The sequence below is a fragment of the Haliotis asinina genome, chromosome 9, assembly GCF_037392515.1.
Source record: "Haliotis asinina isolate JCU_RB_2024 chromosome 9, JCU_Hal_asi_v2, whole genome shotgun sequence".
NCBI lineage: Eukaryota > Metazoa > Mollusca > Gastropoda > Lepetellida > Haliotidae > Haliotis > Haliotis asinina.
The window spans coordinates 35,567,081-35,628,028 of NC_090288.1; the positions used below are offsets into that span (position 1 = coordinate 35,567,081).

At 40.5% G+C, this 60,948-nt stretch overlaps 1 protein-coding gene across 1 annotated transcript; it reads right to left on the reverse strand.

Annotated features, from left to right (window-relative positions):
- Window positions 1–10,060: 10,060 nt before the first annotated feature.
- Window positions 10,061–59,931, reverse strand: LOC137295969 (protein Wnt-16-like). The gene is made up of 4 exons (XM_067827582.1): window positions 59,703–59,931; window positions 56,086–56,321; window positions 42,772–43,055; window positions 10,061–12,320 (listed from the first exon to the last, which is right to left on the reverse strand). The coding sequence occupies exons 1-4, from the start codon at window positions 59,795–59,797 to the stop codon at window positions 11,856–11,858; spliced, it is 1,080 nt and encodes a 359-aa protein (XP_067683683.1). The 5' UTR covers window positions 59,798–59,931; the 3' UTR covers window positions 10,061–11,855.
- Window positions 59,932–60,948: the final 1,017 nt, after the last annotated feature.

The following is a 60,948-nucleotide window of genomic DNA, read 5'->3' on the forward strand; positions in this document are numbered from 1 at the left end:
ACGGGATCGGGTGGTCAGGCTCGCTGACTTGGTTGACACATGTCGTCGGTTCCAAAAATGTGCAGATCGATGCTCATGTTGTTGAGCACTGGATTGTCTGGTCCAGACTCGATTATTTACATACCGCTGCCATACAGCTGGAATATTGCTGAGTGCGGAGGAAAACTAAACTCACTCACACTCACTCACGAATACTTCAAACACTGCCATAGCCGTTCACTAGGTGTTCACAAGTGAGAGACTTCCACAATATCACAGATAACAGAGTGGGCTTATTGTACCCACATGGGGAATGGAACCCGGCCTTCAGCGAGACGAGCAAACGTTTCAACCACCATTCACGAAGTGTTCGTAACTGGCATAGAAGCGTTCTCTTTGATCCCATTCCCCTCAGGGAACCGATTGAAGTGGTTGTACGTTCGCTGGTTCCCCGATTGTTCTCATGCCTACAGTTACGTGTTTGCCTGTTCCGCTTGAAAACTGGTGACGTTATACAACGTTAACACGGATACATCAACCGTAGGGACTCAACCTTCATAGAATGAGTATGTTTTACACCGTGTTCAGCAATATATGGCAATATCACGACAGGGGACTCCACAAATGAGCTGCACACATTGTATTCAAGAGGGGTATAGAACCGGGAAGAGCGAACGCTTTAACTTATAAACTATCCAACTGCCTCTCTCATGTTGAGAGTCATCGTTACGTATTCGTACCCGTCTATAGTGAGACGCTGGGAGAAGACACTCGCGGATTCATCCCACCCACATGATCATGGGGGTTAACGCCAGTATTAGTCATATTATATTATCATTACAGGGGGCGCCAAGGTTTGAATTGAGATATCGTACATGCCCAGGGGTGCGGGTTGGTGTTCTGGGGGTTGTGTGTTATCCCGCCACGACAGCACAGGTCGATATTAGCTACTGACCATTGTATCATCTTTGTGATCTTGCTATGAATGCATTCCTCCATTCACTTCCTCTTTCGTTGCTGAGTGCGGCGTAAAGTTAAACTCACGCTGTTTTCGTGTACCACTGTTCCGGTGTTTGAACCCAATCTAGCACTATCCACGGTCAGGATATACAGTGGTATCTGTGAAAACCGGCATTTGTTGTCAACACCAGCATAAAGTCTCAATTCCACCCGTGGCTTGTACATTTATCAGCAGCTCTACAAAACAGCACGCTATCTGGACCGGACTATTTCTTCAGTCCCAACGAATGCCCGTTTAGACAGCTTCCACTGTATGCACTGTACCTTCTAAGTCAATTACGCGGTGACAGCATGTTCCCGTCTCCAAAATCACCCACGAAAAACTTCGCAATGAAAGTTATGCTTACAAATATGCATATTACAATGAGCTGACTATCATCAATGAACACAGTGACTCAACAGAGATACCGATCTAAACCTGTTTCGTTGTGAAACTACATGTACTGCTCTACCGGTCGGTTACAAACAGGTCTCGTTCCAGTTAAATTATTATTTATTTATTATTATTATTATTATTATTTATTTATTTATTATTATTATTTGTTTATTAAAAAGTAATTTTTTGCAGCAGCGAAATAAAATAATAATCCGATTCAAAGTTTTTATTAACGAGGCCCTTAAAGAATTTCTTGTCAATTATTTCTGGTTTCCAGGAACTGACCCTGCAGCTGTTACACAACACCAAGCTCCGTGCACGCTTACGTTCTCCAACAATATTACCTTCAGAGTGTTTACAGAAACTATAAATAGTACACTATTGTTAATTTCTTGTAAGCCGTCCTTTCCGTTTTCCTAGGCAATGATGATATTAGCCGTCTTGCAAATTATAACCATACATACACGACGCCCTCCTCTTTAGCGCATCGGCTATTGGAACATGCCGCTCCCCTCAATAGCCAAACAGCCGACAATCCCGGGGGTTTCAGAAATGCGCATGTCTGTAGACAATAGACATTGTCTATGCATGTACTGTATAGTTGTTAACCAAAGTTCATAAATGTCAGTACATCTCTCCAGCGAGTCGTGTCCACAACCCAAAGGCGATGTGTCGTCTGCCTGCTCACGGAATGTCGTCTGCCCACAGCCTGGTCTCCATGTTTCATGTGGTATTTACAAGGGATTACTGCCCATAAAGGCCGACTCGACATGGTGTAAACCTTTCTAATTCTCACCACAATTCCAAACATGCAAATAAAGTCAACGTATTTACCTACATTAGTCTCTGAACTGGGAACATTCTGGAGCAATGATGCCTTCTGTTGACAAGAGACTACCTACACTAATTACATTCACACTGTACCAAGGAGTTAGTTCTCGCGCGTGATTTTCCTTCACCTTCAAGGATTAAAAAGCCACGGGAAACACTTACTTGGTACTTTTAAAAGCTCCAACTCTAATATGTCTCTTTGCCGATGCTATTGAGGAACAGCAGAGGTAATATTTATTTTTGCAAAATATTCTGATTAAAAACGCATACCGACTTGCGCTTCGTGTGTTGTCTCTTCTGTGGCTGCCAAGTAATGTCGATTTGGAGGGGGTACCGTTCTGTCTCTCACTCACTTCCCTCGCGTTATTTTGGATAGAGTAAAGGTGGGGGATTTGTAAATCTAAACAAGACTTTAGAGCAACTACGTGAAGCTGTTCTCTCTCGACAACGTATAGTTCAGGGGTCATCTCGTGCAACGCCAAAAACACAGACCTGGACTTAAGGAACTCCGTGCAGTTAACAGGTACACGACCGGACCGGTGCGGTGTTACAAAGGAGCTTACCTGAGACGTAAAGACTGCAGTAACGTCCACTTTCAGATTCATCAGTATGCATTATTAACACACAATACGCAGAATTCAGGGAGTTGGCTAGTTAAGTCAGTCGGATCGGATCAAACCTGGAACTAACGCAGGCTTCGAGCACACGGCTATCTTAGAGTATATATATTATACTTAAAACAATGTCAGCATATACTGGGAAAACAATAACGCCCGTTGTTCATCAGTTTGGATCCCCAGAGTTTGAAAAGCGTTCATCCCAAGTGCCCACTTTCGACTGATTCCCAGAGCCCCATCTTCGACTAGTGTTTATCATCTATGCCCCACCCTCGAGTACTGTTGATCACCAGTGCCCCATCCTCGACTAATGTTGATCATCAGTGCCCCATCATCCTTCGACTACTGTTGATCATCAGTGCCCCACCCTCGACTACTGTTGATCTTCAGTGCCCCATCTGATCACGTGTCCCACCCTCCTTCGACTACTGTTGATCACCAGTGCCCCACCCTCGACTAATGTTGATCATCAGCGCCCCACCCTCGACTATTGTTGATCATCAGTGCCCCATCCTCCTTCGACTACTGTTGATCATCAGTGCCACACCCTCGGCTACTGTTGATCATCAGTGCCCTACCCTCGACTACTGTTGATCTTCAGTGCCCCATCTTCCTTCCACTACTGTTGATCACTAGTGCCCATCCCTCGACTACTGTGGATCTTCTGTGCCCCTTCTTTCTTCCACTACTGTTGATCACCAGTGCCCCACCCTCGACTACTGTTGATCACCAGTGCCCATCCCTCGACTACTGTTGATCACCAATGCCCCACCCTCGACTACTGTTGATCACCAGTGCCCCACCCTCGACTATTGTTGATCACCAGTGCCCATCCCTCGACTACTGTTGATCACCAGTGCCCCACCCTCGACTACTGTTGATCACCAGTGCCCATCCCTCGACTATTGTTGATCACCAGTGCCCATCCCTCGACTACTGTTGATCACCAGTGCCCCACCCTCGACTACTGTTGATCACCAGTGCCCATCCCTCGACTACTGTTGATCACCAGTGCCCCACCCTCGACTACTGTTGATCACCAGTGCCCATCCCTCGACTATTGTTGATCACCAGTGCCCATCCCTCGACTACTGTTGATCACCAGTGCCCCACCCTCGACTACTGTTGATCACCAGTGCCCCACCCTCGACTACTGTTGATCACCAGTGCCCATCCCTCGACTATTGTTGATCACCAGTGCCCATCCCTCGACTACTGTTGATCACCAGTGCCCATCCCTCGACTACTGTTGATCACCAGTGCCCATCCCTCGACTATTGTTGATCACCAGTGCCCATCCCTCGACTACTGTTGATCACCAGTGCCCCACCCTCGACTACTGTTGATCACCAGTGCCCATCCCTCGACTACTGTTGATCACCAGTGCCCATCCCTCGACTACTGTTGATCACCAGTGCCCATCCCTCGACTACTGTCGATCACCAGTGCCCATCCCTCGACTATTGTTGATCACCAGTGCCCCACCCTCGACTATTGTTGATCACCAGTGCCCATCCCTCGACTACTGTTGATCACCAGTGCCCATCCCTCGACTACTGTTGATCACCAGTGCCCCACCCTCGACTACTGTTGATCACCAGTGCCCCACCCTCGACTACTGTTGATCACCAGTGCCCATCCATCGACTATTGTTGATCACCAGTGCCCATCCCTCGACTACTGTTGATCACCAGTGCCCCACCCTCGACTACTGTTGATCACCAGTGCCCATCCCTCGACTATTGTTGATCACCAGTGCCCATCCCTCGACTACTGTTGATCACCAGTGTCCCATCCTCGACTACAGTTGATCACCAGTGCCCATCCCTCGACTACAGTTGATCACCAGTGCCCATCCCTCGACTACTGTTGATCACCAGTGCCCATCCCTCGACTACTGTTGATCACTAGTGCCCCACTCTCGACTACTGTTGATCACCAGTGCCCATCCCTCGACTATTGTTGATCACCAGTGCCCATCCCTCGACTACTGTTGATCACCAGTGTCCCATCCTCGACTACAGTTGATCACCAGTGCCCATCCCTCGACTACAGTTGATCACCAGTGCCCATCCCTCGACTACTGTTGATCACCAGTGCCCCACCCTCGACTACTGTTGATCACCAGTGCCCCACTCTCGACTACTGTTGATCACCAGTGCCCATCCCTCGACTATTGTTGATCACTAGTGCCCATCCCTCGACTATTGTTGATCACCAGTGCCCATCCCTCGACTATTGTTGATCACCAGTGCCCCACCCTCGACTACTGTTGATCACCAGTGCCCATCCCTCGACTATTGTTGATCACCAGTGCCCATCCCTCGACTATTGTTGATCACCAGTGCCCATCCCTCGACTATTGTTGATCACCAGTGCCCATCCCTCGACTACTGTTGATCACCAGTGCCCATCCCTCGACTACTGTTGATCACCAGTGCCCATCCCTCGACTATTGTTGATCACCAGTGCCCATCCCTCGACTAGCGTCGTTCCTCTCAGGATAGGGTGTTCACCTGTGCAAAGCCACGACTGAACCCCAATCTGTTCATCCTGAGATCCCAGGCTCACAACCTACGGGTCCTCAATGTCCCATCCTCGGATAGACTCGTTCGTGAGTGCCATCCCCTGTACGTATCGCTGACTCTCTGTGGGGTGCCTTGATCTCCAATTGGCAACTGTCGTGGTATTTGGCTGCTTTCCTTCACAGAACTCCGCCAATGGATCGCGTCAATCCCCAGAACCCTGGCGGTCTTGCTTAGAATTGTCCCCAATACGCCGAATGCGGTAATCGGTTTAGGTTGTCGAAACAAATGTATCGAGGAACACGCACAAATGTGAAGCAATATGATATCGCAAATGTAAAATAACCGAAGGTGTATCTAACCATATGCTGAGACACGTAAATCTGGACATCCAGTCTATTGAGACTGAACTAGCAGTTAAACGAACGTTTCTACTGTAGAGACACGATAATTTTAGATTTGACCGTGCTGTAGGTTTGGAACCAAGTACTGTAAAGTCGGAGATAACAATTGTGGCACATATTACGTTCACTCTACCCGAAACACGCTTAGTCGGTTCTTACTTCCAATATTGGCTTAACCGCTTCTCTACATTTATGGTATGTTCAAAAACAATTTAAGATGGCTCCCGACATGCTGAGAGGAAGAGCTGTAACTTGTTTTTCTTTTAAAAGAGTTCTCAGTGAGATGATCGTATCAACAGTGATCAGAATCCAAATTATCAAATTTATATTACAATACAGATTTCTTCTGTGTTCAGGAAATATTAAACTATGACCCAGCGGGGTTTTCCAAGAATATGGGATCCACGCATTGCAATCATTGTGAAATAGAACCTGTGTTTTCGGCATGTCAACATGGCTACAAATTATCAAACCAAATAGAGTGAGTGAGTGAGTTTCGTTTAACGCCGCTTTTAGCAAAATTCCAGCAATATCATGGCAGGGAACACCAGAAATGGGCTTCACACACTTAATCCATCTTGGGAATCGGAATTGGGTCTTTGCAAAGGAAAGTGACCGGAAGTTAGGATTCCCCTGACTACAGGTGTCCCAACTAAGAGGGTTTCAATGTACCGATTTCAGGTGTACGGCGAATCTATGCAAGTATCCAAATCACGATACCGCCATCGTAATGGTGTGCAGGTAAACGACCATTCAATTTAACACCTAAACGTGAGGGTAGTTGTAATTGCGATGACTGGTAAACAATACACCATTAGGAGCCATGAAGGTTGAAGAACATGCTAAGTTAATCAAGCAGATGAATCCGTTGCAAGTGACGAGTTCCGAATGCAAGTTGGATACGCGAGTTCGTTGCGTACGGCGGGTGCGAGACGAGCCGGTACAGAGGTGTGAATGATGGGCCGTGTCTGTGTTCGGGGATGATGGGAGCATTATGTTTGGGCTGTGTCTACCGACTGTCAGATGCGGAAGAATACTATATACTCGCAACGCCGTGCCGGCCGGCCGGCCACACCAGTGCCGTGTAATTGTAGCTGCAAATGTGTGGAATCATAATGGCCGATTATAACTTCCTGGCTTTCATCAGGGGTGGGCATCGTAGGAATACATTAATGAGGAATGGCGACCTGGAGTGAGGGAGTGAGTGAGCTGGGTTAAAACGCGGAATTATAAAAGGACTTTGAACGAGTGAGTGAGTATGATTTTAGGCCGCCTTTAGCAATTTTCAGGCAAATTACGGCGGGGGACAACAGAAATGGGCTTCACACATTGTATCAATGTAGGGAATCGAAAGTGGGTCCTCGGCGTGAAGGGTGGACGCTTTAACCATCAGGCGAGGTATTGGGTTTGAAGGAAGAACGATAACTGAACCAAGTCTTTGAGTGAGTTAGTAATTAGGGTTTAAGCACGTAAGTATAGCTGCAGTTACTGCAGCAAAGGCCACGGGTCAGGGTCTGAGCAAAGTGGGTTAAAACACGGAATGGTAAACCGCATGTGCTACAACTGAGGCTCTGAATCAGTTCATACATGAGTGATTTAAAACCCTACATTTGTAATCATTTCAGTTATATCATTGAGCGAAACAGCCCTGATAATACCTGGGACAAAGGTCTTTACGATCAGGGGATCCTTTCATGGTTAAGGGAGGCAACTTCTGAATGAATTACCACTAGTTCGGTCATGTATTTTTGAAAAAGACAGCTTCCCCTTCTGTATGTAGAACTGTTATCGGTTGCAGCTGTGGCGCGGTCTTCCAAGGCTTATGCGAGCGAGTGTTGTGTTAGGTATGCACTTTGATCACATTATTTGTTAGAAAAGATCACATCAACCCATGGACTAATGAACTAATAGTGTTACCACTACATTCTACGTAGAAATGTTATGTTGCCGACCCAACTGGGTGTCCAAAACAGACAATGCACCGTACGAGTAGAAGTAAATGGGTGTTTTCCAGCAATATCACGACGGGGAACACCAGAAATGAGTTGTATGCAATAACGTACCTGTGTGTGGAAGTGAACCCGTGTAGAACCGAAATGTCGCATCCACTACAAGGAAGAAGTTGTCTATCCATACAAGTCTTCATCCTCATCCCCTTAGGTAGGCTAACATCTTCCCTTTCGAACGAACATTGTTTACACACAAAAAGGGTTCCTAAACCAGAAAAAAACTGTAACAAGAATACGACGTTTTCTTTTTTTTCAACTATGGTAATCTAGACTTGCCACATATTCTAAACTTGCAACTGCTCTGTTGTGAGTATAGTTATTTCATCCTCTATATGATATATTAGCCATTAGCCTAAATCACGGGTATTTCATAGGTATTTATAGCCTAACTGGTGTATATCATCTCTATCAAGTATAGGAGAACAGGGGACGTAGTGACCTGTGGGTTCACGATTTGAGTCATTATTATGTTTCAGTGCAGATGACGTTTTACCATTTCGTTATAACAAGGAGAGTTGTAAATGAGGTCTCGACAAACTTAAGCTTTTACTCAAATCTCAAACTGAGTTTCACAAATTGTAACTGCTGAATCTTTAACTCAATTACATTTTTGAAATATAAAAACCCAAACAACTTAAGTAATCTATCCACGAAACTCAAATTGTTTCCTATAGTGCGTGGTTTGTGTTTGATTTCAGTTCAATCTGTGAAATGCGTTTTCTCAAATTTGAGTAAAATCTCAGACTCAAGTCAAAACATACACTTCCGAAATCAGTATGTTCCAGATTAAAGGGGTATGCACTCATGATTTCCAATGTGTTCGTTTACGAATACTACTTCATACAGAGACGAAATGTATACGAGAACTTGCCCCAAAAGAGAGGTTTCTGCATTCATGGGGGATCGGATTAACAGGCTGTCTTGTATCAAGAGGATGCTTATTGTAATTGTCATTAATGAATACTGTTTCATGCAAGGACGAAGTGTGTGCTTTTTCTCGTCCAAAAAAGAGGTGTGTGGATGCCTGAGAGACCGGACCTACAGTCCGAAAACAGGGCCGTAGTTAGTTTTCCTAGATAAGAGGCCGGGGTGATATAGCTACATTAAAAGAGTGTCAAATCAACACTTTAATGTATTCTGTAAAACATTCTGTAATCTGTAAACAAATTCTAGCCTCCCTGGTCTACCTATGGCCCTGGAAAACAGAGATTTCTGGATTCCTAGGGGGCCAGATCCACGGGCTGTCTACCCTGTATTGAATGACCATCACTGAGGTGTATGTCATCACAATCGATGTAGGAGGAGTGGAAGTATGATACCGTCAGCAACAGGGATATAGTTTCCCTACCCCATCTGTTGATCCGATCAAGGCGTGTTAGAGACGTGGAGTAGATATTTCCATCAACAAACTGCAGAGGCGCTCGTAAACCTGACTCAACCCCGCCAACAAGTGAAGCGACTTAAAGAATCTCAACTCAGAAAACAGAACGGAATTCACCTGATAGGGAATATTAAATGGAATTCAAATAAACTCACTGACGTAATCTCCGAACACCACTGGGCTGAATGCGGCAGTAAAACTTTGTAGGGTATTTTACCACCTGTAGGCAAGATGGCGAAAACGAAAAAAAGCTAGAACAAATTAGCTTATCGTACTAGTGTGAATATGGACCGCCATTCTCTTAGCATTGACAGACGAACTGCGTGGAAACCAGTAGAGCTAGGGAATCTTCATTAGATCGATCTCTATTTGTTTGTAGTGTCTTATTTATAATGTTTACTCCATTTTATTCACAAGAATATAGGAAATGGATTTTCTCTGTCATTTTGACGTCAACTGTGTTTGATAAAAAGGAAAGCATCAATAGCATCAACGATTTTATGACCCTCACCAACTCTCTCTATTTCTCCAGAAAGGAATACTCCGATTTGAATGTCAGTCGTGAATTTCGACAAGCAGTTGATCTTATACAGTCACTTGATGCTGACTCGGACAAACTCTTATATTCATACCGTTTTCGTGGTTGCTCTGTAGGATAATGTAGAGGGCAATGTAGCCTGAAGTTTTATTTTTTATTTTAATTGTGTGCTGAGTGTTCGCTACAAGATTCCTTGGACTTTTCACGATCCCTAACCCGTTCATACAGTATATGTATAATTCTCTGTTACATCATATTCCAGCTGATCCATATAAGGCACAACATATTTCTCTCATAAATAAATGTTTATACGAACATAGAATAATAAAGCTCCCAATCAGTTTGTACAAATCTGAAAAAATAAATACAAACTTCCAGGAAACTATACATACGAGAATTTATTCTCAGTTTCGATTCCATATCTACTTTATAAGTTACAGATACAATAATAAGCATTTTGATTTAAGAGAAAGAGCCAGTTATGAATACACGTCCTCGTTTCTTTACCTGTTACTCGTTCTCATCTGTGGGTTGCATTGGGTTGGATTTCTCCTTAGAGCCTTGATAGAAACAATCGTACTCATTGAAGTACTTGTCTTTAGATAAACCAGTAGGCGTGCCAGTTGCGAAGCGTCAGGGATATAACTCAACGCTGTTCGGAGATAACGTGTGCAACATTCAAGTACCTTAACACTGACAGAAACCCTCACTTAAGAAGATTCGTAGATAACGGTATCCACTGTACTCTGTTGCCCTCACATATAAACTGGTGCCCAGTGGGCAGATGTCATGAAGATGCAAGGATCAGCTGTATGTTGGTTCGAAACTCAAATCGATTGGTGACAGACCATTTGATATTCTGGGGGCGTCTGCGAGTTTGTATGGAGACATATATTATTTCAAGAACTGCTGCCATAAACGTGACGTGTTTCTGTTAGAAGTCTCAGTGTCTGTATATAAAATAAAATAAGATGTTGTTTCTATATCCAAGCAGCTATCCCCGAAATATTAAAAATGGCCCGTCCGTTGTGAATCTTTGTCTTTCAGTCCTTGTCATATTCTTGCTCATGGGTTTTGCCAAAGTAGAATGCAAGCCACGTCTTTGGCATGCTTTGATTTCAATATCAATAATTGTGTATGGTTTTGCGCCGCTTTTAGCAATATTCCAGCAATATCATTGCGGGGGACACCAGAAAATGGGCTTCACGTGTTGTACCCACGTGTGGATTCGAACCCGGCTCATCAGCCAGATGAACAGACGAACCACTAGGCTACCCCACAGCCCTTCAATACCCATGTACTGTTAATAGCGGCGTTATGTTCAACTAAATTCGTTAAGTTTATCCCTGAGCTTCGGATCGCATACAAACTAGTAATGGGCAAGAACGATAACGAACATTTAATTTTTCTATATTGAGCTCTATTTACAGGCAATATATAATGATTTGCCAAGGTGACATAAAACATACAGCAAGAGTCAGAGGACACTTGGAATATTAACAATGATTGAATAGAATGTTTACATCTTGTGAAATAAATAGCATGCTTGGAACATTGTAACACAGGACTACACACAAATATATTACAACTGACTCGGACATCACAACATCCGGTAGAAAGGTACGACGGGAAATATCAAATAATCTCCAAATTGTCTCTTCGTCCCAAATCCGGGTCTACAGAATGGAGACAGGAACTATGTCGACACAACACACCGCGTGTCAATGGATTTTGTCCGAGTATGAAATATGCATTGTTATACGATCAGGTAGTCGTCGAGTTCGGATGATACGCGCCTACAACAAACGTATTGCTAAAGTGAGTCTCACTCGCACCCACCTGAGGCAACATGAATATTTTGCATAAATATCGAGTTTCTGCATTTTCTAATATCATAGTTCAGTAACCACAGACATAGGGTATATCAAAACTACCCAGGGTTCCTTGCGAATATGTAACAGAATCGTCCTCTGCAATCACAAGAATCGGCACATATCACGTGGTATTCTCTTCCACCTGTCACATGATCCAACGTCACTTCCTGTTTATCATGTATTGCCGTCTCCCTTCCTGTAATTGCACTTGAATCCGTTCTTGAACACACCAAGCTACCATCTCCATACTGGACCATGGTGGACCCGTTTTGAATTAAGCCACATGTCGGGAGTAAGCGCATCACTTGCACGTATATAGGTCAATTTCCGTTTCACAGGTCTTACACTCAACGTAGCAACACCAGAAAAACTTACAATGACATCGTTCTACATATGTAACGACCTGGGTGTTATAACCACGTCCACAGCATAGAAGATCACAACTATCAGCTCCCGTTGACGTTCGATTGCACAGTCGACTATTGGTACCCAGAATTCCCCGCTTTAGGTCCTTCCGGCAGTAGTTGGGCGATTTGTGCATATATACTAATTCTGTGGCGGTTATAGGCACGCGGCGCTTTGTCTTGTCCCTGCGTCGTAACCTTTTCCTGGATCTTGATGCAAGTCGAACAGACTTTTCGTATCTGACTTTTAACACATTTCCAACTTCTCTGAACGTTGGTAACCCTCGCCAACATGTTTTCACTGCGCATGAACCGGAAACACCATGACAGCGACACTTCTGTTTCATCAAAGATTCTACCGCCTGCAAAGATAAACGAATAGGTATAGATGTCACTTAGTGATGTTGACACTGACGAGGTCCACAATTCAATTTCACCGCCTGTACAAATGGCACCATTAAAATACTTAATTGAAAAGAAGAAAAAAACTACAACCCCCCCCCCCCCACCCAAACACACACACAAAAAAAAACAACAACAAAAAACAAAACAATACAAATTTAAAAAAAACCCAAAACAAAACAAAAAAACCAAAAAAACAAAAAAAAAACAACAACAAAAAAACAAAAAAAACCCCAACAATAACAAAAACCCAACAACAACAAAAAACAAAACAAGAAAACCTCACACCCAAAAAACATTGTACAGTAGAGCACGGATATAACGAACTCCAAGGGACCAAGGGATTTAGTTCGCTATATCCGTTGTTCGTTATTCACGTAGAATTGTCTGATAGTGCACACACAAGTTTTAATAAACTATGTTAATAAACTGTAGTTTCAATACATGCCGACCAATAGGTTTATCTGTCACCTATAATGACATTTACACTGAACAGACCCACAATTCTTCTGTTGTAGATTAACTTTGAGACCAGGGTATATAAAATATAGGCCTAAACATTGTCGAAAATATGTGCCACTGTGTCTTTAATAATGAATTCAGGCATTACGGTAAGCATCTTCAGAACGAGCTATGAGCAGTGTGAGGCGAATGAGGAAATTATTTTCAAAGGCCTCATAATGTACTAATATCGTCTATTCTAAATATACTCTTCAAAACAAGTAGGGGATAATGAACTCTCTATTTGGATAGGAAGTGTAAACGTTAACAAACCTTTCAAGCACAGACATCTTATGAACGTACCACCATTTCCCTCTACTACCACCCCTAAACACAACGCATGATGTGCACGTGCACATGTGCACAATGCATGTGCATGGGGTCACATTCTCGATTTTGACGTTTTTTCAAGAAGGTCGAGAAATCACATAGAACATTAATTATGACACTCATCTTGCATCACACATTTGTTAGTGTATGTTTCAAATCGTATACAAGCAAAATTACATGCCATACACCAATCATCTTTCACAGGGGACTGCATTCCAAATAACTATGGTTGTAAGGAAGTGCAAATGGTGATGCACTCTCAAAACATTAAAAAATATCATATCAACATTGATTGACTCCCATAAATCTCCTAAATATTTTTAATCGTAAATAAACATAAAATGAAGATCCCCTACTTTTTTTTAAGAGTACATATCCAGGATGATCATGGTAGTAATACTATTAAAGCCCACAGAACAGAACATCCAATCATAATATGATGCGCTGAAGACACTTGAGTGCAGCAGTGAGTAGTGTTCCCCATGCACTTTCACAATTCTGTTTGATTTGCTAACCAGATGCTATCTAAACATGAACTTTAATCTTGCGAAGGCACTACTACCATCGAGAACCAAAGCTTCTATAATCCTCTGTTCAGTTCTAAAATCATACCAAAACGACTCTGGACCCCTATAAAATGAAATCTAATCAAAAGTATCTAATCACGTGATTGGTGCTTCGTAATTTGATTAGGCATTTCAAAACTACAATTTGACCACTAATGCATTGTGTCCATAAACTCTAACGAGTATCGGCTCCAATGCTTAAAACGCTTCTAAAATTACGTTTCATTGAACCCCATGAATTAATGAGAAGGCAACGCAATGCTGCTTCTAGCTGATTAGGCAGTGTGTATATTGCTGCCAGATAGCCCAATACCTTAGAGTTCCAGGCAAAGAAATAGCGCCCGTGGGAGACGAATGGAGACAATACAGGGGGCAAAGAGGTTCTTAACGCTCCGTGGTAACGCAATATTGAAATAGAGTAACTTTTCGGATGGATTAAGAAGAAACGCGCTTTGGTCGACTGCCTTATTGAAGAACTGTCTGGACAAATTTTCCTTGTTAATGTCAAATCGAATACAGATAATATATTTAGACTTTAGTGTTTAAATATCAAATTTTGTTAGTTCAAAATTAATGTGAATACTTTTCAACATCTCCATACTGGGTGTGTGTCTCTTCTGTAAGTTCCGCCCACTGTAATATTGAATAATTATGTACTCTAGACATATTTGAAATTGTTTAAGGATGAGTCTGGTGATATCTTTGCGCTGAGATATCAAGATGGTATCACCATTTGCAACATTAGGTCGTGGTCTCAAACCACGTGTTGTAGCCGTGGTATGATCATTGCTACAATGTCAGGCATGCAAAACACGATATTTTGTGGTATTTGCTATTTATTCGCTGAAGTCGCGTGTGTATTTTGTTATTTAATACCTGCGCCACGCCAGCACACAGCAACATGAGTTAATATCACGCATAACAAGATCGTTGACTTCAAAGAGAGGCTCACTTCCGCATTGTATCGGAAGTGGCAGGGGTGACGTCTCCGGGGCGATGTATGAAGATCATATTGCACCGCACGTACATAAGCTTTTTGAGTAGCAGCGCAGATAGTATTGTATTACGCATGACTGTGGAATCACAAACCTTGTTTTGATCACGCAAAGTATTTTTAGCGAAGAACGTTTAAAAATAACCAAAATTACCCTCATAGATATCCTATTTATTTTCACTGAATCAGTTTGTAACACTGAACAGGGCTCCAAAGGCTGATCCCACATACCATAATGCAAATTTCGCATTGTTGGGGACTTAACATCAGGAAGTAACTTTCAGAAGGTAAACAAAAGATAAATATATATAGAAGTGGTATTAATATTAAACTATATTTTTGAAAATACCAAAAAAGCCATAATAGTGCTCAGATGATCGTAACTCCAATGTAAGGGAACTTTCAGAAGATGAATAGAAGGTAAATGTGTCTTTGCTTTTTCTTTGATTAAAAGTGGTATTAATGTTAAGATGTATTTTCAAAGTGACCACAAAGCCATAATAGTGCTATGATGATCATATGTAACTAAGACCACAATGTGGAAGGGCCGTCGTAGAGTTTTAAAAATTAATCTTCTAGTCTCAGCAGGCAGAGAACCATGCTACCTTAATCAAGGATCGTGAGTTCGAATCTCGAATCGTTTCTAGGTTCGTTAACTCCACATACTTATTGTGAGTTTCAAGTGTAAGACTTCGTTAATTCCGGATTTTGTCCCGCATTAAGTTACATTCTGAAAAGACTACCATGATGCTGACAAACCGTTGAGGGATCTGAACCCTGTATCGGCTATAGACGATGCTCTATGCATGCCTAATTACAAGAAATGAGATTATATTTAATTATCTGGGAGAGAGAGAGAGAGAAATGTAATAGGTATCCTTTCCCTTTTATGGGAGACGCCAGATGCATGTAATACAATGACATCGTCGTGATACATGCACATACCCTCTCGAAGAGCATGTTTAGTTCAGTCCATTATAATTAATTTTATGGAACATTGTCAGTCCGGTTCAATGTAATGGCATTAAAAATGCATACGAACTCGTCATGTTACGAGCGGTATGAATTTTTAATCATAATCTTCTAATCAGACATGAAACCTATAAAAAAATGGTCTCAAACAGGACCTCGGCCTTTGCATCCGCCTCTCTAAGGACCACGCGAAACTAAGCACAGAACGAGGATCAACGTGTTTTGACTATGAGATTCTCATCCGCCATTAATCTTTTACAGGCAGAATTTAACAGCCCCAGTGAGAGTTCACTTTTCTATTGACTTCTTTGCCAAGTGAAACAGCAAACCCGTGTATAGGTTAGCTGTAATAGCATGTAACAGTTACAGTACTCCTGGGAGCTCTGGCAGAGTCATTGGCGTGGACACGTGCTCCCTGCTTCTTCACCAGAGCACGCCTTCCAACGAAAGAAATACATAATCATGAAGTATTACCGGAGTTTTATGCTGAACTAACGACATAGAAGATTTGTTAAATATTTTGGCAAATAATAATGCGGGTGTCTTTTCCTTGAAGACAAAAGACATCTGGTAACCATGGTCCAATCAGCAAGCGTTACGAGAAGTTCAGACCTGAAGAACAAGCCATTGGTTCCATGGTTATTTTCGTGTGCTATAAGGATAAGGTGATAAAAGTTCCACATGCATCTGTAAATACGTAAAACACTGTATGGTATATTCGTTTTTATACCCCCTTTGTGCTGTATGGTTGTGTGATACTACTCAAAGAGAAACTATGATCCTCGGTCTGTTGCCCATGGCGTATATTGGTCTAGACGGTGCAACTAATGTTTTGTGAAACACGTAAGACAATGTTTCCGTGTAATTAGAACAATCATAACCTGCTATACTGTACACGTAAAACATGAAGAGTTAAGGACCAGACATTTAATATGTAATTGTGATTTTTATTTCTGTGGAAGGAGGAACTAGAACAGCATCCAAAATATGTCTAGCGAACGATGGGAAAGTTACTCAACCCGCCATAGTACCTTAAAAACACCTGGTATTCGAACAAGTTAAACCAGTGTTGCTAGATGGTCAATCCCCTGAGACAACAGTAGCTCTTTTAAATGAAGGATCGTTTTCACGCGCTTTGAGCGAGCTGGATGAAGCTTACAATTGAAATATTACGCAATTTTGTCAATTACATTTTGGTTTACTTCTCTAGACAACACATCAGCAATTAAAGCTGACGTTTCCGAAAAGACAATTCACAAGTTTTTGTTCGGTTCTTATATATTCTGAAATAAAAATGCGCCACAACAAATTATATACCACTGGTATTTAATCAAGGATCCAACCGACTATCAGAAGTCCGGCGATAAACAAATTGTAAGGGAATCAAGAGCAAATATTCAGTAGCAAATTTAAAGATACGTGTGCATTGACCATGTGTGGTCCAGACCTTAAATGTGTCAAAGAAAATAGTTTTTCATGAAACGAAATGAGAAGAATAAAATTATTCACTATTATGCATGGTATTTCCACTATGCTGCCTTGAAATGCAATCACTAACCTCTAGTATTATTATGCTTATTAGATTAAGTTAGTTTTACGCTGTCAGCAGCTTGGCACTTAAACAGATATATAATCTTCAACTTAGTTTTTTCCACCTGCCAAGTCTCAATGGGTCTCTAATTTCAGGGTGCAGATTCACTTTACACCTCTCGTGAGATCCTACGAGATAACTCATGACAGGAGATGATGATAGGTGGGTTACATAGAAAATATAGTTCGAGATACCATTCACGGGATGCATGTAACACGAGTACATATGTCACATGAAGTGGTATTCATTTCACACATTAGCATTGAAGTAACAACGTGTCACGTCCCATCGTTAGTGTCACTTTATAGTCAAGGAGTCATCCAAATTGAACTATACAGAGTCCAGCGTCCATTGTCATACATACAGGCCCATAAGACGTATAACTTTCCTGGTATAGTCTCATGTTTTATAATAGAACGGTGTTTATTGTTAAGCTATATGTGTCGGTATGACATAAACATGTGTTAAAGGGGCAGATGATACGTAAGGGGGTTGTGGGAATCTCTTATTACAGAAAATAAACAGTATAACCCGGAATATGAACTCATATATCCTGCTAGCCTAGGGAATAATGTACTCATTCGTGGTTAGTAATGTAAGAAAGTCTTGAAAATATCGAAAAAGGAGTAGGAAAAAGACAGAAACGCTTATTTTGGAAATCCTAAACGACTGATGGCAATAATTCATAAAATTTACCTCAGTCGTGTCTGAGTAAAGTCGTTATGGCATGAAACAGATAATCCTTATGTATCCTTATAAAGTTATAGGTATCGACTGTCGAAAAATAATTCCGATGTTCCGAGTCCAAATCCATTGGAACTGGTATTGTGTTATACAATTATGTTTAGTACTTTGTGATGTTAATGATACACTGGTTTGTTTGTGTTGCCATGAAATGACATATTCTTCCCCTATCCTATTTTTATGAACGTCTTCGCATTTTCTCCCTGAAAGATGTTTTCTGTACACGAAGTCCGGAAACAATCGCAATTCCCTTCCTGTTGATTGCGTGAACCCTCTATTATTTTGATTAAATCTCATATTGACTGGTAAAAGGTATAATCTGTGGTTTCCTTTTTGCTTTAATTCATATTTTAAATTGAGAAGATTCATTTTGTTAGACATACAGAAAATGGCCATGTATGTATTGATAGGGACATGTTCCATGAATGGCATGTGAAGTATATAATTCTATTACATATTCGGCACATAAATCTGATAATTTGCAAAGCCATCGTGGTTTGGGCATTTTCAAATCAAGGAAGTCATTACTCATATCTGTAGCTTTACGTAAAAAAGTCCTTGGAAAAATATTTAATTTAATGACAGGAAAAATGTTCCGAGGTGAATGTAATAGAGCGTCCATAATGCTCTTGTCCGTCTCGAATGATACTGGTCTCCACCAAGCTATTCCGGGGCCACCGGTGGGTATTGTAAGAACAGGTTAATGTGTTTGGCTACTTTTGTGTGCATTGAAATAGTAGAATAATTTGCATTCTGTCTGGCTAGGGCATAAATCAGGCGGCCTGTGCCTAGTTTAGGCCGTGAAAGCCCAACACAGCGAGAACCGGGGGCAGTTCACTGCACCAGTGTATAAGCTTAAAGGCCACGCTCCTCCAACTTACATCGTAAAATGGGATTAAGAATGGAAGAATTATCTGGCAGAATGCTAACGTATTAGACTATAAATACCTGCATTTTTAGTTATTCAATTCCCGGTTTTACTGACTGAGAAAGGCTTGGCGTTGAGTCTTAACAGATAGCTAGTCGTAAAGTTGGTGAGAAACCTACTTTCTTGTTTGCGCGGTTGCCCCTCTGTGCAACATTCAGAATCATATGCTTCATAGAAGTCGTGAATGCTAACCACGTTCCCAGTATGGTTGAAACAGAGGTGCACGCACAACGCAATACAGTAAACAGCGAGTGTAAAACAAGACTAAAGTACTTTCCTTTCAATAACATTTACACAGATCATAATCCAAAGTATGCGCATACGCTCAAATGTCAAAGAGCTATTATGAAAATTTAACATCTACAATCTACTTTTCAAAACTCCATTTGTATAATGATGCTGCGTTGTATACAGCTACATTGAAATATATAAGCTTTACAATATGTTTACCCAGTGAGTGTCTGAATAGAAAAGCGTCATTCGTGCATGCACTTCATTCGTAAGTAAATGTCCTTAAGAAGCAAGGACTAAGCATTGCACCTTGCAGGCCCCATACATTATATTTTTCAGGTGAGATATGACACGGCATTGACAGATATTCCCTCCTACCTATCCATAGATCACAACCCTATCATGCGACATAATCCTTGCTATTCATAGAATACGGAGTCATAGTTAGTTCCTTTTATTTTCCTTTGCTAGTGATTGGTTGTTCGTCAAAAGAGACGTGCCATCTTGTCACGTTCATTACAATACGTACGGCGGAGGGAGCTAATGATGCATATTAAAGCTGTCAAATGTCATGCCTGATTCTTGTGGTTGAACGAAGAGTTTTACATGGTTTACTGCACTCCTCCTTCTAATGTAAATGTGATGTATGCTATGCTAGCCACCTTCACATAGGCGGCCTTCCTGTGTTCACATCAGCAATGTGACTAATTGAGCAAGGTTCTAGCCTTGAACGCATTCAAGATAGATGAATAATACTCCCTTATATATTTCCCAGCGTAACGTTTGCATGATTTTTCGCACAATTAGAAATATACCATTGTGGGTGAATGAGTGTGATTGATTTATTATTCTACTTATTGTATAACCTGTCACTTATTGAGGAGAAAAATCAATTGGCCTTCGTTACTGATGAAGCCATTGCGAATACATAGTTGAAATTATACATTTCAGTCTGTTACACATCCTTTTTTCCCCTTGAAATGACGAGAAGGGTTTCACTCTCAAAAGACAGACCTCCCACAATACAACTCAGTGAGTATACTAATTAGCCGAGCCGTGCTCTCCAAGCCCCTAATGAGTCACAACAGAGTATAATAACACACACTCTTATCTCCTGTGCCCTTTTCCCTTTACTGACTCAACTATACGACAGTCAACTCAATTTAGTTACTTTTAGCTGTACAGCTAATATGTGATGAACATGAAATATACATTCTTTGTACAGACAGGGTGGTTGCATATGGAGCACATGCAAACATTTTAGAAGCAGTTCTTATAAGTCCTAGCTCTGAAGCCTTGAATGGGAATTTACGTGTAAAGTAACATGGATAAGGCACCGAAAGAACCTATTTTGCACACCAATCAGAAATATGCATTTTCTGTTATCAAACATCATCAGTTAAATACATCCCAGGAGTCCCAACATGCTCAGTAATTTTGTTAACACAGACTTCATAAATGTGGGGCTCAATTTATATTCTAAAATTATATATCATATAAGTATATTATATATCTCATGTTGGGCAAAATATAATTGTCAGAATATGTTACCACTGACAGGGCTAAAAAGGTTGATTTCTTGTATCACTGCCAAGTAAAGGCCATCAAGTACACTGCACTAGACGCACATTTAGGTGCAATTCTTCAAAAAGGACTGTGAATATAAGACTTGAAGGGCCGCGTTGAAAGCGCGTCAAACTAGCAGCATACATATATATCACTTATTTTACACTAGACAATGGAATAAGCAGTAAAACGGTGGTGAAGGAAAAAATAACTTTATGGTTTTGAAACATTTTGCTCTTTGCTCAGTTTTATGACTTCAAACGAGGCTTCCGGTGTGGGAACTTTCTTTCGACTAAGAACCTTCCCTTTCTGTTGTGGCGAAGAGGCCAAGTTTATGATCTGCCTCAGAAAGCAATCTTGACTAGAAGTCACAATGACAAGAGATCCCATCTAAAGGGTGATAAACAACAATTGAGAGTCGGGGGACTGTGAAACACCTCAGTTTTGTTGCTTCACTTTGATCCCTCATTGAATGAGTACACAACGTTCCCTCAATCAAGTCACACACCGACGAGTGATTAATACCAGCCTTGATAGAATGCTCTCAACACCTCTGACCCTCCCTACGTTTTACTGCCCGGAACATGCTTCTCCCCTGCGTCACAAGCTAGGGGGGCCATTGTCTCAGGCCCGCTAACACCCAGGGGTGGTCCGGCTACCCAGGGAACGTAACTTGTCGCATTGTTACTGAACCACCGAGTGGTCGACGAATCACTAAGATACATTCTCGAGAAGATTTTATTGTTAAGTACGAGTTCGATAAGAAAATGAATATACTGGTGCCTTTATTGTGTTATTGAGCGGGATTTTATTATGGACATTCTTACCAAAGCCGATTTTGACCCGACCATAAACTCTATTTAACTACTATGCTCCGAGTTATCTGACGGGCATAACAGCCTAATCAACCACAGTGAATGCATATTATCTACACTGATACAGACCAAGCTAGGATGGGATATACATGTTTATTACCCAGGGGGCGACATCAGACCAACATACACCTTGTGATTGTAACTGTTCGTACTTGTTCGGTGAAGTGAATCTTTCCTTGTAGTATTAGTAGAATAATATGATGAAAAGATCATTCTGGACAATGTATCAGAAATCATTTGTAAAGCTATGTATAGGAGACTTATGCATGATCATGGGAAGGTCAGTTATTTGCAGGCATGTGTGTGGCACACATTTCGATGTTGAAACGTGTCCATTTTATAATTAATTTTAGGCACACTACTTTTGATCCCTTATTAAAATCGACGTGAAGGTTCAGTGATACACATAACAATAAATTCCCCAATCAGTTTCAGAATCCCCAGCATTATGTACTGAAATAATATAGGATGTTTATATGCTCATTTTCTATGTGTGTTGTCAAGTTTACTTTTGTACAAATATCTTTTACAGGCATAATTTTAAAGCGTTCTTCAGGGATCAGGAACAGGATCTGAATTACGTAACTGATGCAGTACTACATGGAATTTCGGACCTTAAATGAGGAAATTTGACATGATTCCACAAACAATGTATGATTATTGTGTGGTGATACACAGCAGTGTATGGATTTGTTTTTCGATAGTCTTGCTTGAAAGAATTTCCTTGTTGCTCGCCCATTCACAAAAACACGATCGTGGAGATTTAGATAGCTTTCACAGTTAGAACTGAAACAACGCTCATTCTCTTCAAAGAAGTCGGCGAAAGCAGACGACAACGGCAGCCATCTTGGACAGATACGGTGAGAGCTAACTGTCAATATTTGCACACTATCACATATCAACTTTAACAAAAACTACACAACAAAAGCCATCCTCCGCTCATGAAGATTACTCAATAAACATACCGACTCCCGTCAAAATAAAACAAGCGAGAGAATTCGTCGAATTCCTGGGAATCTGTCCCGTCTCCGTTGTAATGAAGACGGTTAAGTGAGGTTGTGAAGCAGATTTTCTGGGGCTAGAATGTCGAGTGGCAGGTTTGTTGTTTGAATACATCGAAGACTACGAGTAAACATTAATAATGTTTGAATGTCGTGTTACACTGTTTAGATGTCTTATTACGATGTGTAAATATCTCATTGCAGTGGGTGTTGTTTTCGAGTTAGAACTGATGCCGGCCTGAACGCCAGCAGGAAAACTGGGACCAACCGTGCACTATGCATGTGGTTGTTGCCCCCGTACATCAAACACATTGCGCGTTGCACCTTTGTCAAACTCAGCAGCTTACACGGATACATTTAGACGCAGTAAAACAGTGTATACCATTTGGGATGCCAGCTCAATTTTATAGTCTGAAAGTAACTCAACTCATTATTCTGTTCACCTCACCTCCCATGATGAGCAAAAATGTGGTGCTTTGTTGAGGACATGTAAGATTTGTTCAGTACCTACTGTTTTATCTACAAGGAACCGGAACAAACATGCACAAACCGTACTTGATATACAATATGAAACAACACTATGTACCTACGCATACCTTTGTTTATCTACCATCTGCCGAGATTTAAAACGCAACGTAAAAACGACTCAGGCCCTCCCTATGGCAATCAGATACAGTCAAAACTGTATTAGCTGTACCTCATATACAATACTAACAATAATTATTATGCATCGATGCATACCTCTGTACCTTTGAACATCTACTCATAATTGTGTGTCACGTAAACTTCTGCTGGGAAATAGAAATAGAAACATAAAGAAAAAAGCACTAAAAAAAACCCCAAACCAACCAACCAAACAAACAAACAAAAAAAACCCAACCTCCCAAAAAATTTTAAAAAAACAAAAACAAAACAAAACAAAACAAAAAAACAACAAAAAAACAAAACAAAACAAAACAAAAAGACAACAAAACAAAAAAGCAAAACCATAAATAAAAACAAACAAACAAAAACCCAACAAAAAACAAAAAGCGAAACACAAGAGAAGAGAGTATTCAATATTTTGCTTACTCTCGTTACCTTTGAAGCGCTCAGAGATTCTGGATAGTCATCACTGATTTTCATTCATTCATTGATATCATTATACCAAGATTTTGCCCTTTTTTGCTAGATAATCGAGACTGAATATTATCAGTCGTTGATTTATAATAAATACATTTTAACAATATTTAATACATACCATCATATTGCATGTCAGAAATGATTGCAGGTAGAACATGTTAACGAAGTAATGATGTAATTAATTAGACACGTGATTATGTCGATATCTTCAGCCCGATGCTCCATGTTGGTCGCAAAAGTTTCTTGATACCTTTTTTAGACAGCTTGTGGTGTAGATGCGTAAATTCTATGTAAATAACAGAAACAACACCGGTGAAAGTTTAAAAAAAATCGTTACAATGGTGTGTTTAAGTGACGGGTCAGCCAACACTCTGTAAACACAGGGCGACAAAGGTTGCCAACAGCGTGATACGTTGTTCTTGAATTTGCCTAGTGGTTGTTATACACGGTAACTCACAGTTATATCTCGGCGTGTTGTGGTAACGTGTGAGGAAAGTCTGAACAGATGCGGCCATAGACGATTACCAGATTCAAACCCACAGGATGCAATGAGTCTTTGAGAAAGGGCTGCCTTGGACACAAGCTGAAGCTTTGTGAGGTATATCGCCCACGGTTATCCATTCTAATCCTCTTGCGCGTATCATTTTTATAGTGGCTTACTTATTACACTTAACACAAACTGATAAGGAGGAAATTTAAATAATAAATGCTTGAAATTTACCGAGCTGTCAAACTTACAGCCTGAACCATGAAAGTATATTTAAGCGTGAAAGAAAAGCTAAATTCATCACTTGTGGCCTTCTTAAACGAAATAGGTTTCTCAGGGAAGCTGCTACTTTAATGTGACCGGTGCACAGAGAGAATGTCTGCCCCGGATATTATACACGGCGGGATTACGGTTCGCCCTTATCGCCAGCCGCAGTGATTTACGGTAACGTATCTGGATATTCTTCACACAATTAACTCTTCAAATTGCGGGTGTGTAGTTGGTGTTTTTAACACGGGGTAGATAATGGGGGTAATTGAATTAGAGTGAGATCGTATATCTGGGTGTGGGACGGGGTGGCGGACAGACGCTATCATTGTCACAATGTCTGCGTTTGCTTAGATTATCTTTTAGCAGTATGGGCGTCATGAGTGAGCTTTTACGCCGCTTTTAGCAATATTCTTGTAATATCGTAACGGGGAACACCAGCGGGTTTCACACACTGTACCCAAGTGGGCAATCGAACGAGGGTGTTCAGCGTGACGTTAACTATTAGGGTATCTCACCACCCCACAACATGGTGTAGATAATGTGGCACTCATTCACCATGCAAAAGCTTCGTATTATTAGGTCATTGTAAAATTATTCCATGAATTCAGTTTACATTGAATAATAAACACACGTGAGTGAGTCTAGTTTTACGCAGCTTTTAGCAATATTCCAGCAATGTCACGGCGGGGGACAGCAGGAATTGACTGCACACATTTTACCTATGTGGGAAATTGAACCCGGGTCTCCAGTGTAACGAGAGAGCGCTTTAACCGCAAGGCCCCACAAAGGTGAGTAAACATAGGTGAGTGATCATGGTGGTCACATCGTGTTCACGTTGCACATAAAGGTTCGATTCCATTATCCCTGCTGTAACTAACGATGGAATATTGCTGAAAGCGGTCTACAGCTTTGCCAACTCATAGCAACGATCTAGAGCAGAAAAGTCTACAACACAATTCCACCGAAATATATATTTTCGGATGTGAAACGTAATTTATATTAATTAGCACAGGAATATGCGTACATAAATACAAATCAATCTGCTTTCAACCAGACATACATTGTGTATATGCTTGTTAATTGTTGAATGCTTTTTCAAGCGTAAAGTATAGTTCAATATCATTAGCAAATAAAACTATATAAAAATAAAACTGCCCAAACTGTTCATAATTTGTATCTGAAAATCACGTCCGAAAAGTCACTGTAACGAAGCATTTAGTTATTCAAATACAACATCTCGATGACACAAACAGCTTCGCCTGAAGCTTTTCTCAAGTACGTTTCAACTCACAAAGCATGAGTTTCGAGGTAGTGTTTCGGCCCAGGTGTATAACCAATAAAATCTAATTTGACCGACTATCACCATTTGCCCTGAAGAAGCGAGCTGTCTTAAGTCATTAAAAATCGCGGAGTAACACTAAACCCAGCGGGAGTAATGCGGCTCAACGGGAGCCAATAGTTTCACCCCAGGGGGTGCATTGATACAGAAATCTTATCAGTTGACGCTACAATAAAATGTCTATTTCTCCGTTGTATGTAACTAACGTTATGGCCATTCATGTGAATCCTTTAATTATTTCACTGACTGATGAAGATAAATAAGTTCACGTTTCATATCTTTAGCGTCCGAGTTCAAATTCCTTTGGCTTATAGGAGTACCTGCTGAAATGTTACTAAAATCTGTCTTAAAACCATAGTTTACAGCTAATGGCAGCCTGCAATGATATCGCTATAGCACTGAGAATGATATGACATTTGTTTTCCAATGAATATAGATACTGTGATACGATTATGTTCATGATTCTTTCAGTGAGTGAGTGAGTTTGGTTTTACGCCGCTTTTAGCAATATTTCAGCAATATCACGGCGGGGGAAACCAGAAAATGGGCCTCGCACATTGTACCAATGTGGGGAATCGAACTCGGGTCTTCGGCGTGACGAGCGAACGCTTTAACCACTAGGCTACCCCACCGCCCCCTTTCCGTGTGTAACGTATATAGTTCTAATAGTGAATGAGTGAGTATGGTTTTACGCCGCTTTCAGCGATATTCTAGCAATATCACACCGGGGGACACCAGAAATGGGTTTCACACATAGTACCCATGTGGGAATTCAAATCCGGGTCTCCGGCGTGACGAACCAACACTTTAACCACTGGACTACCCTGCCGTCCCTCCTTTTAATAAGATCAGATGATAACAGTACCTGCTGAATACAACCGTCTTCTCATGAACATACCGGAAAAGCAGGTTGATAACATTACCTGTATGAAATAAGCATTTCGAAAGCCATAATTATTTTCCCGATGGGGAAATACCACTTGCCTTCCAATCTAACCCATCTATCAGTTCGTTTTATCTTTATGTTCAAATAAGGAAACAATTATTCTTTTCTCATATGAAACATCAAAGATTGTCTGAAGAAACAACTTTCTGTAGTAAACCACTAACTATATTGACAAAGCACTTCGGCATTTGTGTAAAGTCACCTCCCAAGTTTAACTGTTCTTGCATACTCCTAAATGAAACTTTCCCAGCTTTCTTGAATCTTAAAAAATACACGTTTTCCAATGAAAAGCAAAGATGTGATACCAATGGCCTTCATGTTGCCAAGACGGTCTTTCATCTCCACCAGAGATAATCCACACCTAACACGGCCACACTCGAGCTTTAATATTTAAACTTGCTTTCGCTGTATTTATGCTGCTGGTTTCCGTGGGTCAGGTCGCTTATTGTTGGCATATGCTATCGAACTATCTGTACAACACCACATACAATAGAGCCATGCTGGAGTTATTCCTCTCAAAGCTGAAGCTAAAACATAATTTGATTTCCGCCCGAGGCGCTGATGGTATCATCTACCGTCAAGTGTCGTATATGGCGGGGTCTGATATTTACTGTAGATGGAGGGTGTGATACGGATGCTAATAGAGACAAATTACTCTACTCCTATACTCTCAAAGAAGCATTTACCGCGATGGTAAAAGAAGGGTTTTTTAAAATTACATGGAGGGTTGATAACTTGTCAAATAAACTATCATGTTAAATATTAAATGGTTTATTGAATATCACTGTAATTCACAGCGCATTCCGTTTCCACTGGTTCGTCATGAAGTTCCGTGTTACTAACAGGTTCCCCAACGTCATGATACAGAGTTATTGTATTACCTGTCTCACATGTACAATCCCTGAACTACATACTTTCCCTTCATCCAGCCTTTTCTGCAGTGCTAAAGTACCCGGCGAAGTGAGTCTATACTTCCTCATGTTCAGAATAGTCATTCTCATTGGGGCTACTTTTCAGTTTTACAAAGAACAGTTTCTAGTTTCTACTATCAGCATTATTTCATTCCCATCAAAAGTCTAAACTCTAAAAACACTATATGTTATATATATACGGTATATATGGCGACATCGAAGACTGATTTCTTCACTAACTTGGGGGAACCAACTGCAGACCTTATATGCAGATGAATTGCATCAAATTCCTGAAAAGCATGTGCAAATGTCGTGCATGACAACAGTTGCGTTTTGGGGTAAAAGTTTTGTTCAGAATCCGCCAATTTTCACTGATTTTTATCACTTGTTGAACTCATCACAATAACCTTTTCAACTTCCGAAATTGTTTTATAATTCAGTTCATGTGTACCTTTAAACAGTATGGAATGTTTTGCAAAATTTAGTTTAGAACAGTCTCCTGAAGTAAGTGGCTATAGTTACACTGTCTATGGTCAGAAATTAAAGGCGTTAATCTAACATTACTTTTGTAGTTTCCCCTACACCTGACACCAGGTTTTTAACATCACTCTTGGAGAGATTTTCGTGTAGTGTTAGTTTTTTATGATTAAATAATCAAATGATTGTAGGCCGACCCCGATGAACCTGAAATGATTTATTCTATGTAGACGATGTAAATAACAAAATTACTGCTACACTCAAAGCATACTGATCCATGAAGACTTTTACCGGTCTCGAGACGGTGTGCAGTCATGTTTTAGTACATCAGTTATAAGATATAGTCATACAAACCATTCAGAATATATTGCATGATTTGAGGAAATTTTTGCCAGTCTCTAAAGTGGCTATTTACCTTAGACCTAAGATGGTAGAGTACAGTGTGCGCAGCTCAGCGTCTCGACCACCACAGTCGGCTAAACACGATCCTGTTCCCCGTCAGCCACCGTATATTAATGGCCCGATAATACCGACGCACAATGCAGCGCAAGTTAGCACTTACTCACTGACAGTGTTTTTCAACACTCTTGTCGGGGTGTCAAACCAGCAAAGAAAGGGTACAGTTGAAACTAATCACTTCCTAACTTCTTCAGTCATTCAGAAAAATGAAGAAGTAGAGGGAGTTTATTTTGACACACACATGTCTGCGACCCGTCCGCTTAGGCGGTACACTTATCATTCTGAAGGTGTCACCTTCCAGCCTAACAGCGCCACCTACTGGTTTTAGCTGTCGTCATAATACCGTTTTTTCCTGGTATTATGGGCTGCAAAAAGTTCTTGCTTTGAAAACTATTTTGGCAAACTTGAGCCGCGACTCAGAGTTTGTTAAACAAGTCCATTTGGAGGTATTATGTGTTGTGATGTTGTACTTGTCACAATTTCACTGTGACGCTGAATGTGCGCGGTACTGACTTGTAACCGGGGCTGTTAAATGGCCAAACTGAGGGGTTGTTATCGATAAAACACAACGACTTGAGGTGTCACTTTATAAAACATGCCCGTCAAGCGCCCTCTTGGAGGCAGTGATACAACTATTACTGCACCTTACTGCTCTGTAAAAAATAAAGTTCTTACATATAAAAAGTACAATGGACTTAATACTTATTTTGTTATATCAGTACAGAACTGTTCAACCTCTCGGAATATGCAAAATATCCATGTAGTGTTTAGTATTGAAAACTGGGTACATCGTGTTGAAAGGCATTCTTGAATGAAGTCGCGTTTGTCCTTCTTCTCTACCACAAGTGAGACAATGATGGACGGAATTCTAGCTCTATGTTAGTCGATCAACAACAATGCATCATAAATATCATAAAAAATATCATTATATCTATATAGCTAAAACGTATAAAACGTCTTACACCAATTCTATTTTCATAACAGTAACATCCAGCTTAAATTAATTAAACAGAGTCATAAACAATGATAAATGCGTCTACACAGTACTGATAACGGCAACTCCCGTAAGTGTTAACTATTTCACCTGACCTCAACTACCAACACACAGTCATGTTCTTATGTCACCTGTCGCATATAGCTCACCTGACACAACAGTGAGAGGACGTTATCACCAATAACGTCATAGTTTTATGTACCGAAATTGGTGTATTGGCCTATAAATAACCCGTTGCATGTTCGTAACGTTTAACGGTACCGTTAGGGGAAGTTAGTACCACAACTGTACATTGCATATCACAACAGGTGAGACAGGTGAAAAGACGCTGCTAGGATACAAGAATGTGGGCTCGGCGTTTAAGTGCTAGTGTCAAGGTCAGGTTGGAAGGTCACGGAGAAGTGTCAACAGAAAGACAAAGCAGACCACTTTACAGTTAGGCATCAATCTTGGGTAAGTGGATTGGCGTTATAGTTGTCTGTCGTGGAAGAAATAAATAAACTCAAGGTGGGGATACAATGTTGAAATGTAGATTGATTTTGTTGTGTCTGAAAACGACGTATCTGAATAAGGTTCATCTTGTTTAGCTTCATTAAGTTTCCAAACACACGTGGGTCATGTAACTCACAGGTTGGACTTCTCGTCATCAAAATTAATTTACTCTCATGAAGATCTGGGTTAGAACTGGTCTTCATCAACCCGTGCTTGTCGTAAGAGGCGACTAACGGCATTGTGTGGTCAGGTTCGCTGACGTGGCTGACACACGTCATCGTAACCCAGTTGCGCAGATCGATGCTCATGATGCTGATACTGGATTGTCTGGTCCACACTCTGTTATTTACAGACCGCCGCCATACAGCTGGAACAATGCTGAGCGCGGTGTTAAACATAAAACAAACAAGCGAACAAACAAACTGAATGAATACAGAAACATTGACGTTAATATATTCAGTATACAAAAAGGTAACAGAACACTCTTCAAGACATACACCATTCAGTATGTACATTGCATACACTATCCTGTTCAAAACATCCTTGAGAACCTGTCTCTATCCAACTCACTGACATTTTAAAGGGCAAGGTGTGTTACGGGCGAAATATTACCGTTCTGACAAGTGCAAGCGTAAGCGTTTACTAAAATTGAAAGTAAAGTGCCCCTTTAAGAGGTTAAGTGCGAAGCGATGCCACTGACAGTGTGTTCTTGTGATACACGTTAACCTTTGCTTTAGATTTCGCTTTACATAACAGAACAACAAAGTCCCTAAAATCTGTAAGGCAACATGACGTCACATAGATGTCCCTGTCGCCACCGAGGCCGTCAAGCCGATGAAACGTTGTGACACTGGGTCGCTGAAGGTTAAATCACGTTTTTCACAGCTAAGGCTGTTCATTACGTCGTCGTTAGGAAGGGTGGAACGCTGTTTGTGTGCGTTTCTCGTTCATGACATGTGTAAACCGCTACAACCCATAAAACCCCGTTCTGAATCAGCCATCTGTTCATTAAATACTTTATATCTATCGTAACCAGGCTAAGCCGTCTTTATACGATAATCCGGTTAAGACATTGTATGTCTGAGTTTGAATCCAGTTTGTCAGCCGAACCCTCTGGTTCAGGTCTCATTGGACTCTAATCTCAATCGACGATTCCCTAGACAGCTGTTACGGCTACTAGATGACTTTAGACGTATCTTGGGCCAAGCGTAAAAACAGATTTAGTGATGCCTTATCCAATAACATTGCTTTGAAACATCCCAAGCATCATTCACTATTCTGAGTGGATATACGTCAGCTGTCCACACTGAACTGAACACATCCCTATAATGGCCTTTCTGATAGAAGTTTCCTAACGTTTAAGGACGCTGCCACGAGTAGCTGATTAGACAAATTTATACATTTATAAACACAACAATCCATGACCTATGATCATGACCTATGTACAAAACATACCATTGAAATCAGTCACATTTCTTCAAGCAAGGATTTCCGCTATTTCCCAACAGTACGATACATAAAAGCGACTAAAGACATCCTAACAAACGATATTGTATAATCCCATCTAAACTTCATGCATATGTTTATGAAACACTTTATAGCGATGATACCAGGTGTTCGCGAAAGGACAAGCGTATTCTGCCCAGCGTGCGATACGAGCACCAACAAACGTTTTCGTAGTATATTTAGAACGAATTAGTGCACAAGTCGTAAAAATCATCATGCGGACATTCATCTCCAGTAACCTCATCTGCGCGAAACACTTCCGCTTCAATATATAAATCAAAACTTGCATATTTACATAGTCCAAATGGATCAGTCCGAATTAGAATTATTGCTTGTCTCAACTGCCGTGTGCAGTGTAATGTATGTTTCTGGCATAAGATACATTGAATCAACGCTGCGCTGCAATGTTTTCTTGTCTAAACGTGTTTTCACCGTTCCAACCAGACACGAAGGGCATGTTCTTAGGAAGCGTGGACAAAGTAAAGGATGCAAACATTCCTACTTAAACGCCCATCACCACCGCTTCCTTAGATCTGCAGACAACAGAACAGACTCTTATTATTTCATGCTTCCTTTCGATTTGAAATATCGGGCATTTAAGAGTGCCACGTGCGCCTTATCAAAGTTGCTTTGAAGATGTAGATGTTTTGATGTAGATCTATTGCAGTTCCCCTAAGCCCCCGACCAAAGCATGGTTCATCTTAGTTGAATTATATGGTCTTTTAACACCGCTCTTTACGATGCTGTGCACACAGAGATTAAAACTATCTGTTTGTTATCTTCTTAAAGTTATACTACTACAAACTATTGAAAACCCTGTTGAGGAAACAGGAGAAGCAAGATTTTATTATTCCGGAGGAATATTCCACGTAGCAGTTGAGATTTACGTACGTTGGGTGCGAGGAGGTACTATCATCTGAGTAAACGTTTGCTTGGTGTTCTATAAAGCCTCAGATCCGGTATCACGGATACAATGAGCTCAGTACATTGTTTCCAATCTCCCGTATTCTTTTTTCAAAAATGTCTAGATATAGTCCTTACAAAATCAATATCCAGTTTTTCCCGTTAATGCTGACAACAAATACCCGTTCGTTTTGACATAACCGTTTACAGAGAAATTAACAACAGAAAAGGTTTAATTTCGAAGTAGTATTTTGTGTTTTAGAGTCCCGAGCAGTTTACTGAGATCCGGAATGACAAAGTTCATTGCGTACTTACGTTCTTCTCCTGAGCTATGTGCCATTGTTCTAGTACACAGTCTCTCTTCTTTTCTTTCTACAACCTCCTCAATCAAAGTCTCCTGTTCTCTACGCCGTTGCCCACCCGCTTGCTTCTCCTAATTTCTCCAAATGCCCGTCAACGACCCCTTCGTATTCCCGTGCTCCATAGTATTCAAGGGCCAGGTTCACAAAGTGATAGGGGGTAGCCTATTTTTTAAAAGCGTTCGCTGGTCACGCCGAAAGCCCGGACTCGATTCACCACATGGATACAATTTGTGAAGGCCATTTCTAGTGTTCCCGGTCGTGATAATGCTGTAATATTGCTAAAAGCGGCGTAAAACCAAAGTAAACTCACTCACTCATGCTTATAACACGATCGCTGTGTAGAAAGTCGTAAATGACGTTAAAGTTTGAGAGTCGTAGAGCTATGGTCTTTTCACGAAAACATCCCCATTACTCCTTACTGTTCACACTTATTTTCTTTCATTCTGTCTATCATCACTCTCCTTAATCGTAAAAATGCCACATAAAGTTGCTAATAAAACATTAAATAAATGAATATATATACGAATAAACCTTCATTGAGGAACCGGTTGATGAATTACCTGCACCACATGAATTTTTAAGCACGACATGTATGCTGCCAAATATATTCGTTCGGTGATATTTTACGACTTTGCATATTTGAGTTTTTATGATGATATTGAATAACATTCCGTAAGAAAGCACACCGGGAACTGTAATCTCGTACAATATCACGACTTAAGGAGGCGGCAACATTGCGATCCTGTGATAAGTTGCATTGAAGTAGGCTCAAGTTAACCTTGAAATTACAGAAGTCGCACCAGCAGCTGTCATTTTAGAAACAGCGTTGTACGTCTCAATGCATATAAAATTCAAATAAAATTTCCAAGACGATTGGAGTCAGAATGACATTACACCCACATAGTTTGCATATATTAACAGATGGCAAAACAGATTGCATTGATGGGACATGGTGGAATTCTGACTATGCATTGACTGAATTGACGTTTTTCGTCAAGGTTATCATAGCGCTGTCTGGGTAATGGAACCCTTAAACTAACTCGCCGATACACAGATCATAGTGATAAAAATAGAAAAAAAACCCCAACAATTACTCCTCATTATGTATGTAGTAGTGGAGACTCATGGCGGAGGATCGTCCTGATTTCATGATAAAGTACACCGTATGCTTAAAGCAAGCGTGAACAGTTACCCTGTAACAGTCAGCATGGACTTTCAGTGATCAGTTTATATGACTTACACAGCTAATTTGCCCTATACACCAAAAGGAATCTATATCTGTGATCACAGATATGGTAGCCCGGTGGTCCAAGACACCGGTTGATTCCGGGTTCGAATTCAGGTTCGCAGTGATTGGATGTCTAGGTGTAACGTATCAAGGGTTAACGCCTAATGTTTCTATCACAACAGGTCTACTACCGAGCTAAAACGACAAGCTAAGACGCCAATACTACTCGAAGCAACGTCCAAACTAAACTCATGGAATTATTTCAGGTACAAATATTGAAAACAATGGATTTCAGTCGTTATATTATCTTATAAACATTGCGAGAAGGGGGCTTCTTATATTCCTAATTTCTTTCTGTTGCTTCCCTTTGCTTGAAGAAGAACGATGCTCTTGTATAGACATCATTACTGCAATGAAGAAGTTGTCTATCCATAAAATCGTTCCTCCTCATCATACTAGCCTAATTGATTATCAAATATTTGACCCGTGATGGTCCCGGGGTAGAATAGGCCTTCAGCAACCCATGCTTGCCATAAAAGGCGACTCAGCTTGTCTTAAGAGGCGACTAACGGGATCGGGTGGTTAGGTTCGCTGACTTGGTTGACACATGTCATCGGTTCCCAATTGCGCAGATCGATGCTCATGTTGTTGATCACTGGATTGTCTGGTTCAGACTCCATTATTTACAGACCGCCACCATATAGCTGTAATATTGCTGAGTGCGACGTAAAACTAAACTCACTCACTCACTATCAAATATTTCCTATGAATTCCAACTTCAATGATCTACTCCTCTGAAAATATTATACAATATCACAGCATTTTGCAGTTTGAAAGGAACTGGAGAGCCCTGTTCTGGGAGCTCAAGTAACGTGTCTTAGCAAGTATACATATCATTCAAGTAGGCCTTCTCAGCAGACAATACCTGAATCGGTATATTTGGAGTCTATGTCAAGAAGGAGCATCAGAGATAAACAGACTAGTCCTAAAACAGAGCCAGCCCTATGGCGAATTTTTACAGTTATTTGCTTATAAATTCCCAAGGGACTGTCTTGTGTAAGATTCCTTCATTACCTCACGCATTACGGCATTGATTCAGGCATCACACGGGAGTTATAGGCGGTACAAATAACTGTAACTACTGTTTATTGCTCTGTAAATACCAAAGTCGGCACGCCAATTAACTTGCAATATTTCAGAAGAGCAACATAAATTCTGAATCAGCTCAAACACGAGTTGGTTTAAGGAGTCTGAAGTATTTGGCACGAGGAGATGCCTTAAGAACCTGTTGTGGGTTTTCTGCTATGCATCGCTGGGATAAGACAAGTACCTCGTGTAGCTCTGTCCTTCTTTGCTCCGGTAGCGAGTATTTCAGGCGCTATCGTCCTAAGATTAAAATACTAATTTCCAGTTTAAAGAGGAGCAGACGTTTTGTTTCATAAGGTTCAAGACACAAAAAGTGGAGAAAACACGTGATGAGTATACGATCAGTGTATACTTCTTCAGAGTATACGATCTTTTGACCTATAGCGGTGTTTCGTAAAGATATTTAATAAAATCAGGATCTACTGAGGTAAGTTATATCCACTGCACGAGTAACATTTAATGTTCCTGTGCATTTCCTGTGATCTGCAACATTCCGTCATTCCGGACGATTGAGGTCTAAGAAGCCATTCATAGGAAATATTCTGACGACCGAATAATGTTCTGAGATTAATATTTCCTTGTCTTGTTGAACGCGTTCTTGAAAATAATGTCACTGACAGAGAATAGCCTGTCACGAGGATATCCAATAGCGAGAATACCCAAACCCCAAGGCAATCATCGTTGAAGTGGAGACCACTGAAAATCAGGCATTCAGTTCTAAGAGCACCTCAAAAAGGAGGGCTATGTAAATCAGGCATTCAGTTCTAAGAGCACCTCAAAAAGGAGGGCTATGTAAATCAGGCAATCAGTTCTAAGAGCACCTCAAAAAGGAGGGCTATGTAAATCAGGCATTCAGTTCTAAGAGCACCTCAAAAAGGAGGGCTATGTAAAATACCGGGGTTGGAACTAAACGTATCAAAATAGAAAATTAATAATTATCATTTGTTTTCCATCAGTAATGCTATTTTGGTGAACACAATTATCTTCTGTTTTGTTCATGCTGAGTTGTGGGATCGTAAGACCCGGATCAAAGAAAGCAAGATTTACGGATGTCAACTTCATTATTGTGACTAACACGACGTTCCGGAGTGTATGCTTGCTCCTTCATCAAACCCGTCCCGCCAAGGACCCAGGTTCAAGTTCCATCATCGGTAAAATGTGTCACACATATCCCTGGATACTCAAGCCGTAAATTGTCTGGATCATTGCAAAATTTGGTGTGAAACGTCGCATTTTCTCAGTCTTCGTCGGCTCGTTTGTTGCATTGAAAGATTGGGCTAGGAGGAGTTTAATATGGGACATTCTTCTACCGACATTTTTGCAGCATCGCCACACCAAGGTTAGTATGCACTCGCCATAACATTTAATCCATTCAGATTAAGACAACAACACGTGGACAAACACAGACCAAAATGTTGATTTTCCAAATCTGTTTCTACTTCCCTCGTAACAAGGTGGGATTCCACTTTGATGCAAATCACATAACGCAGGGTCACCTAAAGGATCTAGCCCCATCTACTCGCGGGGCCATCTTTCCCCCGGGATCTTAGCACCTGATGAAGGTGTGTATACTAGCTCCAGCAATGCACTGCATGCCTGCGCGTGTTCGGAGGATCGTGGCGGTCAGGGTTCAGCCATGTGTTCAAAGTTTCAAAGGTTCTCCTTATATCTTACATTAGATTATTCAGCACCACTAGGACAAAAGATAGACTAACACTACATCACCTTCCCCCTTTTGTAAGGAAACGTGTGAATATTCAAAGAATGGAGTTACATGGACGGAAATGTTCTTTTAGTGCAAGCACATTTTTAAAGAATAAAGAGTGTCTGTCACGACATAGCGTAATCATAATTCGGAGCAAATGTAATTTGAGCTGCAGTACAGCAAGCCAGATACTCACAAATTGGATATTAAACTTACATGTTGGATGACGATTTAGAGTAAGATTTGGATCATGTATGATGCTACGGATTAAAAGTTGCACCACGTGCGATGATTCAGGGTGAGTGAGTATTGTTTACCGCCGCGTTTAGCAATATTCCAGCAATATCACGACGGGGGACCCCAGAAATTTGCTTCACACATTCTGATTCAGAATACTGTTACTAGAATGTTACTTGGTGTTTGCAGCTTCTGTATTTTTTGTTTGTTTCTTGTTCTACGCCGCACTCAGCAATATTCCAGCTATATGGCGGCGGGATGTAAATAATCCTGTCTGGACCTGACAACCCAGTGATCAGCACCATGAGCATTGATCTGTGCAATCGAGAAATGACGCTTCCGAATAAATTATACATCTTTTGTACATGCTTTGGAATGGTTTTCATCTATTGCATACAGATACCTTGTTTTAGAATGAGTGAGTAAAAGTATATAGTTTTAGATAGCGCGCTGTCACTTACCAGGGACGCGTCATGAAAGAAAACTATAAACTTTTATAAACAGTTTCCAAAATGTATTCATGCAGAATTAATCAAAGACAAGTGAATCCCAAAGAGACTTAACCCCATTTCAGAGAATGTCAAACCTCTCTATGTGGTGGTTGGTTATACACCTTGGACGGACTCCATCACGTGGGGCATCTCATTCTCAGTGTTAAATCACTCATTACTAGAATGGCAATTGAAATATTTGCGACTGCTGGAAACCAGCGTCTGATTTTGCCAAGGAGCGCCAGGGCAGTACGGGGATTAGCTGCCATAATGAAATCCGTCAAGCGTTTAATCATTTGTTAGACATTCTTAATATAACCATCTCCCCATTGTAAGACAGGACGTGGTTCTGAGCCGTTAGACTGAGCCAGCCCTACTTCCAGGAGACATAACGCCAGCATACAATCTAGATACGGAGCTATTAGTCGCTGCTTTTCACGCATATTTTCTCAGGAAGGTCATAAATTGTTTCCACGTCGGTGTGTTCTCAATCCGAGATATCATTGCTTTAGATTCACTGCAAGGGTCCTCGCCTGTGTGCTGTGTTAGTAACTGTCTGACTCACTATTCGTTTCTGGAATTATACTTACTCCTTATTTTCATATTACCCGTCTCTACTCTGTATGATGGAAATCTTTATTCAGTCAAGAGCTGAAACCACACTAAAAGTTGTATTTAGGGATTCAGCTTGTATGTTGCAATCACATACAAGTGGTTGGAGGTCCGATCCTGTACCATACAAATGTGGAATATCCATTCTTATTTAAACCAGTGTTTTGTCAAAACCCTTCAAATGACTAACACGGCTTACTGGATGACTGTTTTCCCTAAAAATATTACGGAGCGTTTTTCAGATTTACACCTAATTGTAGCAGCTATTCAGGGAGATTTAAGGCCTTCACGGAACAAGTGATTCCACGCACTGAAATATGCTGGCATTCCCAACTAATGGGTGGGTGTTCTGATAAATGCAAGATGCTTGAAGACGGAGCATATACGACCTAAGAAAGAATCTTGGGGCACATTAAACTATTACAGCGATCATGAGAGTCTAATCAAATGTTTATGCCCCTGTTTTACATCGCACTGGGTTTACGTGAACATATTGGTCACCTGGTCATTCATTTTGGACTATTGTTAAGAAAACTAACTTAATTTTGAACTCATTAGAAGACAAAGATCATCCGATTCTGCAGTTGTATGAAAGAACTACTGTCTGCAACTCGTCTTTGAGTAGCATATGTTGGGAATAGTACACGTGTGTTAGGGCATGTGGTGTTAGACACATGCTATGGTCGCTTGCTTAACTCCAGAAAGTGGTTAAAGTGGTTAAAGTGTTCTCTCGTCACGGGTTCAATTCCTAACGTGGGTACAACGTGCAAAGCCCATTTCCGGTATATTGATAGAATATTGCTAAAACCAGCTTAAAAGCCGACTCACTTATATTTAGATCATTGAAAAAACCTAACAACACAAAACAAACAAACAAACAAAAACAACAACACCCCACCACCCCCCACCCCAAACACCACCGCCACTACCCAAAAGAAAACCCAAAAAAACCCCAAAAATATCAAACGAAACAAGAAAACATGTAAGTGTTTCTCGGAGGACAAATTGTGTCGGTAAGACGTTACACATGCACACACGCATACATACATATATAAAACCGTATATATAAGGTACATAACTGGGAAACACAAAGTACGAAAATATGAGGTATTATTCGCCACAAGCCTTTAACCACGAGACTGGTAGTTCAAAACTTTTCCAACTATTTGATGATTGTCCCACTAAAAACGCCCAGACAGAAGTCCCAACATGGCTACGTCTGCATGTATATTATGAGCAGCGAGATACCTTTTGGTCTGACTGGCAGATTTTTTGCTCCGGACTTGAACTGTTGCCACTAAAACTGAACTCGTTTGTTACACGTGGCTGCCATGATGAGGTTGTTAATGTTCGTTATATTTCGGATTGCACAGGTACCATCGAGACGTCATCGTACAAGAAGAATGCCTGTACGTCTACAGCGCCACCGCGGGCGTCTTGGTGTCTGGCGTGATTTCTGTGTTAGCAGGTTTCAAGATTAGTGACGCAGTGAGCATTACACAGTAGATGCATAGTTCCAGAGTAACTCGAGTAACGAGAGCCGGGCTATAGAGGTTACAGTCTATAGAGGTTACACTCTTTAGAAAGTTAACATTTACAAACCATTTTGCAGGATACGACCGTGGTCGGAGGAGGGTGGTGCACGAAATGGTGCCTATTTTAGTCCGGGTCTAAATCAGATTTGCTGTGACTGACATCTGACCATTTAAACACTCATTCGCTGTTAAAATTAACAATCACACTGATGACAACTTTACCCTGAGATTTGTACTACAGAACCCCGGTTTACAAAGATATCTACTCAATGGTATCTCGTCATATACAAATGCGATTGTTAAGAGCAACGAACTCCTTGAGACATGGGGCCTGGCGTGATCCACAGCCATTACAAATGATGTAATTTTGATGATAATGAATCGTGTTTGGGCGACAAGTGACCATAGCAGTTAGGTTTTTTTACCTAAACTGGCCGAAAGTTTAAAATTTAACAAACTGTGCATTAGATATGTTGGATGCAAGTTTATTTTTAATTTTGTTCGAATCTTAAGGACAAAAAACTTAATAAGAACGCTTCGCAGTGAGTCAACCCCCGCGTATCAATGTTTTTACCACTTTGTGTAAGTAATTGTAGACTGGAGAGTGTAACAATTCAACCTCTTTGTACAAGTTAGTATCGAGATGATTTACAGCTAACTCAGCTCTTAAGACCAAAGTTTGTATAACCATAAGCTGAGTGTTTTCATTGCCTGTAGCCTTTGTCTGGAGGAGACGATCAAGTAACGATTAATAGCCATGTAGATCACCCCTTGCCTTCAGATACCGGAATAGTCAGACAATCTTAGCAACCAAGGTAGGCCGGTAAACTGTTCGGTATACCACCCTAAACAGACACAAACTGAGGTCCTTGTTGACGGGGTGAATATAATCAAGGGGTGGCACATCGTCCATGGTTTACCTGTCCAGCAGGTGTTCAGCCTTTCTAGCATAACCATCTCACTCAACAGTAGCTAAGTTCATTATCATGAGGTCCCACTTTTAAACAGCTGCTGCTAGGGATTGAAGTCAACTCCATGACCATTGACCACATCTACAGTTCGTTTGATCTGTCTACAAAGATCGCCTACAGACAGACCAGTTAATTCGGACAGAGTTCATACGCTGTTATCAACATACCCTCATAACAACACGAATTACAAGCCAAGGGCTCATTAGGGATGTTTCTGATCCTTTAATCAAACACACAAGCGACCGAAGGGGCTACCATACCACTTGTGACATTCATACTGAGGGTCCTCAATAAAGAATCGCCACAATATTCCCCATGTAAACATGCCTATCAGAAATCGCAAGGAGCAATTAAAGCCCCCTGTCTCATCCCAACAAAACATTGCCGATAGTCTTGATAGCGTGGACTGATTTATCGGTCGGGCCTGATGTTTATGATAAGTCATTAATACTAAAGCTTTCGGGATACGGTGTTCACATGGTACTCGCCCTTGATGCCTGCAGTTTAGAGAACAGGCATCGTGTAAAACTGTCCCTTTACCGACACATAAACAACGTGGCTTTCATTTACAGGTTTGACTTGGAAACAGTCGAGAGAGGTACGTCACGTGACTTCGATACGACGAACCTGTCGAGAGGTATATTTCGTGACTTAAATACGTGACACTCTCCAGCATCGTCGGTTATCTGTGTGGCCCCGAAACCCCCACAACAGCAACAACAACAAAATATAAAACAGAAACAAGACAATAACCAAAATGCAAAACATAAGGTAAAATAAAATAAATAATAATAATAAACCTCTCCCCCGACACCCACACTCTCACCCCACACCCACCCACCCCCGCACCTACACCCCCACCCCCACCCCCACCCCCAAACCCCATCTTCCATCACCTACATTGTTGTGATTCTTCATAACTTGATTTGATGATGTGACACGGATTGGATAAGTCTTATCTATAGTACTCGGTTTAAATTGAAGGTTCAGTCGTTTATGCACGGGATTTGATAGGCCGTTTTAAGATCAATATACAATGGTAAATCTAATAGAGTGAGTAAATAGTGCTTAATTTTAGCTGTTAGCGACGATAGATTTTAATGAGGTTAGACCCAATCTCTTTAATTTCCAGGTGTGGTTTGATGCTAGAAGTATCTTAATTCCCCGTCGTTGCAAATCCAGTAGTTTATTTGTTTAGGTTGGAAATGTGTACGATCAGTTGTAAAAATTATTTTACCACCATTCCTTACTAGCTGAAGACAACCGTTTCCGTGATTTTTTTCGCTTGTGGACTGCACAGTTGATTTCAATCGTAATGACTACCCAAGTAGATATTAAATGCACAGACAATTCCAAGGACTACATCGTAGGAGCAATCCTAACCAGTTCGGTGGTTATGGCTGGGTGATTTCGGGTTGATGATGAGTTTAAGGGGGTGGGGGTCTCTTCTGGCAGGTAGGAGGTCATCAACTTTGTGCACATGGATTATGGAGGTCAGCAATTTTGTACATTACCGTATAGGAGAATGGGGAGTGCGTGTGTGCGCGTGTGTGTGCGTGTGTGCGTGTGCGTGCGTGTCTGCGCGTGTTTATCTTACTTTGTACAACATTCTCCATAAACTCATCAACACCCTCACTAGCTAGAAGTTATGAGCGGTCCCTTCCACGGTATTTCCTGGAGTTCTGTTTGTCATTTTGTCTTGGAGGTGTCCATAAAAGATCTCTGGTTCCCCTTGACCAGGTATGATTCTTTACAGGCCGTCGTCATGAGGCTAGAACTCTGTAACTGTAACTCTCACACACTCAATCCAACTCACTTTCAAACTCACCTTTACTTGAACTCACTCACTCACCTACCCACCTATTTACCTACTCACTCACTCACTCAGTAGAGACTGACGACATGCCGCGCAATCTCACCTTCCGACCAACTTCATTGTTGTGCAGGTTCATCTTATTCCTGATATCCCAAGTATCTTTATGTCTGGTTTTATCCGGCGCGTCCACAAACTTTTGACTGAACCATATCCCGTAGTTGATGTTGTCGCTACAGCCGCCCCACTTCCATCCTTCGACATCGGCCTCTCCGTAATTGGACATATCACATGAGCAGTCAGTCAGGTTGCCGGCCGAGCAGGCCATCGTCACAGCGTGCACAACGCCTGCACTGAGGATCGAGTAAATAAAGGCTGTCTCCCGTGTACCTGCAAGAGATGGCAAATTATAACTGACATCTTTGAGTGAAGTGTATATTGCTTGCACACTGCATTCAAATTGTACGTACGAAAAATCTGGGTTCACTTGCATAAAGGGCCATGGCTGTATTGTAGGCCTATAGCGGTACTGGCAGAACAATTGTATTGAGTTCCAGGCACATCAAGTCGTGAATAATTGTGAAAAAGTTAGTTTGTTGTTTCTTGATCAAAGTTTGTTGTTTCGTGGTTTCTTTGCCCCGCATCACAACACTCTCTCACACTATACGGAGCCATGTATAAACCTGGATCTGACTGGATTACCCAGTGATTGATATCATGAATCAGTTAGTGACTTTAGTTTTACGCCGCACTAAGGAATATTCCAGCTATATGGCGGTGGTCTGTAAATAATCGAGCCTAGACCAGACAATCAAGTGATCAACAGCATGAGCATCGATCTGCGCACATGATAACCCGTGACAGGTGTCAACCAAGCTAGCGAGCCTGGCCACCCGATCCCGTTAGTCGCCTTTCATGGCAAGCATGGGTTGCTAAAGGCGAAATCTATCAAGGACCTTTACGGGTCGATTGGTAGCATGAGCATCGGGGCACCATGGAATACAATTAGTCAGACCCTCCTTCTGATTCAAAACAGCTTATTCGGGTTCTATTCTAATACGGAGTCTTCATGGAAAGCCAAAGTGAGGTACGTGGTTGCAAATTAGTTGCGACAGACGACTGACGGCGCACGTATTACAAAAGGAGTGAAACTCCATTCCGAACATACCACAAAAGAAAACAATGACGCACATCTATCATTGTCTCATATGTTCACATTCTCCTCAGTTGGTGTCTCAACTTAAGAAACTTTGGTTGGTTGGTTTGCTATTTATCGCCGCGCTAAGCAATATTTCAACTACATGGCGGTGGTCTGTAAATAATCGAGTCTGAACCAGACAATCCAGAGCTCAACAGCATGAGCATCGATGTACACGATTGAGATACGATGACGTGTGTCAACAAAGTCGGCAAGCCTAACAACCTGATCCTGTTGGTGATCCTGTTAGCATGGACTGCTGACTGATGAAGATCACTTTTAACCCGGATCTTCACAGGTGTCCAAAGAAAGGTGTCATGTCTTTGATATCAGTGTCAACACTCTTTATCTAAAATCAGATCATTTCATTGTAAAAGGACAAAGGTGACACCTGTTCTGTGTAAAATACAATCTTGTTGAAATATACGAATAGATTTTCAAATTTTTGTGCTGTTCTTGCTTTGACAGTGCTTAGTGCCGTGTAAAATATAATCTGCCATACAGACCGTGAAACAATTATATCCAAATTAGCCCATGCAAGTCTAGGATATGTGGTAAGTCAAGTTACTAGCTTCAGGAAATGAAGCAAGTTTCATGACTCATTACATTTTATGATTCCAATTTATGAACCGTCTTTTTCTGTAAAATATGTTCCTTTCAGAGATTACATGTTAGTCTACGTTAAACTTTACTTACCATTATTTTGAAGCATACCATTTTGGTTAAAAATGATACCTTGTTCACTGTATGTTCATTGAAACACTTATTTCAAAGAACCAACGTAGAGATCGTAAAGCACCAACGGACTATTAGCTTTGTGTCACCGACACGTTTATCAGTTCGAAAAATTGATGTACCTTGTTGCATAGGTCCAGTATGTTTGTGGTCATCCATGTTTCGTATACAGAGGGTTCGTAGTAAGCAGGATATCACATCGGCCGTGCATTTACCAGCATCTGATTTACGTATCACAGAAAGAGCCTGCCCAAATACTACAATTGAAATTCGCTGCAATTGTCCTCTGTGAAGGCTAACAGGATACCCTTGACAGCTAAGCCCCTCGCCAACATTTTGTAATGTTTAAACTTCTAAATGAATTTGTATGCCGGCCTCCAATGGGGGGTAATATTTCACCTGGCCTCTTTCAAATACCACAATTCGTTCAGATTGGTGAAAAGGGGGAAAAGAAATGTCCTCATTACCATGACAAAGAAGTTTTAGATGGCAATAAAACTACCTGGTAGCATCTAGCCCAACCAAGTCTATGTACAGCTATAGAGGCAATAAAATGTGCTTTAAAATACAGTTATTTACTGAATTAACGCACAGGAGGCTGGGTCAGGACAATACTCCGCTAGAAACGCCGGGGTACTGGCAGCTTTAGCATCGACAGAGAAGGCAACCATACAACCAAGTTTGGGGTGGTTTGTCGGTAGATTATGTTGAAGGTAATATTTAGACATGAAACATATGCTTCCTTTTCTCCTTTATTAGCAATTGATTAATTAATTAATATTAGCAATTAAATATGTCCATTTTGAAAAAAGAATCACACACGCAAACACTCACACAAACGCACGCCATTATTTATCATCGTAAATTCTGTCATTCTGTCAAATCGATCGCCCCTTCTGCTAAATGATCTACTATAGAAACGTATTGAAATTTGTAAGGTGTTTAGATCTGTGTTTATGTCACCGTCTTAAGAGCATATTTGTTGTGTATTTATTATCAAATTGACTGAATCGGTTACAAGGGTACAATTCCCCAATAATTGTTGCCTTTTTATGCGAATGTCTAGGCGTCTCTGATGCACTTTGTATCACCACACATATCCACTGGTTCATGTAAAAGCGGTTAACAGTCATCAACACCAACAGCGCATTTGTTGGAGGTGTGCACCCACTGAATGTAGTGTAACCATCCGCGGATAATAGGTAGCACGACTCTGTGTCAGGTTACGTTATCATAACACGGAGTGAACTCTACCATAGACAGATGAATATGGGTGGGTGGACGGATGGGTGGACGTGGGAAGACGGAGGGAGCAAAAGATTAAACTGAGAGAGATGGGTGGTGGTGGTTGTGGGTGTGGGTAGAGCGAAGGCAGGGAGACATGTGAGCTGGAGAGAGAGAGAGAGGGAGAGAGAGAGAGAGAGAGAAAGAGAGAGAGAGGGGGGGGGTAGAGCGGAGAGAGGGGAGGGAGGTCTGGGGGTGTATAAAGATGATGTCCTCAATGTGGACAGATGTCTGGATATAGTAATATTAGGCACCAACATGGTTACATATTGACATGCACATTACGATCAAGTTATTTCAACCAAGAATTGTTAACCGAATATCTGCTAAAACCACTGGAGATAAACGTAATGATTCTGGATGCAGTTTGAGTACTAAACAATTTAAGTATCCATACAAGGTCTTATTTGAGACTAAAAGGATCATGCTATGACGTGATATCAGCTGAGTGCACAATTACGGATACACATACAAAAAAAACATCCTTGGAGGTTCTGACCTGTTCAGTGAACCATTAACAACACAGTAAAAGAACAGACAAATCAAGACACTTAATATTCAGGTTAGTATATTGGATTTCGCCCGTGTTCAACATGAGGAATGTCTTCGACAGGCTCAACAGGTTACCTGCCATTAGGGAACGTGTCAAAAGTAATAAAGTGTCTCTTGACTGAATACCATATCCCCCGTATGAGACACCAATTCATGATTGTCCTGATCGATATATACGGGTGATTTAATATTCCAATAATTATCATAAGATATTTTGCTAATAGCGACCTGGTTACACATTTTTTTAAAAAGACAAACTTGATACGACCCCTATATATCACTCACGTTCTACACCTGCTTTTGCGATCAAGACCTCGAATGCCTGACACATCCGATTTCTTTTTATCCCCAAATTACAGGGTAGCAGGAGGGGCGGGGTCCACAGAGTCTCATAAATGCTCAGGAATCAAACCAGGAATTAAACAAGTGGCATGACATTCTCAAACAGTCGGCGGTTCCTTCAGGTTCATTCCATACGGACACCACCGAAAACCTTAAGATATCAATACAGTTCTATGTACATTTTATCAAAGAAGTAAGATGGCTATCATTGCCAGTTAGTCTTGATGGTAAAACAATAATACGATGGACAGAGATCTGGAATGTTATAACATTCTATTTTATGAGCATAAGATAATATAGAACATGATGTAAAAGCTTCATGAATCTCGTTTCTGTTGTAACAGAATGGGAGATTAAAATCTGGATTATGTAATACAAAATGTGATAAACAATGAAAAATGACTTGAGATGAATATCTTCACTTCCTCCGAATATAATAAAAAAGTTCTATTATAATATATTGTGAGATCAGGATCTGTATTATTTAAAATGAAAATTTGATAAATATGAAATATGATTTGACACGAGCATCTGCACTTCTTGACATCATTAAAGCGTTGCTATCGCTACACAATTCTCACGAAACCCTAAGAACTTCCATAACGCACGTGTTGATCATTTCGTTACAGGGGTAATGTTACGGCACCTCATAGGTTATGTCCGGGTATGGTCACTGCCAACACAAATACGTTCAACCAAACTGTTGTCCCACAAGATCCACTCTAACAGCGATGGTAGTATGCTAAACTGTGCGCTCTGCACCCCCTCGGGACCTCCATCCTACTGTTCTAGCTTATCTAACATATTAATACCACGGTCTCTGGGGATGGTTAAATGCCACGTGCACGACATGGAATCAGCTACCTACACGTGCAGGTGGTGACATGGATTCTGTTATCTATACGTGAAGGTGGAACATGCTAACGACATACACATGTGGTGACATGGAATTTGTTACCTGCTCTTGCAGGTGGTGACATGAAATGTCTTACCTACATGTAAAGGTTGAATATGCTAACTACACGTGCAGGTAGTGACATGGAATCTGCAACCTACATGTGCAGGTGGTGACATGGAATCTGCGAAAGACACGTGCAAATGGTGACGTGGAATCTGCGAAAGACACGTGCAAATTGTGACGTGGAATCTGCAACCTTCACGTGGAAATGGTGTCATGGAATCTGCAACCTTCACGTGCAAATGGTGTCATGGAATCTGCAACCTTCACGTGCAAATGGTGACATGGACTACACGTGCAGGTTGTGTCATGGAATCTGTTACCTACACGTGCTGGTGGTCGATATACAGTGAGATGCTTCTGCAAAGTCTTCAAGTGTTCGTTTACCACGACCTTGCAAATTATATCCAGAAACAAAAACAAAGCTTCAAAACATGAACACAAAGAAACACATTATAATGAATGTGAACAAAAATGTACAGAAACTCTTAGATTCCATATAAATACGCTGACTGATCACCACACAAAGACCTAGATTATTTAAGAATCTGTGCACATGACAATATACAAAGTTATGAGCTGTTTTAATGAAATATTTGCTAATCTTTTCGGTCCTTGAGTGATATCTTACTGGTCACAGAAAACAATTAGACCTTACAAGATAACACTTGATATATAGCTTCCGTAAGCCTCAGCTCAGGTTAATGGTAAATTCTGCTTGTCAAATGTTATCGCTAACATCGAACATCGCTGTTATCAGACTGGTATCTAAAGCATGTAGCCCCAGGGATGTCGAAGGTAAATGAGCCCTTTATAGCAACATACCTTTTAACACCTTCACGGGAAGTGTGTGTTTTTATATTGCATCATTATAGAACATGAATAAATTTTATCTTCAAACTGATTTCGAATTCTTACATAGTCTAACACGCATACAGTTATGAGACACCCTATGAATATAACAAAGCATGAGTGAAAAATAACAGCATAGAATTCAAAATGAATCATCCATAGATGCTCTGAACAGAGTGTACATATGTAGTACAGAAAAATACTGTAGATCACAGATGTTATGTTTCTGAGCTGAGTTACTTGTTTTTGACATACGGCTGGCCGTCATATTCTTGAAAGTGAGTAATACGTATCTGTAATAGATTTATGTATTCCAGGAGTGGGAATATCCTAGAGTCGAGATTATTAAAGTTTCCCAATTGTACAAACAACCCCCCCCCAAAAAAAAACAAAACAAAACAAACAAACAAAACAAACAAAAAAACAAAACAAAAAAACCCGCAACAATAACAAAAAACAAAAACAAAAGAGTAAAATAAAAAATTATTATATTTTACTCCTCTGCATATTATTTAAAATGGATTCAATATATACTGGACAAAATAAATTAGTTGCATGGGTATTTTTATGATTAATATTTCATCAGGGTGTCAATGAATAACTAGATCAATATTCATAATTTCAAATTTGACATATATCCCTGACTATTTATGTCCAGTATAGGTTGCTAACTGCTTCAATCACTGGATCGTTTGGTCAAACTGTTGGTCACTACCTGGCCATGATGACACAGCTGAGACTCTCCTAAGACAACAACAAGAACAACAACAACAACAACAGCTGCAGCAGCAACAACAACAGCAGCAGCAAAAAGTATCAATTCAGTTATAAAGACAATCATTAAAAATAATGGCACTAGTAGCAGATGCCAGTAAAACATTCTCTGGAAAATGCTCAATTTCAGTGGAATGCCGTACTTCAGCTTCCACGCAATGCCTGGCGAGAATTGCTTCAATTCCCGAGTTCATCTTCACGTATCAGTATTGCTCCAACACGTGTACTGTATTTGTACACGATATCCCCTTCACTCCGATATCCCTCCACATCTGGGGACTATTTCTAAAGGAAGCAGGCAGGTATCAACGGGAGGTGGATGGTATCCTCATCAGAGGGCACGAGACGAAAAGCGCGAGCGGGAGAAAGAAACAAAGAAACCTTACCCCTCTCGTGTCGCAACTGTTTAGAAAATACTCGCAGCTTCCGTAACTTTATCATATTGAACATGGATGATGGCATTTTGAAGACATCGTCCAGAGTGTGACTGCGGTGAGGTGCGTAAACAGCGGGGGTGAAGGAGGGGAGGCTGTAGGGTTGGCGGGTGGTTTAAAAATAGAGGAGTATTTTGTACAATGGCGTCATATTATTCGAATGTAGATTTTGGGAAAGTAGTGCAACCGAATTCACTGAAAGCCACTTGTCGATTTATACGATGTTCGAGACAAGGGTTATGCTGTCTAAGCCGGGCTAATCCGGTAAATCATTATCATAAAAACGCCATTAACAATAAACGTCATACCATTTGATATGATCCCATTAGTTGTGACCGACAGGCACATTCAAGAGGTGACTGTATTTTACTGGTAATTATTTACTGTTAAATATTCTAAAAACTGATACACCAGAATGTGAGTTTGTTTAAGATATTTTTTGCATAATAACATGTCTTTACATTAACTGTCATAATCAATGGACGAATTAAATGTTAATACCGATTACGTTTAATCATACTGCCTGCATAATGATTTCTTGTAGTCAAATAAACACATGTACTATCATCGCATTCACAATTATGTCATTTTTTATAGGATCACTTGAGACTGTTTTCCTAAAGAAACCACCGTCGGTGTATCCCACTTTCCCCACGTGTGACTCAAATGTTTCAAAACAAGATCAGTTGGTGGCATGTGAAAGATGTATCAGATATCATAACACGAAGCCATTTCAATACAGCTCGCCTACATGGCTCTCAATTATTTCAATAGGCGGCTGATATGCCTACACTATCGTGTGTCACTCCAATGAACGGCCATACACGAGCACCTCTGTCTTTCTCCGGAATGTTACCATCCCTCTGTCATTGTACGTGGTTCCGAGGCGCATTCTGGCTGCGTAAACACATTTATTTGCCTAGTATTTTGTTCATTGCTCAGATATACCAGTTAAAAGGATCATAGCTTGAAGGACCTCTTGAATTGGTCACGTCAGCTCCTCCCAATGACGCCCGACAATGCAGATGTGGATCCCAGGCCCAATACACACCCGTATTTCACGACAGATTGCTTTAATTCTATAGGGAACTCGTCCTAGGGGCTGTCGATCCCACCCCTGCCAACATAGCGCTTGAATGACCCTCATTCTCCAGTCTTCACATGGGCAAATATACCCTGCTAACTGTCCAAGTGAATGCGTTTGCCTGGCCAGGGGATTTGGCGCGGAATCGCTAATCTATCTGCTTTACACACAAGGCAGACGACAAAAGACTCCGAGAGACGTGGATTTCTTTAACATGGGTCAGGCGCCTAGCGATGGTGTCGACAAAAACTAGACGACTGACATTAGCCGCTCTTATTTTACTCTCAAGAATTTCACCACGTCTCGAAACAGGCAACTTCAAAGAAAAGCTTGCCATCCATTCATCAGCGTTAGAAATCAATTTGAGGAGTCCGTGGGCAGTGGGACATAGTGAGTGAGTGGTATAAGACGAGCTGTGTGGCTTCAGACTCCGTCGTCAAAACTCATTTAATCCCCTTCAGATCACACGGACATTAACAACATCTCCGATGCGATCTGCTCGATGGGCCATGATATGCCAAGGATCCCACTGCCCTTGCGGAGTAGGGGTAACCGCCTTTTAGATGCCTAAAGGGTGTTTTTCTTTGAGGCCATTCATAAACTCAAGAACAGACGTGTCCCAAGCGGTATTTCTGCTGATAAAGATGATAAAATCTACGATTGCGGCTATTTATGACTGAAAGTGTTTTGTTTTTTCCGCTATAAACAAAAAGATGCAACAAAAGGGACCAACATAAAGTATCAAAAAAGGTTGTAGAAATGTTACGCATGTTGTTAGAAATTTGTGCATTGTGAACGTTTTTCTCTGTCGGTCTTTGATAACCTTTCAAGAGACGGGCCGACTGAGCGGTCTGGCGGGCACATCGACACAAACGAAACATTCATTCCTAGCATCTGAAGATATTTATATGATTCATGTAGCAGAATGACCCAGCGGTGAACAGCATATTTTCCTACACTGAACGTTCATATGGAAATGTGTATTTCTGCATTGGTTGGCAATGGTTCCAGGATTGAGAAAACTCGAATGAACTTGTCTAATGAAGATCTGAACTTGTTTTAAGCAAAGAAACAGAGTAACATTACCGCACAATTTCTTATATTACTTTTATCAGTTGGAGCAAAGTCTAATGGTGGCTCCCTATTGACCCTTTCTATCACAAAATCGTAATTTACCGAAACGCCATAGTTTTATTACCTTCCCTCCAGATATCTAATTGTTTCTTTTCCTGATACTGTGCTGACCATAAACTCATGTCCATGCTTTTAAAACCACTGTTCCATGCTACTCTGTAATCACCTGTGCCCACGACATTCAGTCAATAATTCATACATGATAGAACGGAGATTCACTAATGAGACTGATTGTTGAATTTAAATCAATACATTTTAAACATTTTATGACAAGTTTGCGGAACCTTAGTAGTCCAGGAGATAAGTGTTGAAACACAAGTATGTATACAAAGTATTATTATCGTGTGTCCCTGATTCGTTAGTCCGTACATGTTAATCCAGTGGAATCGGTGCCATTCGGATTAAGTGGTTTCATTGTCATGCTTACATTTTCATAAAAGTCAAGGCTTACCATTATATTGCAATATACTAAACATGAACTATGAGTGATATATTATGACTCCACATCATCTGTACGACCACAACAGGGACTGTAATACAAATCCTTGTACACTGGAACTAAATTCAGTTCCATATTAAACCGAGCAGATGCCTCGCATGGCTCATTATCAGTAAACAGACGAGTAGAAGTACCGAAACAGCTCCTCTAGTCCAGCTCTGCAGTTGTACCATATGGTGTTGTTTCTTATGACAGCTGCAGATATAACAACTTAGTGGGGCACTGGGCCATATTTCATTTTTATGACATAATCCATTAAGCAGTAGACACACAGAAGCTTCCGGTTGTTGCGGTAGACAGAAAATACATCCTCGCCTTCCCCGCAAAGTCTGTATTCCATCGACTGTCTTGATACTCTCACACAATGTTGAAATGTGTTTATCAGTACAATGATCTACCGCCTCGTCTCATCCTGCGGCTCGGCTATAATATTTACCACGTATACGTTATAGAACGTTTGGCGGTTTACGTTCTGTGAACCCCAGCACGTCTCCATGTAACGTATGAACGTTGAAAGTATTTTTTGGCTTTGATGTTTCTATAAATGTAAATTTCTACATCGTCTACGAGATCTTCGGCATCCTGCTGGAGGAGGATGCAAGCATCTGCACCTACACGCTGCATCAAAGCAAGAAGACGATGATGGCGTATCAAACTTTTTCTTAAAATTTTAACAGTTTATTAAAACACTTCATGTTATGCAAAAGGGCCATTGATTATGCCTAGCCATAATAACAAAGCACCCGAGACGTGAAAGCAGAATCAGAATACCCCGAGTTGCAGATTCATTGCTGAATAGACATAACAAATTTAACTTTTATCTTTACTTGGTAGCATATAATTTTAATGTTCTGTGCCCCATCATTTCAAATTAATTTAAAGAAATGTTTTGACTGCATTTGACTATGTACATGCGAACCGAGCCCCATTTTGTCTTTCAATATCGAGGGTAGTTCATATTGAAAAATAAAAGAACGCGGGTGGACAATGTACCTTAACACTAATAGAACATGGGGTGATCCCGTCATCGAAGAATGTATTGCACACACAGTCTTTTAGGCCAAATTCATAAGCAGCTAGAGGACACTGTTTGCTCACATGAATGTGAAAAGGCACCTCTGTTTATGACAAAAAGACCAAATAGCGCTCTGTGTTGTTGTCCTGGTGCATTATATCTGAAATGGCTGTCTTCAGCTGCCATGAGACTTGGTGTCAACTATCTGACACAGTAAAGAGAGCCAAAGAGAGAGCTTTGAAGATGATACTTTCAGCAGGAACATTAAGTGTGCCAACACATGTCACAATACCAGAGCTTGTGGCATCTCCTTCGACATCTCAATTAGAGTCGAAATAGTGAAGCATCTTCTCTCCAAAAGAAGGCAAAGTGTGTTAGTTTAACTGCCAAGAAGATGGTTTCGTTACTAGTACATGGGATTCCACAGGACCCTACCACCCGAAAGCAGGATGTTAATGGTCAATATATTAGCGGATAACTCTTCCCCTTCTTTTCATCACAATCCAACGTATTCAAGACAACACAATGTCACAGTTGTAAAAATCAAGTACATAATCTAGCCTTCTCTGGATACTCCCAATCCACCGGTACTTCCATCCACTCTTTTTCAGCAACAACCAATACGAGTACCAATTGCGTATTTTACCAGGCAGACAATTGTATACATGTACTAATAGCAATACAGACATAACTGTCTCGCCGCAACTGGCCAGCATGCCGCATGATCATAGTGGATCAACGCCGCTAAAAGTATATAGCCTCCCTATGTCTACACTCTACCACCTTTAAGTACAGGTCAGACAAACAGCAATGTTGGGATAGTCAATGGTAAGGAAACCCATCTCTAATCCATCACTCGGAGGCTTCACGTCGATGTGCAGGAATGGTTCTTTTCCGATTCATTTCAGTCGGTTCTTTCAAGCAAATAAACATAAATGCTGACGGTAACTTCTCGTCCCCCAGGCCCCTGCACCCCTCTCGACATGCACATCACGGCGGGGATGGCTTGATACCAACTGAGTTTATCACACACCATAAACTAGTCTCGCCTCTCCTTCCTTTAGCAGGGACGGGAGATGTGAGTCTGCAGAAATCATCAAGAGACAAAAAGAAAGAAAATTGATGGCAAAAGTTGCTGTTTCCTTGGTGTTGTGGAGTCTTTATTCATAACGGAGACCTCCTTGAGTGAACGGTTGGTCTGAGCACAGCAGGGGGATGAAGACGAAGAAATATCCGAGCTTTTTATCAACGACTAAAGTTTGGGAATTCCATATAATTTGATGTTATCGTGTACGATTTGAAGCAATTACAATTTATGACGTCTGACGGGACAGCTAAACAAGGACTCCGATCAACATAAACAATCTGAGGCTGGTTCACACAGCAAATGAGATGGGCGTTCACTACCACTCCTACAAAGGGCCTTGATCACATGAAGAGGAGCCCAAGTCCAGATCGACTCCCTTCAATTTTAAATGGCATTTAACCAAACAAACGGACTAGTTCAAAGACTCGTCACTTCGAGTAAACAAACAATAATACGAACAAACATTCTAAAAATATCGGGATGAACTTTGCGTCGGCAGCTTTTTCGTGAACTCACATGTGTATCTGCGCTTGTAACCTTTCCGCTAATCGTGTTAGTTGCTACAATTCCAGAACTGTATGATATTTAGCGCCTCCTCTGCACCAGAATCCAGGTTAAAATCACGGAGGAATAACAGTGAAACTCGATTTTGTCACAACCCTACCGTCATGGCAGAAACGTTAACTTAATCCTTGTACTTATACAAACCATACATATAGTGTTGTGAAACTGACATGTATATAAGCGTTTCACAACAACCTCCCCATGTCAGAGAGAGAGAGAGAGAGAGAGAGAGAGAGAGAGAGAGACACAGACAGAGAGAGAGAGACAGACAGAGAGAGAGACAGAGAGAGAGACAGACACAGAGAGAGACAGAGAGAGAGAGAGAATGCGTGATAGTGTGGTGTGAGGGTAAGTGTAATGCATGTACATTTCAACAAAATAGTTTTAGTCGATGCAGTATATTCATATGTCACTGCACCGTTTCATGTAAGTAGATGTACAAATTTTATATTTTGACATCTCTTAAATGTGTACTCTGTTTTCATCCAGAAACGAAGCTAGAAAAGCGAGGGGACATGTCGAACACAGGCCCAGTTCGAGAAGCATACCTGAAGGATTTTTTTCAGATTGACAACCAAGCTCTTTACCTGAACTTCCAACCTACCATAAGTTGTATTGTCAGTTACAGTCGTAATGAGAGTTTTGGTAGAAATAACTTGCTATAGGCCACTGCTTACATAAGAGAGCAAAATTGTGGAAATGATACAAAACTGTCAACTCGGCCACATTTGCATGGGATCGCTGTGAGCATGGACATTGCTATCTACCTATGATTCCTTAATATGGCCATGTCTTGATCCTGATAACTGGTGGCATGGTTATATGGTTCATACTAGTTTTAGAATGTATCTTCATTGTTACACGTGGCTGCGATACACAGTTTGTCTAGTAATCACAGATGGCCTTACCTTTCTTGAGGACTGTTTGAAATACTGTGTTGTTCCTGATCCGTGCAGTGCAATTCCAGCGCTCGTATTTGAATTGTTTCTGGCACTCCAGAATCCCCCGTCGAGCCCCGTCACTGATGCACAAAAGGGATTGGGGGTTCTTGCGACACACTTCTTGTTGTTGGACCACTAGGCCTGGAAGGTCGTTGCAGGAGTCGTCGTGAAGTGCCCCTGCCAGAGACGCCACACCGAGGTACCTGAACACACATGGAAAACAGCAGTTTTTAGACGAATTCTTTATAATCCCATTTATGTTTGCATATATCAGAGGTTACACTGTTACATCAGCACGTGAAGAGAATGTTGCAAGTACTTACATTTTTGGATTTGCTTATGAGCATAATGTGATAATGCTAAATGATTTAATGTTCTTAGCACGGGTCGTTGTACCCAACGAACACAGGAGAAAAAAATGAATTAACGCGACTTCGATACAATATGATGTACAGCTTCATCGCAAATACAGAACCTTGGTGCGTCCAGACAAATGTGCCATAATGACATTAGATCTGTATTCAAACATACACTTCATACGGCATCGCTAGACGTGGCAAACGTAATTGCCGATATAAGAGATGCTTGATATACATGACAACTTCCTTGGGGTAGTCTTCAACATCTTGATAAAAATCATCGGGGCATGTGAGAGGTTGATCATCAAAATGTACATAGTCCCTAATTCCAACACGTTTGATAAGAGATGTTAAATATCACAGATGTCTGTGTCAACAACACAGAAATGAATAATGTAAAAGTATATGTTCTGCCGTTGCTCACAAAGTTTAGGCTGCAAATATGTCACATATTGTTACACCAATAGCTTTTGAAGAAGGTTCATTGGATACACATAATATCAGAACGGGATAAAAATGCTGCAAGGTTATGATTAGATTAAGTTTAAAGTGTTGATTTGGGAAATGTGTCATTATGTGCACTCCCAGGAAAAGGGTGTCTCAAACGTTAATTGAAGTAGAGTATCAGTCGAAATACATTAAATTTTAAAATAATTAATTCAAAGAACGACAAATTAAATTTCACCCAATCATGATTAGGCATTAATATTCGCTTTCATGGAATATGAGGTGGTATTCATTTTGAAAGGTAGTTTTACAAAACCATTTCTCTATATCTTTAGTTACATACCAGTCTATCTTCACACATTCATTGTCAGCCAGTGCAATGTATACACTAATACATAGGGAACGGTGACTAACAACTATCCCAAAGTCACTTCATGTTGTCTGCTTAGCTAAACTTAAATAACCCTTAAATCAGCTTGATAAGGTTAGGAATCCAACAAATATATTTCAAGAATTAAGCAGAGATAATACTATCATTTCCCAACACTGCTGTCATTCTTTCCTGTAATTTATAACAAATCTCATGCTGTCATACCTATGTAACACTGATTAAGAAAGGACACTGCTCTGAAACAGCGTATTAAACATTATTACTTATTAATCTCCATACAGTGAGCGTACACGCTGTTAATAGAAATCTTGTAACAACGGGCTGAAAACACATACAGACCATAACACACAAGATGAGATGTAGTTCAGGCGAATAAATGCATTTCAAATTGTATAGGTGCATTTCCTGGGGTTTGTTTTTGTAAGCAGAAGCATTTTTGTAAGCATTGATATTTTCTTTTTTTAATAAAACACACTGTACACTAGAGGTTTTATATTTAAATCGTGGACAGTTTTGGACATACGAATCTAACTGAGTCCCAGCATGTTGCAAGAGGGACACTAAGTTTGATGAAGAAATGAAGAAATAAGCTTGTATTCATCTGACGTTGGGACAAAGAAAAGGCCAAGAAGCGTCGTGTATACAACACAGAAGTTGGCAGCGGTAATACTTCGTTTTATACTTGAATACCAATTTCTGCATGATTTAAACAACACAGAACTGTGTTCTTCGACATGTTGATGTACTACTTAACCTAAAGCCTCAATATTCATGCATTATTTCATCTGCATGGGTGAGAAATGAGTATAAATAATATTAATCATTACTGATATCTGTTAAATTTTACATTAGGTGTCTTAAACATATGCAGAAACGTTGCCCTAATATGGAGAAAACATGTCACACAAAAACTTGGTATTCAAAACATTTAGGGACTTTGGAAATATTTATTCTTGACGCAATTATGTAAAAAGGGGAATTAAGTCAGGAATGTTATTGATATACATATTGAATATATTGAAGCAGCCGATTGTTTGTTTTTACTCATCAAAATAAATAAATAAATAAATAAATAAATAAATAAATAAATAAATAAATAAATAAATAAATAAATAAATAAATAAATAAATAAATAAATAAATAAATAATATGTTATGAAGTTTAGCTGACAGAACATAAACTGAATTTCGCATCTAAGGATTACATATACGCACCTTCATGTGAGGTTTCTACGACATTCGTTCATCCGTTGTGACATATAAATGAAATCAAATACGGTCTAGGCTCGGCATTTTATTGCTCATGATCATTATCTTATGTAAGGTGAGACAGTGGTATTACGATTTGACACAAACGTAGAAGAGACCGGTTAAACCCCATAAAGTGACACACGCATTCGGACAATACAAAAAAATGTCACAGTTTGTCACGCATGTCTATTATACATTGAAACATATAAACACAAACTTTCATTATATTTCATCTTTTCGCAAAACATACACAAACGAATAGTAGAATTGAAAAAGCTGAGATTATTTTCAGTTCATATGATGTCATTGTAATGTATATTTTGTGAGGAATGATTTAACAAACATGACTCATACGATACCAGACATATCAACAGATGACAATATTTCTTTCTGTATCAATCCTAAATATACAAACATCCATACCTATACATCCATGATATATTTAAGAATTTAGTAGATTCTGAAATTAATTTGGAATTCATTTGAAATTGAGCAAAATTTCAAAATGACAATACAAATTTACTCCAGACAAAATATTTAAGACATATTCGTTTACAGCTCTGTCTACAGTTAATTACCAAACTTATTTACCAATGTTAATCATGAATCTCCAAAACACTATTTTGAACAAATCGATCACAGAAGTGTTAATGTTTAATATCATGTTTTAAACCGAACACGTGTTTGATTAAATGAGTAATGCATGTCCCATTAAAAGAAAGCGATGACATTTTAAATAAAAGTTTCGATTACACAAAAATATAACACATTACCTTTGTATAAGAAGAAGAATATGGCGACAAAAGGAAAATTTAAATACGCACCCGAACAGCACCAAAACGTGTGGAAAGTGTAATTCCTGTAAGCTATAAACACTCCTACCATGTATGAACTACAGCCGTCTGACAAGCATTACAGAACAAATTCCAACCAATCTCATAGTAAACATCCAAGAAGAATGGGGATCATTGCCCAAACACTTTGCCATCTTTTCGCTGTGTTTATTTCAGCGTTTATTCAACGTCACTCTTTTATCTTATGGGAAGTAAACGGCATTTTATTTGCACCGGTATCAGTCGATTGTCGACCGAAAATCATAGAAGGTTCTCCTACTGGCTTGAAGCTGCGAGAACTTACATCCAGCTCGCTACCACGTGGATCTCCAAAGTCAGGTACAGGAGAAGGAGAGCCTTTGTCCATCGACTAATATCTTCACGCTGACGAGGGCCCATGTTTTAGCATACACACATATCTGACTTGCAAAAATACAGCAGGTACGAATCTCTCCGTGGGGCAATAGTTTAGAGTCATTTGAGTCGATCCGCTGCGGGCCCATGCAAGCTATTGAGAGACTTGAAGGCCTGTCCCGAGAACTTGTTGAAATCAGCCTATTATTCTTCACACTTTTATCACTCACTATCATCTCTCATTGGTCACAGACACACAGGTAGAATCCAGCCTGTTTTCATTGGCTGGGGGAAAGTCACGTGCTCTCGTGGGGATCCAGTCAGCCTCACAGTGTGACAGTGGCTGTGATTCATAAAGTGATCACAGCAAAATCAAAACAAAAGTTGTAGTGCTTTACCGTAGACGGTGTACAAACCCGACTGTCGCACCGCTCCTCTCGCCTTGAATCCCGAGCTGTTATCCCCGCGCTCTGCCGGAAGATGAGGAGCTGAAGCTGCACTGTGTGGATTGAACAAAACATGACATAAAGATTTTGAATATTGCGTAAAGATTATATCTATTCTTAATTTATTTATGGTGATAAGCAAAATACTGTATGAATAATGAACTATTATTTACGGATCTAAACACTATTTTAAAATGCCAGTCTAACAGAACTAAACACCATGAACGAATGATATTCACGTTGACATCATTTAATAGGAATATTAGACTATGGTAAATACTATTATTTCATAATCATAATAGTGTCATAAATATGTATGTGTATCATTGACGTGGATGAAGTACTGAGTACCGCCGTTGCAACTTAGATTTTGGTGGAAAGGTGTACAATCTGGAATGGATGTTATGTGGAATGCTATACAGTAATATGACTATTGAGTCTGTATGTGTGATGATTCATTCTGATGAGTAACGGAGGTCAATATCAATAGTTAATGGTTATGCTTACAGATAGTAATATGGTAAATGCAATATATTATTTTGTGTATATAATACAATACGTGTATGTATTTATAATGAACATGTATGATTGTTAACTTAGCATCATGTACGGCAAAATACGTTGTTGTATTAGTCGCTATTTACTAATAAAATAGAAAGAAACTAAATTAGCTGAGAGTTACATGAATCGGGATAAAAAAACATTTGTGTATGTAGGAAGTTGGGAAGTGCATGAATATCCAGTCTAACT

Coding starts and splice junctions, on each gene's coding strand:
- LOC137295969 (XM_067827582.1), bottom strand. CDS start 59,797: ATGGGCCCTCGTCAGCGTGAAGATATTAGTCGATGGACAAAGGCTCTC. Junction 43,056..56,085: donor TCAAACAGTCCTCAAGAAAG/GTAAGGCCATCT, acceptor CATCTCTTGCAG/GTACACGGGAGACAGCCTTT. Junction 12,321..42,771: donor ACAATGAAGTTGGTCGGAAG/GTGAGATTGCGC, acceptor TTATCTTTGCAG/GCGGTAGAATCTTTGATGAA.